The 72089-nt window shown below is 43.4% G+C and overlaps 2 protein-coding genes and 1 long non-coding RNA gene across 3 annotated transcripts; 2 read left to right on the top strand and 1 right to left on the bottom strand.

Annotated features, from left to right (window-relative positions):
- Nucleotides 1–16319: 16319 nt before the first annotated feature.
- cryaa (crystallin, alpha A) lies at nt 16320–22118 on the top strand (the record flags this gene model as incomplete). The annotated part of the gene is made up of 3 exons (XM_083634114.1): nt 16320–16517; nt 18196–18318; nt 21909–22118. 3 exons carry the CDS (start codon nt 16320–16322, stop codon nt 22116–22118), a joined length of 531 nt encoding a protein of 176 aa, XP_083490240.1.
- A 5816-nt stretch (nt 22119–27934) lies between these two features.
- On the bottom strand, nt 27935–46545 carry hsf2bp (heat shock transcription factor 2 binding protein). The gene is made up of 9 exons (XM_083632708.1): nt 46439–46545; nt 45099–45234; nt 43412–43515; nt 40198–40347; nt 37072–37216; nt 32397–32514; nt 30914–31017; nt 28732–28961; nt 27935–28009 (listed from the first exon to the last, which is right to left on the bottom strand). The coding sequence occupies exons 1-9, from the start codon at nt 46487–46489 to the stop codon at nt 27980–27982; spliced, it is 1068 nt and encodes a 355-aa protein (XP_083488834.1). The 5' UTR covers nt 46490–46545; the 3' UTR covers nt 27935–27979.
- Nucleotides 46546–49702: 3157 nt separating this feature from the next.
- Nucleotides 49703–52567, top strand: LOC310773913. Its single transcript, XR_014552565.1, has 2 exons — nt 49703–50136; nt 51858–52567. It is a non-coding gene; the product is annotated as an uncharacterized lncRNA (long non-coding RNA).
- The last annotated feature ends 19522 nt before the right edge of the window (nt 52568–72089 follow it).

Raw genomic sequence — 72089 nt, 5'->3', positions numbered from 1 at the left:
AAGACAACTGTATCAAGTGCATAGAATCCTATAGACCAAATCACCGTGACGTCACCATGTAAACAAATTTACTTCCGGGTACCACTTGGGGAAGGCGGCAGGTTTAAATGTGCGTGTTGTCAAATAAATGCTGTCAAACCCTCTCGCTGTTTTCGGCCGACTACTTTCAATTTAAATGGTTAAACGGTTGGTAAACATGCTTGTCCGACGTATCTAGCCTTTCTTCTGTGTTTGTTTTATGTAGTGTTAGCTAGCTAATAACGTTTGGTTGTCTGTCAAACTCGCTGTTTTTTTGCAGACTCGTGAGAAGAGCCTGGTGACGCGAGGTTATTACAGACAGAGCTACTGACGCCAAGTTAATTTAATTTAGCTTCAAGTCTACTCTGGTCTGGTCCAACAGGTAAATTAGCTAGTCTGGTCTCCACTAACGTTAGTGAAAGTGTTGTTATGAATGATATTAAACAACAACACAACACGGACGAACCATTTTTGTCTTCTTTGTCTGTTTTTGTCTTCAACACGTCAGTTTGTGCCGTCCACCGCCATTATAATGTGTGGACCTCAGGGGTACCCGGAAGTAAATGTAAACATCCCGCTGATTTGGTCTATTAAACTGTTGACTTTTCTTTTCTCTCCTTTTTTCTTTCCAGTACTAACAGTAGCAAACTAGTGACCATGACCATGCAGGTAAGTACATAAATCACTCAGTAACCAATAACCATACATAGGTTGTAAACAGGTAGGTGAACAGGTAAGTGTTGTATTTCCATTTTTTTTCTTTTTACATATTTCTCTTTTTTTTCATTTCATTTTTTCTTTGTTGCAGTCTCTCTCTCTCTCTTTTTTCTTTTTTTTCCGTCGGGCAGCGTTCGGCGTACACCCTTATAAGTCAAGGACTTGCCTTGGCTTAATAGCACGACCATATCTTGTGCGGGGACAAGGCTCGGTGTGCTCTGGCTCGTACACTGGATCAGGGTGGGTTTGCTGTTTCCCTTTGTTCTCTCTGTCCGGTGGTCAGATTGTCCTCACTGATCTCAGGTTGCGGTGTTTTGGGTACGTGCGTGTCGTCTCGGGTGTTGAGAAGGTGTCGTCGGTTGCGCCTGAAGGTCCGTCCATCGCTGGTTTCGATGTGGTAGCTGCGTGGAGTCTCTGCAGGTTGGATGACTGTCGCTGGTTTCCACCTGCCATCTTCCTGCTGGAAGCGGATGGGTGCTCCGGCATGCAGTGTTGACAGAGGTCTAGCAGCCTTGTTGTAGTGCTGCTTCTGGCGCCGCTGGCACGTCTCTCTCCTTGCTCGCACTGTATGTTGAGGGGTTATCTGAGGTCGCAGCTGCAGTGTTGTTGTTGGTAGTATAGAGCGCAATCTGCGGCTCATCAGGATCTGTGCTGGCGATTTGAGACCATCGACCGGCGTGTTCCTGTACTCCAGCAGGCTGAGGTATGGGTCTTTCTTGTCCTCTTTGGCCTTTGTGAGGATTCGCTTTGCGGTCTGTACGGTCTTCTCGGCCAGACCGTTGCTCTGTGGATAATGCGGGCTTGAGGTAACATGCTGGAAACCCCATGACTCTGCAAACTGTTTAAATTCACCAGAGTTGTAGCATGGCCCGTTATCGCTGACTACTTTTCTTGGTATGCCGTGTCTTGCAAACACTGCTTTCATTTTGTGGATGACAGCAGCTGTGGTGATGTTGCGCAGGTGCTCGATCTCAAAGTACCTGCTGAGGTAGTCACATATGACGATGTAGTTCTCAAGAGTTCCAAGAGAACAGATCTGTTGCTACAGACTGCCATGGGCTTTCGGGAATCGCCTGTGAGAGCATGGGCTCCTTTGTGTTGGAGTGACGATGTGTTTGGCATATGTCACAGTTCATCACTATCTCCTCGATCTGCTGACACATGCCTGGCCAAAACATTATGTCCCTGGCCCTATGTTTGCTCTTCTCCACACCGAAATGACCCGTGTGTATGCACTGTAGCATGTGCGGTCTGAGCTTGTGTGGAATGATTATCTTCTCACCTTTTAGAAGGATTCCATCAGCCTCTGTGATTTCATCACGGTGGTTCCAGTATTCACTGATGAGTGGGTGACATTTCTTTCTCATCTCCGGCCAGCCTGACCGTATGACCTGCTTGAGTTTGGACAGCTGCTCGTCCTGTGCTGTAGCAGCCTTGATATCATCCAGCCTGTCTGCACTCACTGGAGCTGTACTGATGACAGTGTGTACCTGCGTCTCCATAGCCTCAGCCAGTGAGTTGTCCTCATCACTCATTGATTTTCTTGACAGCGTATCGGCCACCGGGATCTCTTTTCCCGGTTTGTGGATGAGCGTGATGCTGTATCTCTGTAGCGCGAGCAGCATGCGCTGTAGACGTGGTGGTGCGACGGCTAGTGGCTTGCGGAGTATTGACTCTAGTGGCTTGTGGTCTGATTCCACAGTTACGCATCGCCCATACAGGTATTCATGGAATCTCTTACATCCGTATAGGACTGCGTAAAGCTCCTTCTCAATTTGGGCATAATTCTGCTCCATGCTGTTGAGCAGTTTTGACGCGTATGCAACTGGTCTGCCTTCCTGCATGATCGTTGCGCCCAAGCCATTCTTTGAAGCATCCACCTGTAGTGTCACCTCTTTTTCTGGATCAAAATAGGCCAACACTGGACCTGATTCGGCTGTGATAGTCTCTTTCATCTGCTGAAATGCCATGTCGTGTGTGGCATCCCAGTTGAACTCTGTGTCTTGTCTTAGTAGATGTCTGAGTGGTGCGCTCACCTCAGCCAGGTTGGGAGCAAATCTGGCGAGGTAGTTCACCATACCAAGGATTGTCTCTAGCTCTGCCTCGTTTTCTGGCGGCTGCATGTCGTTGATGGCTTTCACCTTGAGGGGGTCTGGTTTCAGGCCATTGGCTGTGAGCCTGTGTCCAAAGTAGCTCACCTCAGAGAGACCGATGCGGCATTTCTCTGGGTTTAGTCTCACCCCTCTCTCTCTGGTTCGGCTGAGCATGGCTCTGAGGTTGCGGTCATGCTCCTCCTTTGTCTTGCCGAACACGACAATATCATCGACTATGCCAGTTACTCCCCTGAGGCCCTCGTATGTCTTGTCTACCCTCCTCTGGAATTCATCCTGGGCGGACACGATGCCGAAAGGGAGCCGGAGAAAACGGTATCTGCCAAATGTGGTGTTGAATGTAGTGAGTAGCGATGACTCCTCACTCAGCTTGATGGCCCAGTAGCCCGATCTTGCATCTAGGATGCTGAAGTATTTTGCCCCTGCTAGTTTGGATGTCACATGCTCGAGTGTAGGTAGGGGGTAGTAGGGCCTGAGTATCGCCTTGTGGGCCGTGGGTCCAGGCATACTCTGAGCTTGCCTGTTTTTGGTTTCTCACACACTACTAGGGCGTTTACCCACTGGGTAGGCTCAGTCACCTTAATTATTATGTTATCTCTTTCCATGTTATCTAACTCTATCTTTAAGCGGTCTCTCAGGGCAAATGGTACCCTGCGTGGTGGGCAAACCGCTGGTGGTATTTTAGGATCTATCCTGAAACTGCACTCGCCCTGGAATTCACCAATTCCTTTGAAAACATCTGAGTACTCACTCAGTATGTCAGCTGACTGGGTGCCACAATCTTCCTCGCTGACTGCGTATATCACCTTAATTAGCCCTAGGTTCTTACACCCTCTGTACCCTATGATGGGTGGGCCGTTGCAGTCTACAATATAGAACTTCTGGGTGGTTGACCTGTCTTTGTATCTGGCTACCAGGTTGCAGTAACCGATCACTTTCAATTGGTGCCCCCCATAGCCAAATAGCTTTCTCTTATCAGTCGTTAATGGTATACTGGGCACGAGCTCAGCAAAGTCTCTTGCCGGTATCACGCTTGTTTGTGCTCCAGTATCCAATTTAAATGTCAACTTTGTGTTTTGTGACCCCAGTACTATATCTGCATAAGCACTGTCTTCATCATCTTTCTCTGTTGTGACAATGTCCACAAACAGCTGTGAGCTTAAATCTCCCTCCTCTTCCTCAACAGTGTGTACCTCTCTGTACCCTGTTCTGTTTGGGGTATGGGATTTTGATTTACATGCTCTTGCAAAGTGATTGAATTTTCTGCATTTTAAGCACTGTTTCCCCTTTGCTGGGCATTCTGTTTGTCTGTTATGGTGTCCCCCACACGCACTGCAAACTTTGTTGTCATATGTCTTCTGGCTGTCATTTGGCCTGCTGCTAGCCTTCCTAGCCATGCTTGGTTTTCCGGACTTGCGATGTACGGCGTGCACTTCATGGCTGTCACTAGCCATAGCCTTTAGCTGCACTTGTGATAGCTCGTAGGAGCGGGCTATATCAATTGCCTTGTCTAGCGTTAGCCCCGGTCCCTGACTTAGCAACTTTTCCCTTACTCTAGGTGAGTTGGTTGCAAATACGATACGGTCTCTGACCATTTCCTCGCTATTTGCATAGTTACAGTCTTTAACGAGCAGTTTGAGCTCCGTCACAAAATGCTCAAATGACTCACCGCTCCCTGCGTCTTCTCATGGAACTTGTACCTAGCGAATATAGGATTGGCTTTTGGCGTGAGGTATGCTGAAAATCCGTCATAGTACGTTTTTAACAGCTTTGCATTGTCCGCAGTTAGTGTCCACGTGTTGCGTATATCTCTTCCTTTATCCCCGATCCATAGCAGGAGAAAACTACATTTTTCTTCCTCCGACTTTGCCTTGAGCGGGCCGGTAAACATGAGTCCGACATGTTGTTGGAATCGCCGCCACGCATCAGGTAGGTTGGACGACTCCCAGTCCATCCGCGGGGTAGGAACACCGAAAGCTTCCATTTTCCTCTTCTTTTTTTCCCCCCAATGTAACGTGAGTTCGTAGTCTAACTACTAGTCACTCTGACACCATGTTGTGACTATCTGTCTACTGTAATAATAAGTTAGGCACACGCAAGTTCAGGAGCTTCACATGTCTGGCTTTATTGTCATCACCGCCATCTTGTATACTGTCAGGTTAGCACACATATCTCGTGCCATATCCGGTTCCGGTTTTCAACATAAATGTTTGTGACCATGACATCAAACATTACAATAATAATGCTGTGTTTCCCCTATGCATTCAGCAGTGGACAACCATTTCACTTACAAGGCCAAGACCTTCATGGTCTCATACTTGTTTAGAGTATTTTAATGCAATGAATGTTTCCTAGTTCTTCTGGATTTTAAGGGTTTCATTGCTTTTTTAATATAATACTTTTGTAAGCATTTTGAACGGCATCTGTGAAGCCATTTACACCTGGCGCTAACATGCGTTTTCTGTGATCAGATTGCAATCAGATTGTGTTTTATCACTTGAAATGCCAGGTGTAAACACCCCCAAAACGCATTGAAGAAAGATTGCAATCTGATCGGCCAAACCACCTCCGGAGGTGGTCAGGAATGCATTGTGTACACATTGAACACAAGTGTAAATGCAATGTGTCCTCTCAATCTGGATACAGCAACTTTATGCGGATTGAGAGGACAACCATTTCTGCAATCAGATTGCAGAAAACGCATGTTAATGCCAGGTGTAAATATGTTAATGCCAGGTGTAAATGGAATCAGGCTGAAGTGATACAATACAATCTGATTGCAGAAAACGCATGTTAACGCCAGGTATAAATGGCCTCTGTGTGCTACAGAGAAACACTAACCACCCAAACCGGTTTCAGCTGATGGAACACAAGTACTGGCACGCAAGTCGATGCCTGTACGCTAATGTGAAGCATTATTAGACCAAGGGGCACCCTGAAGTCCTGAGCTGCCTGCATCAAGTCAACAAACTAACTGTTTTTCTCTGTTATTAACTATTGAGGAGCCACGTGAGTGACATATTATTAACAGTATTAAAGGTGCTGTAAGTGATATTAACATTACAATTAAAAAATAAAGTGTTAAATAGCTGTACTTTCCAACAGCCATCACTGATATAGTGTGTTTGGTCAGATAGGCTATATATACTGTGTGTGTGTGTGTGTGTGTGTGTGTGTGACATTAATCTTAAAATGTTGACTTTAATCTGAGAATTCTGACTTTTATCTCAAAATTCTGACATTAAACTCAGAATTCCGACTGTTTTCAGAACTCTGACATTAAAATCAGAATCCTAACTTAAAACTCAGAACTCGAATAAATCTTTCACATGTGACCCGAATCCTCTTCGGTAGTTTTAAATGGTGTGTGGTGTGTAAAAAAAGACAACAAAAAACTGTATGTTGCACCTGGCCTAAAAATAGGTAGGATATGCACACAATTACTCCACTAAATAAGTGGTAACAGTCTCATAAAAGTTGTCAGTAAATTGAATTAATTAAATACCTTTTGCTGGAGGAAATAGTCTTCGGCACACGGAACAAGGAAATTATGAACCCAGAGGGTGGAGAGAGAGTGAGAGTGAGAGTGAGAGTGAGTGAGAGAGAGAGAGAGAGAGAGAGAGAGAGAGAGAGAGAGAGAGAGAGAGAGAGAGAGAGAGAGAGAGAGAGAGAGAGAGAGAGAGAGAGAGAGAGAGAGAGAGAGAGAGAGCGAGAGAGTAATCACAGTTCAGGTGTGTCCACTAGATGGAGACATTAACCATGTCATCTACAGTGAACTAAACAGCAGAGCAGCACAAAGATGTAATGCATGGAGTAATTTATATTTGACTAGCAAGATATGTTACTGTCCTGTGATTACATTGTTTTATTTTGCCATTTATTGTATTTGAACATATCGCTTCATGGTGTTGTTGGTAATAACCTCCTTGCTTCCTCAGGTTTCAGGTCTAAGCTGGTTGAAAACAGGAAGCCAGTGAAACCTAAGTATAATATATAAGTAGTATCATAGTTTCCACAATATTGTTGATGAACCATCTTTAATGTTGAACTTGTGTTTTTGCTCAGAAATAGAGAGCCAAAGTCCCTCCCACTTCCAGTCAGACCCTATGCCAGGGGTGTCCAAACCTTCTTGAATGGGGGCACCGGGCCAGATTAGATAATGTGAAAATACCGGGGGGCCGGCCAGCTGCTTCTCGCATCGTATGGGTTATATACAGGATAGGCATCTCGCGCGCTACGTGCTCGATACCTAGGCTCGGCCTAGGTATATATATCATGTGTATATATATATATATATATATATATATACAGTATATATACACATGCGTGCCAATAGGCCACGCAGCAGCCGAGCTGTGGGTGAGTGGCCATTCACACCATATGCCGAAGCAATGCCAAAGTCACGCCAAAGCCGCGCTGAAGCGATCGTTCAGGATTCAGTCCTATTTTCCAGGCGTGACACGTGAAGCGAAGCTGCCAGGCATCAATTCAATGGGAGTTGTGGGCGGGTTCAAGGCGCGCCGAGGAGGCGCTGAGAGGAAAAGAGAAGGCTTATTGTGTGAACGGTTAAGCGTCAGTTCAGCTTGAGCCTGCCTCAAGCTTCAGTTCTGTCTATTGTGTGAACGTGCACTGAGGCCGCGCAGCGGCGTTACACACGTTAGCCCTGACGAAACAGAGGATTTGCCATACAACTCTTCATTGCAAACATTTTTCAACATCCACCCTACACATCGAAAGCAACAATCTTTTAGGCTGGGATCACATGGGAGAGCGCTCAGACCGTCACAATATGAAATCAATGTCTTGTTTTTCTTTTATTAATTTTAGGGCATCCGGGTTGTGCTCATGTGCGAGCCCCCGTGTTACCTCGTCCATACAGGCACAATTGCCCTTGTCTGCAGGTGGGAAGCCAGATTAAGGGTATGCGTCCTGGTCGCTGCACTAGTGCCTCCTCTGGTCAGCCTGTTTTGGGGGAGAGGAACTGGGGGGGGGGGGATAGCGTGATCCTCCCACGCAATATGTCCTACTGGTGACATTCCTCGCTGTCAGGTGAAAAGAAGCTGCTGGTGACTGCACATTTATCGGAGGAAGGGGGGTCTAAAGAAACCTATAAGAGAATAAACCAAATTATAAATCAACACCTCTCGTTCCTTTAAACAGTGGTCACATTGTTTTATAAGCTACTGTATTTAAGTACAGTGTCAAGAAGACCTTATAAGAGTTGGACTAAATATTCCTAAAAAGTCTTAATTTCTGGCATCTGTTTTCAAAGACTGCATCCTCTCAAAGTCACCTTGCTTTCTCCTCCACTTTTGACCCCCCTCTTACACCGTCTTACCTTATAATAAAGAGGAAAAAGCATATGACCCCCCTCTTACACCTTCCCTCATAATAAAGAGGAAAAAGCATATGACCCCCCTCTTACACCTTCTTACCTCATAATAAAGAGGAAAAAGCATATGACCCCCCCCCCTTACCTCATAATAAAGAGGGAAAAGCATATGACCCCCCCCCTTACCTCATAATAAAGAGGAAAAAGCATATGACCCACCCCCTCTTACCTCATAATAAAGAGGAAAAAGCATATGACCCCCCCTTTTACCTCATAATAAAGAGGAAAAGGCATATGACCCCCCCCTTACCTCATAATAAAGAGGGAAAAGCATATGACCCCCCTCTTACCTCATAATAAAGAGGAAAAAGCATATGACCCCCCTCTTACCTCATAATAAAGAGGAAAAAGCATATGACCCCCCCCTCTTACCTCATAATAAAGAGGAAAAAGCATATGACCCCCCCCTCTTACCTCATAATAAAGAGGGAAAAGCATATGACACCCCCCCCTTACCTCATAATAAAGAGGAAAAAGCATATGACCCCCCCTCTTACCTCATAATAAAGAGGAAAAAGCATATGACCCCCCCCTCTGACCTCATAATAAAGAGAGAAAAGCATATGACCCCCCCCCCTTACCTCATAATAAAGAGGAAAAAGCATATGACCCCCCCCTCTTACACCTTCTTACCTCATAATAAAGAGGAAAAAGAATATGACCCCCCCTCTTACCTCATAATAGAGGAAAAAGCATATGACCCCCCCTTACATAATAAAGAGGGAAAATCATATGACCCCCCTCTTACCTCATAATAAAGAGGAAAAAGCATATGACCCCCCTCTTACCTCATAATAAAGAGGGAAAAGCATATGACCTCCCTCTTACCTCATAATAAAGAGGAAAAAGCATATGACCCCCCCTTTTACCTCATAATAAAGAGGAAAAAGCATATGACCCCCCTCTTACCTCATAATAAAGAGGAAAAAGCATATGACCCCCCTCTTACCTCATAATAAAGAGGAAAAAGCATATGACCCCCCCTCTTACCTCATAATAAAGAGGAAAAAGCATATGACCCCCCCCTCTTACTTCATAATAAAGAGGAAAAAGCATATGACCCCCCCTCTTACCTCATAATAAAGAGGGAAAAGCATATGACCCCCCTCTTACACCTTCCCTCATAATAAAGAGGAAAAAGCATATGACCCCCCTCTTACACCTTCCCTCATAATAAAGAGGAAAAAGCATATGACCCCCCTCTTACACCTTCCCTCATAATAAAGAGGAAAACGCATATGACCCCCCTCTTACACCTTCTTACCTCATAATAAAGAGGAAAAAGCATATGACCCCCCCCCTTACCTCATAATAAAGAGGAAAAAGCATATGACCCACCCCCTCTTACCTCATAATAAAGAGGAAAAAGCATATGACCCCCCCTTTTACCTCATAATAAAGAGGAAAAGGCATATGACCCCCCCCTTACCTCATAATAAAGAGGGAAAAGCATATGACCCCCCTCTTACCTCATAATAAAGAGGAAAAAGCATATGACCCCCCTCTTACCTCATAATAAAGAGGAAAAAGCATATGACCCCCCCCTCTTACCTCATAATAAAGAGGAAAAAGCATATGACCCCCCCCTCTTACCTCATAATAAAGAGGGAAAAGCATATGACACCCCCCCCTTACCTCATAATAAAGAGGAAAAAGCATATGACCCCCCCTCTTACCTCATAATAAAGAGGAAAAAGCATATGACCCCCCCCTCTGACCTCATAATAAAGAGAGAAAAGCATATGACCCCCCCCCCTTACTTCATAATAAAGAGGAAAAAGCATATGACCCCCCCCTCTTACACCTTCTTACCTCATAATAAAGAGGAAAAAGAATATGACCCCCCCTCTTACCTCATAATAGAGGAAAAAGCATATGACCCCCCCTTACATAATAAAGAGGGAAAATCATATGACCCCCCTCTTACCTCATAATAAAGAGGAAAAAGCATATGACCCCCCTCTTACCTCATAATAAAGAGGGAAAAGCATATGACCTCCCTCTTACCTCATAATAAAGAGGAAAAAGCATATGACCCCCCCTTTTACCTCATAATAAAGAGGAAAAAGCATATGACCCCCCTCTTACCTCATAATAAAGAGGAAAAAGCATATGACCCCCCTCTTACCTCATAATAAAGAGGAAAAAGCATATGACCCCCCCTCTTACCTCATAATAAAGAGGAAAAAGCATATGACCCCCCCCTCTTACTTCATAATAAAGAGGAAAAAGCATATGACCCCCCCTCTTACCTCATAATAAAGAGGGAAAAGCATATGACCCCCCCCTCTGACCTCATAATAAAGAGGGAAAAGCATATGACCCCCCCCTCTTACCTCATAATAAAGAGGGAAAAGCATATGACCCACCCCTCTGACCTCATAATAAAGAGGGAAAAGCATATGACCCCCCCCTCTGACCTCATAATAAAGAGGGAAAAGCATATGACCCCCCCCTCTTACCTCATAATAAAGAGGGAAAAGCATATGACCCCCCCCTCTTACCTCATAATAAAGAGGAAAAAGCATATGACCCCCCCCTCTGACCTCATAATAAAGAGGGAAAAGCATATGACCTCCCTCTTACCTCATAATAAAGAGGGAAAAGCATATGACCCCCCCTCTTACCTCATAATAAAGAGGAAAAAGCATATGACCCCCCTCTTACCTCATAATAAAGAGGGAAAAGCATATGACCCCCCCCCTCTGACCTCATAATAAAGAGGGAAAAGCATATGACCCCCCCTCTTACCTCATAATAAAGAGGAAAAAGCATATGACCCCCCCTTTTACCTCATAATAAAGAGGGAAAAGCATATGACCCCCCTCTTACCCCATAATAAAGAGGAAAAAGCATATGACCCCCCCTCTGACCTCATAATAAAGAGGGAAAAGCATATGACCCCCCCCCTTACCTCATAATAAAGAGGAAAAAGCATATGACCCCCCTCATTACCTCATAATAAAGAGGAAAAGCAAGGCATATTGTATAACTTCGTTGAATATGAACATATCCGACTCCACCCTTGCGAGGACCAAAGGCTGTCAGCCAAACTACTGTAGCCTTTCAACGAGCTGCGGAAACCCAGAGCGGACGCTCATTGTCTGACCCATTGATGAGAACCCAGAATGCTGACGCAGCTGAACCGCAGCCAGTCCAACTGCCGCTACGTCCGGTCTGCAGCAACGACCCCACCTCGAACCCCAACTAGCACCTTCAACACCCCTGGCCGATAACACGCCCGCTCCAGCTTCTACACCCCTGGCCCCAGCTGCCCCACACAGTTGGTCTTGGCTTGTGGTTCCGTGGAGCTGGTAAGCCTCTGTGCTGGCTGGCCAAAGCCCTGTGGGATTAGACTAATGCAGTGGGCGGGAAGCCATCGGTGATGGAACAACAGCCATGGGAACTGAAAGGGGTGGAGGGGGGGGGGGGGTCACAAACTAGCATTCTCTCGCTACCTCTCTCGTTCTGTCACACACACCTACTCTCTTGTATGCTTCTGTAATCCATAGATATGTAGAATATCACGTTTCTGAATCAAAAATATGTTGCATATCACATTTCTAGATATGTAAATGTTGTACATGTCATAGAGTCTGCTATTGAATCGGTGATGTTGAGGTCTTCTGCTAGGTCAAGTAGCTCTAATACAGCCTGCATTCACCAGCAGATCATTGGTAACCCTGAGGCAAGCAGCACTATAGGGTTCCTACACATAAAAAAAATCCATACTGTTTCCAGACCTTGATGTGTTTTGGAGATTTTGTCTGGTGTTCAATATGATTTAGGCAGATTATAGACATATTGCCTCAGCTAACTAGGTCATATCATTCTTTAGATGAAGACTGTTCTTCATAGCCACAAATATCAGAATATGTGTGATGGTTGGAGGGCTGTTACACGGTTTCCACTTTAAATTTCCAAATTGTTCCACCTACAGCATGTTCTTGACTGGATGTGATTTTGGTGCAGGGGATTTGATATAATACATGCCGACAGCAGCTGGGTAATAAGAGCATCCCTCTAACTGGACATTATTCTTCACATCAACAACAACTGTGGACTCAAAGTGGCTCCACAACATCAAAGCTAGAATTATGTGTGTCGGACCTGAACCACATTTCCCATACTTTTCTTCAAATTCCCAAACTATTCAAGACCTGGAAATGATCAAATTCATTTTTAATACTTTTCCAGACTTTCCAGGCCTGCATAATAGGAACCCTGGCACTATGTCTGATGTTTCCAGGAATCACCTATCCCAGAGCGTCTACGAAAACCGGACTAAATCTTTCCCTAAATGTCATTTGGAACATTGAAGGTAACTGAATTAAGAAATAATGATGAAACTAACCCTTTTGAAATACTGTAGAGGGGATTCACTCTGTCATATTTTTTTTCTTTCAAACAATCTATCTAGGGACGCACAATGATCAGAATCACTTTTATTTCCACAGCAGGTCATCCATGGCCAGATTAACATTGATTGAAGCTCCCAGGGCCCCCCTACACCCCCCCCCCCCCACACACACACACACACATCCCCCCGAGAACATTACACTCGGATACAAGGAGGGGGAAAACAAGATAAAAACAACAACAAAAATTGTCCAAGTAAAATGCTGATTCTAAATATAACTGAATTGCTTTGTTTGACCAAGCAAATCTATTTTTTTTATAAGCATTTTACAAAATGTCTATGGAAAAATGAATGTCTGACCAGTCACCACCAGGGACACTGGAACTGTTTTTAAGTAGGGGATGCTGCAAGGGCGCTGCCGGGGGAAAAATTGATGTTTTTTGGGACGTTTGGATGTTTTTTAGCCATGTTTAGAGGAATATCTCATTTTAAATTAACATTAGGTTCTGTTATCTGTTATGATGTCATTATTCAGTATTTTTTCCTTTTCTCACTCACTTTCATGTCACCACCTGCTCTCCCTTTAGGTCATTTTACACTACAACAGACAGCAACACAGGCAGAAACACTGGACTTATTTAGTATTATATTTTATTATCTTATTATCAACCAAACATCAAAAATAACATATCCACCCTCTTTGCTTTGCTCATAGTCTTCAACTAAACCCTAAATATCACAATATAAAACAGATTTTAATCATATATATATAATTGTTTTAATTGACATTACAATTCCAATACAAAACAGCAGAGGGTGCTGCAGCACCAGAAGCACCCCCACTTCCCGCGCCTCTGGTCACCACTTGCCTACAGGCAGGGGCGGACTGGGATTCTAATTCAGGCTGGGCATTAGATACTAAGCAGGCCAGGCTAAGGGCCGACGCGCGTGCCGGCGTCCGAAGGGCGGCGGTGAAAAATTTGGGCCGTTTGAAGCCCAATTTGGGCCGTTTGAAGCCAGATTTGGGCTGTTTGAAGCCCAATTTGGGCCGTTTGAAGCCAGATTTGGGCCGTTTGAAGCCAGATTTGGGCTGTTTGAAGCCTAATTTGGGCCGTTTGAAGCCAGATTTGGGCCGTTTGAAGCCAGATTTGGGCTGTTTGAAGCCCAATTTGGGCCGTTTGAAGCCAGATTTGGGCCGTTTGAAGCCAGATTTGGGCTGTTTGAAGCCCAATTTGGGCCGTTTGATATGTAAATTGACTGTTCGAATTTTTCTATTTTTATTTTTTATTTTATTTTTATTTATTTTTTATGAACCAAAATTAACCAACTGCTGCTTGCTGGTAATGTTAATCCCATGTCAGAAAAAGTCTCCAGATTTGTCGCGTTAGTCTCTTCTGAGAAAGATTGTCTCCAGGGTCTGAAAAATTGTCTCGAGTTGGATGCAGCCAAGTTTTTGAGGCAGTGTTGTGACTGTGAGCGTCCAAGCAAGTTTCTTGACCCATGTGGTAGGCTATAAACTTAGATTTGCAACTGTTCGTTTTTAGTCATTTCACCAAGTAAATGTGTTGTGTTGAGAGCATTATTGAGAGAGATTAAAAGCAGCACAGAGTAGGCTATCAGGGCTGAGAAGTAAAAACGGCTTTCAGTAAAAACAAGTTTGGTGAGTCCTTCATGTGCTGATGTGCGGTCGTTTGAGAGTGAAAGCGCACTCAGTACTGCACAGTGTTTCATTGCGACTTTTAGTATTGTACAATACATGCTGATCACTTTCTGAGTATAATGGCATCACCCCCAGCGCGAGGTCGGGGGGCCCCACCCCCACGGAGCTTTGCTCGAGTATAAGTGCACCTTTACACATCGGGCTGATGCCCGGTGGCCTGGACTGAAAAAATAAATAAATAAATAATTAATTAACCAAAAAACTTTGAATATATTCGAACGAATTTCGGGCAATTAAAGTTCGTTCGAACTTTATTTTGGGAAAAAGTGACAGCCCTAACGGACATACGTATGGACGGACGAACAACACGGATCCATAATGCCTCCGGCCTGGCTATCGCCGGCGGCGGAGGCATAAAAATCACCTGAGCCACTGCTGCCGCTCACCGCTCCCCCAGGGGATGGGTCAAATGCGGAGAACAAATTTCGCACACTCAGGTGTGTGACAATCAGTGGGACTTTACCTTTACCTTTACACACAAAAAATCGAAAGTGCCGTACAATATACAAACAAAATAGAAGGACCTGAGTGATCAATAGGAATTGACAGTCCAAAAGGTGCAGGTTAAAGAGAATAATATAAAGTAAATGAAGAGTAAATGTTCAGTAGAGTAAAATGAACAACATTTCTGCTGATATGACAGGCCAACAAAATGACGCTTTAATTACTGTATGCCCAAATGATCGATGCTTGACTGAATGAATGGATGAATGAATGAATGAATGCATGAATGCATCTTACAGTTTTGTTTGAAAGAAAATGTTACATAAATAAAAAAAACAAGGCATGTTTGACAACCTACAGTAAATTGAAGTAGTTTTCCTATTTGGCCCAGTAAATGTGTATGTGGGTGATCATCATCATAATAATAATAATACACTACACGAGAGAAAGTGGAAAAAATGTGTGTATATTTCAGCATCAGCCAAAGGAGTTGGAAAATATCGACATATCGGATATCGGCAAAAACAAATCCAATATTGTGCATCCCTAATTATCCTCTTTCTGTTAGGACTTGTTATTGCTCCACTGACCTCTGCTTTCCCTCGCATCCTCTGACCAGCATTGTCCCTAAATCTGCCTTCCGTTCAGACAGAGGGGCCCAACAATACAGCCGCATTATGTCACTGGCATGGCTGCATGGCTGTGTGTGTAAGTCGAGTGTGTGTATTTTTGTTTTAGGTATAGGTGACCCTGTGGCCGGCCGCATGGTGAGGCCCCCTCACAGAGTCAGGTAGAAAATAAAAAAAGATCTCTCTCCTTGGGTTTACTCTCACCAGGGGTGGGTAGTAACGAGTTAAAAGTTACGTGTAAAAAAATATATCGTTTTCTTTTTTTACACGTACTTACTCGAGTATATTTCTGAGCCACTCTGGGACAGATAGGGAGATGGAGAAAGAGAGTGAGGAAGAGAGGGTATAGAGAGGAAGAGATGGAGAGAGTTTTGTTTTTTACTTTTACTTGAGTAGTAGCTTTCTCAAATGGTAATTTTCACTTTTATGGGAGTAATTGTACTTTCACTTGAGTATACATTTTCAGTGCTCCACCCACCACTGACTCTCACCCCCTCTTCCTCAGACAGAGTTTGTTTTGGCAGGGCCCTCGGGTGTCTGGTGAGTGGGTGGCACCGGGGGTGGCACCGGGGTCTGGACCCGCCGCTGTAACGGGCGCCCCCTCCAACAACTCCCCCCCCCCCCCACCACCCCTCCGCTCCCCCCTGCCGGTTTTGCTGACGAGGCCCGGCCCGCCATGAGATAATGTCATTCCAGAGGGATCGTGGCTAAAGCCCCTCTTTTGGAGTTCTCAGGTATATAAAGCGGGGGCGGCCGCAGAGCAGGGGACACGCCACTGGAACCCCTAGTTCACTCTCCCTGACCTCCATCAGCCCTCCTCTGTTCTCTCCATCTTTGCCTCCTCCACCTCCCCCAGAGCCGAGCGGGTAGACCTGCCCACCTGAGCCCAGCCCAGCAAAGACCCAACCCAGCGCTGTTTCCAGACACTATGGATATTGCCATCCAGCACCCCTGGTTCAGACGGGCCCTGGGCTCTATGTACCCCGCCCGACTCTTCGACCAGTTTTTCGGGGAGGGCATGTTCGACTACGACCTCTTCCCCTACACAGCCTCCACCATCAGCCCCTATTACAGACAGTCCATGTTCCGCAACTTTCTGGACTCAACCAACTCTGGCATCTCTGAGGTAATGATGAGCAGTGGCGGGAGAAGTACTCAGATCTTTTACTTAAGTAAAAGTAGAAATAACACAGTATTCAAAAAAATGCTCTGTTATAAGTCAAAGTCCTGCATCGAAATGTTACTGAAGTCAAAAGTGTTAGCATCAAAATGTACTTGAAGCAACAAAAGTAAAAGTACTCATGCAGAAGGGTCAATTTCAGAATAATACAGTATTATATTGTTATTGAATTATATTTATTGATCCATGAATGTGTAATCATCACTTTCATGCTGGAAAAGGTGCATCAGGATGAATTCATCTACTTGATATACTGCTGGGTAGCTTACAGTACTGTAATCTAATATATCACAATTTATTAGTTGATTATATTTTGTATTAGTAATCTGAATCTGCAAAGTAACTAGTAACTTAAGTTATCAAATAAAGGTAGTGTAGTAAAAAGTATAATATTTCCCTCTGAAATGTAGTGGAGTAGAAGTATGGCGTTGCATAAAATGGTCATTCTCAAAGTACAAGTACCTAAAAGTTTTACTTAAGTACAGTATTCAAGTAAATGCACTTAGTTACTTTCTACTTCTGGTAACGAGACCAGATCGAGCCTGCTCCATGTCAGGAGGAACAACACTACTCAGCTTTTATTTTGAAAGGATTTAAACTCATATAGACTCAGACTAAGGTTGTCTTAGCCGTAGCTATGTTGACAGGAGAAAATATAGCGATACAGTCAGAAAAGGGTTTGCCTGAGTAGCCTACAATATATCACAAAAGAGTTGTTTGGTGATAATGCACAGATGATGACAAAAATTGCACTAAAAAGGGTAGAAAACTTGAAAGTATTATTAATTTAAGATGGTAGTACTGCTACAGTATGTGTATAGTCTTGTGTTTATGGCAAGATTGTTCTGTTCAATAGTTAGTTCATCGTTAGTTCAATGAACAGAATTTGCATTCAGGAGTATATTGCTTAATTAATTCAATATTTATTTTGGGGGGTGCGGGGACAAATAACTACTGTATGACAAAATTTTCTTTTTGTAGTTTCTAATATGAAGAAGGGAAAATTATGACTAACATAGAACTTAAAACTCTGCTGTACTTTATCCCATGAAATGTCCTGTTAGATTATACATTTATTTATATGTCTAACATTTTATATTCCTCTTTTGTTTGGTTTGTTCCAGTAAAGCCTGACTGTAGTTGTTCCACATCTAAACAACATTACATGCTCCAACTAACCAACTTGATACTATAGGCTGGGTATCGCCACTGATTTACCGATTCGATACGATTCCCATACGCAAGGTCCCGATTCGATATTTCAGTTACAATACCAATTTTGCTTGGATATAACAGAGATTCTCAAAGAATTGATGGTGTAAATTGTACAAGGAACCCTCTAACTTGCTGCAGTATTAACAATATTAATGTTTATGAGATCTTGTTGCGCTAAGAAGCAAACCACACACGAGTCTCACGCGGGTTAAAGCTTTAAGCATCCACGGGAAAAGGCATTATATTAAGATCAATATTGGGATTCATGAATTGAAATCAGTTCCTTCAAATGAATTTTATATCGTTTTTTTTAAAACCCAGCCCTATACTTTGTCAATGTTGCCCTTTCACATCCTCCATACCTCCCCCTTCTTATCTCTGTCTCTGTGTGTTTCTGTCTCTCTGCCAGGTGAGGTCAGACAGGGAGAAGTTCACGGTCTACCTGGACGTCAAGCATTTCTCTCCTGAAGAGATCAATGTCAAGGTCACCGACGACTATGTGGAGATCCAGGGCAAGCATGGAGAAAGACAGGTAGTGCTCACTGAGTGTGTGTGTGTGTATTTAATGGGGGATGAGGTTGTATTTTTCAGACAGTAGTATGATAATGTTTTGTTCACAGGCCTATGATGGGCCATGGAATCTAGACACAAATAAAACTGCTATGAAATTCTGCTCTTAGCTAGAACAGCTCAAATACAACTAGTGAAAACTAGCTTAGCGCTAGTTCCATGCTCGCCAGCTATGAGCAGTTTTGGGAGTAACTAGTTACTGTAACTAAACTACTTTTTGCAGTAACTAGTAATCTAACTAATTACTTTTACAAATTTAGTAACTCAGTTAGTTACTGGAATTTAAATGGGCTAGTTACTAGTTACTTTAGGACATGACAACAGCGCACAACTTCAGAGGATTATCGGTTTATGATCATCAGACCTAGTCCAGGGAGAGACGCTGCCTCCCTGCCTGGCAAAAACGCTCCACATACCGCAGCTGCAGCCAGAGCCCCAGAGAGTAATGACCTTGAGTATGCTATAAGCCCAAGAGGCTAATGACCTTGATTAGGCTATAAGCCTCAGAGGCTAATGACCTTGAGTAGGCTATAAGCCTCAGAGGCTAATGACCTTGAGTATGCTATAAGCCTCCCAAATAAGTAAATGTTCAATGTACCATGCAGGTACACTGGTAGATACAATATGACATAGTATGTCTTGTCCCACACTGTGGCACAGATAAAATAGTGTGTAACACGTTACTTTCCCTAGTAACTAATAACTAATTATTTTTATTATGCAGTAATTTGTAGTATTTCAATTACTTTTTGAGACAAGTAACTAGTAACTGTAACTAATTACTAGTTTTCAGTAACTTGCCCAACACTTAGATTGATAGGTTTTCTTTTATATCAGACACAGGTTTGTGTTCCTACCTGACATGTTTCGACGGTAATACTTCCGTCTTCTTCAGAGGTGTCACTAGATGGTGTGTGACGTGTCTTTAACAGCTGATGTTGTTTACAGAGGCGTGATCGTCCTGTCAGATTTGACAGGACGACCACGCCCCTCGCTGTCATCTCGCCGTTTGAGAACGCTGCTCCAGGTGGTGGAAAGCATGTAAGCCCCCTCGTCCCGGTTCATCGTGGTTTGCGCCCGCTTCCTGATCTCCACTGCCTCCATAATCCAGCGCTGGTGTTTGTTGTCCTGGGTGCGGATGACTTTGGCCTTATCCCAATCCATAATGTGGTTCTCCCTTTTGCAGTGATCTGTGATTGCTGATTTGAGATTTTCTTGTAGTGCCTGTTCCTTTATAGCCCGTGTCTGTCTTTTTGTTGTCTCCTTCTCACATTCCTTTTGGTGCTCTTTTTTGCGGGTGATGAATGACCGTCCTGTTTCTCCTATGTATGATTTATTGCATGATTGACATGGTATCTCATAGATTTTCTCAAACGGCGAGATGACAGCGAGGGGCGTGGTCGTCCTGTCAAATCTGACAGGACGATCACGCCTCTGTAAACAACATCAGCTGTTAAAGACACGTCACACACCATCTAGTGACACCTCTGAAGAAGACGGAAGTATTACCGTCGAAACATGTCAGGTAGGAACACAAACCTGTGTCTGATATAAAAGAAAACCTATCAATCTAAGTAAAGTATAGACACTATGAACCTTTTTGGATTGCCCAACACTTGCTAAGAGCGAGGAAATTAGCAAATAATTTCAATCGGCCAAACTGCATACTTGTTATTTATTTGCCTGAACAAGATAAAAAAAAAACGAATTGCATTCTGGCAACACAATAGTATCACATAGGCATATCTATCCACACACCAACTGCAGCCCGCTGTCCGTTTTTAAGTGGTCCGCAAAATTCATGGCGGGCCCACTTAAAAACGGGGGTACTAAAGTATAATCCGTTTTCCCATTTTAAACCAAAAAGGAACCGACGGGTCAAATTTTCTCGTTTTTCCGTTAACCAAAAAAACAACCACGACCAAAAAAGTGTGGTCCCCCCGGAGTCCTACAGGTAATGGAAATTGCATACTGTCTCTATAGTCTCACTAAACCCCAACCCTTCTGGCAAGCAGGGGGAAAATAACGACGTGACTTACTGAAACAACTTCCATGTGCACATTTCAGAGATGAGGAATCCACTGAGAGGAGCCAAAACAACCAAAGCTTCAGAGGAGGAAGAATGTGGAAGCTTAGTAGTGTTGAATTATGATTTGAATAAGAGTGGGCAGTCCTCTCATTTGCTATCTTATTCAGACAATCAATGGGAAAGTAGAGAGGGAGAAAGGGTCGTGAAAGCTGCGGTAGTCTTCCATGCTAGGGTAGGGCGTGATGGTATATGTGGTTGCAGAGGGCACCAACGTGACAAAGTTTGACTTGTAATAATTATACCATGCACTCATTATCACTCACACTCATTATCACTCATGATTACCTCTGCCCCGAGGCCCAAATATTTTGTTTTGAGGAACATGGTACAGGTTGGAGACCACATTGCATTCATATGTGGGAGGGGTATAGAACATCCAGCACCAAGTGAGGTCACAGGTGTTGAATGCCCATTTAGAATGCCACATTTTTCACCATATTTCTGTATTTCTGTAATTTTATTTGACTAATCATGAGCCCAAAATGCAAATGCATTAAAAGCATAGCATTCAGCCTGCACCTTTAAATAAGGCTACATCTATTCAAAATCCTGTAATGTTACCACTAAGCCTTAAAGGAAAAGTTTAGCTCAAAATGTAAACCCTGGTATTAGGTTGTCTATACTCACATGCAGTTAGTGGAAAGATCATGACCACCAAACATACATTGAGTTAGCTACTGCAGTTCCATCTTGGCCTTCTGAAAAACAATTAAAGTGAATGGAGTCTGGTTGTTTAGAGTTTAAATAATAATACATTATATAGTTCTGTTAGAAGGCTCCTCTATTGGGTGGTGAGTTGGTCATTTTCTTTCCTGTTTGGAACTGACATGGGCTGAATAGATACTAGATAGTGAGAAAATTGTCATTTTGGAGTGAGCTGCTCAGTAAATATAGCAAAAATCAATCTTATAACAGTTACATTGAAACGGTAAGTTATGTTTAATTAAATCTAAAGTTGTATTGCTACTTGTTTTCAAGTATTTTTGAAGCAATTTGTGAGTAAATGCAGTTGCAGACTGAGTAAAATTGACTGATGAATTTTTTTTAACATTTACTCATGAAAACAGAAATTTGCTAGGAAACCGTAAGTATTTCTTGGTTAAAAAACTAAATATTTATTGGTATGTAGATTTTTACTAAGAATATTCCCCGTTAAATTTACTAAGAATTTCTGCATGGAAATTGTTACCAAGTATATCTCACTCCACTTTATTTTTCAGTGTGGTAAGGAGAGCTGCCAACTCTGGTCTGCTACCACCTAGCGGGGCCTAACTGTGCCTAACGACACCGTGTGCCTGACGGCGCCTAAATTTAGGCATCTCTAGAGCCGTTAGGCGCCCAGTGTAAAACGTCCAAAATCCTCTATGGGGGATACTTTTTTCCCCAGTGGCTACCTACCTCCTGTCATGGTGGAGATCCCTGTGGGCCCCAGGTGTATTGCATTAACCCGTGCTGTTTTTCAGGACGACCACGGCTACATCTCCCGCGAGTTCCACCGCCGCTACCGCCTCCCCTCCAGCGTGGACCAATCGGCGATCACCTGCACCCTGTCCAATGACGGCCTCCTGACCCTGACCGGGCCCAAGGTGTCCGGCGGGAGCGAGTCTGGCCGGAGCGAACGCAACATCCCCGTCACCCGCGACGACAAGCCCAACGCCGCCGTCTCCTCCTAGACGGCCCTGGGCTGCGGGGGTCGACGGGGCCGTGGCCCCCGGGAGAGGACGGGGGGTCTACAGAGTCTCCCACTCCTCGCCTTCCTCTCCCTTTCCCTTTTAGAGGATGTCTGTGTTCTCCTCGCTTCAGAGTTTCTCCTTTTTAGATGATTCTTAGCACATCACGACAATATTATTAATATTCTTGTTATGATTATGACACAAAACTCCCCATGGGGATGGATAAGTTAGGGGTGGTTGGGGCTTTGGGAGAAATGTAATCTGTAAGGACGAGGCATTCACCATGAATTAATCCCTAGTTCTCCATCACTTTTGTTCATCTGTTTTACAACAAGCCCTCTTAAAGTAGAGATGGCCGGGGTTAAAGTCTGGAGGTACATGTCATAATTTGTGTCTCGTCCCAGGTTTTATTTCCGACTAGACCAATGAGCTTCTCCCAGCAACCTGACGGCGTCCATCCTTGTGATGACTCTTCTCTCTTGTCCTTGAATATCTCCTGTCCTGTAGCGTTAGCCTTGTTCAACTGACTCACTACTGAGAAGTCTTTACTAAAAGATATACACAATAAAGCTGTATAATTAACAAAAGGCAAATCTACCTGGTTGCATTTATTCTTTGCTCATCATATCACTTTTTCAGTTGAATCGATGTAGTACAGTATAAATGGCTAAATACTGTATGGCATTGTTACACTGACATTGTGTCTGTGTTAACTACATTACTAAAAGTGTAATCAATTACTTCACTGTAGACTGCATACCTTTCAGGTTGCGTTGAGTACCGTAATTCAATGTATTTCCTACTATCATTTGAGAAGCCATTATAAAGAAGGTTTTGATAGGCTAGTAGTCTATCATCTTGATATGGATTTTATTGTATTCAACGCACTATAACTCGGGGCTCGAACTCACAACCAGTGATAAGTCGTGTTCTAGTTGAGGTACTTGAGAAGTGAGAAAAGCTTCACACTATGACTTAGCCAACCACCATGGTGCAGCATGAGAGCTGTTCATGCATTTACAGGCAGGTTTCAAACTAGTGTCAAAGATTCACTATTCAAGACAAAATTCGGAGAATTTGCCTACTTCAAATAAGAGATGTCTGTCATTTGTTTTGATAAAGACTGATTGCTTCACACATGAAAAACGGATGTTTAAACATGCTCTTTTTCCATTGACTGCATTAGTATACATGAGGGCAGAATTCAAAATGCTGTTGAAAATTCAGTTTTTGAGACACTATTCTGAAAATGTAGATACTTCATCTGCCATGACAGCAAAATGATATATATTTTTTCTTCCATGAACATTGAAGACTTATTTAGTTTACAGTAAAACATTTTGCTGCATTGTGGGCAGAATTTTTGACAATTCAAAAATTTGGCTGGATGTGGAGGACAGTCTGAAGATGCTTTTAACATCTCCATGACTTCCCCACCCGATATGCATTCAAATGATCTGTATGTCCCTGCGCATTTGCCTAGCGATAAAACGGACACTGTCAGTGAAGGTAACTCTAACTTTACTACGGGTGGTCTGTTTAATTTACTCATAGTAGATCACATAAGATCCGTTTTTCCTCCTGTTTTACTGGTGTTAAAATCTTTTACCCTGCATGACTCTATGACTGTTGAAACATGTAAAGCTAAGGTTAAACGTCCAAAAAACGGTATTAAAAATGCCTTAACCCGATCAGCAATTCTATTACTCCTTTTAGTATCTGGTAACAGATAGCTGTTAGCTCAGAGCTCAGATGGAGAGCCCAACCCATCCCTCTCCCCAAATCCCCCCACCCCCAGCTGACAGTTTGTCCATGTCTTTGGACAGGCTGTGGTCGGCCCGGGGGTTGCATATTATACACCTGAATGTTAGGAGCCTTGTAAACAAAATTGATGAAATTAGGCTCCTCTTTGCGAGCAACAAGGCCCATATTATTTCGTTCTCTGAAACGTGGCTGGATAGCTCCATAAACGATTCAGAGATCGAAATTCAAAATTATACTATTATAAGGAAAGACAGAAACAGGAGAGGGGGGGGGGGGGGGGTGTGCGGGTACATTCGATCGGACATTTGCTTTAATGTGAGGTCTGATCTAGAATGTGCCCATTTAGAGGCGGTTTGGCTGGACATTTTAATGCCTAAAACCAAGCCCCTTCTAGTCGGGATTTTATACCGCCCACCTTCCCAGTCAGCCTTTTACGAGTATCTGGAGGAGTCATTTTCCAACGCTATTGACCACGGTAAACGCGAAACAATTCTGATTGGAGATTTGAACACAGATATGCTCAAACATGACTCCTCTAGCTTCAAAGCCCTTAAGGCGTTTTGTAAACTTTTTAGTCTACATCAATTCATTTCCCAGTTTACTACTAGAGTATCCCCCACGTCAAATACCATTATTGATCTTGTGCTTACTTCTGACAAGTCCAATATTTCCAACAGTGGTGTAATTGAATATGGCATAAGTGATCACTCATTTATTGTACACGCAAAACTCAGAGACCAGTAATAAACTGCCACCATACGGTCAAAATTAGATCCACGAGGAACTACAATAAGGAGTCCTTAGAACACGAGCTTGGAAAATCGGACTTGTCACAGGTGCTCAATATGTCAGCGGCAGAGGATGCATGGTGCCTGTTTAAGATTACATTTTTAGGGGTCATTAACCGGCTGGCCCCGGTCAAATCGGTCAGGTTTAAAACTAGAACTGAACCCTGGATAAATGCAGATATCATAGAAGCCATTAAGGTTAGAAATAACAGCCTGCAGAAATTTAAGATTACAAAAGATGAAGCCTCCTTCGGCCTATTTAAAAAACACCGAAATGAAGTAAATAGGCTAATCAAAAAGGCAAAATCAGAGTACCGGTACTATAATGAGGTAATTGCAGAGAATAAGGATGATCCCAAAAAGCTCTGGAAATCCTTAAATCAATTGGGCTATAATAATAAACTTAAAACTAGATCTCTTAACGTGAACTTAAACTCGGAAGGCACCTTAACATCTGATAAATCCCTTGTCGCTGGCATCTTCAATCGTTTCTTTACGACCATTGCGAGCACCTTGGTTAGTAAATTACCCTCCCACTCTGGACGTTATGGTAAAGACCACATTGACAGTTTTTACTCTAACTTAGGAGTTCGGCCGGGCGACTTCCAGTTTCAGGAGGTGTCAGAGGAGGTGGTGCTGTTGAAGCTCAGGGCCCTCAAGCCGTCTAAAGCTACAGGTATTGACAACATCCCGAGCAGGTTCATCCGAGATGCAGCTGATTTGATTTCACCATATATTACTCATATAATCAATCTGTCTATTAAAGAAGGTCATGTCCCCCATGATTTCAAACAAGCCAGGGTAATCCCCCTTCATAAAAAAGGAAGTAAACTGGAACCAGGAAACTATCGCCCAGTCTCAATCCTCTCCTCCATCTCCAAGCTAATGGAAAGAGTCATTTTTGAACAAATAGACAGTTATCTTGCATCTCGGGAGCTCCTGTTTAAATTTCAGTCAGGTTTTAGAAAATCTCATTCAACTGACACCTGTTTGCTATTTCTAACCGACCACATCAGAAAGGAAGTTGACGCTGGCAAATGCTGTGGTATGGTCATGCTGGACCTACAAAAGGCATTTGACACCGTTAACCATGATATTCTTCTGTGTAAGCTCGGGGCTCTGGGCTTCAGCAGCACTTCCCTCAACTGGGTTAGGTCCTACCTGGAGGGTAGGGAGCAGGTGGTGGACGTAAATGGAACGATGTCATGTCCCCTCCCCCTGACGTGTGGGGTCCCCCAAGGAAGTATTTTAGGGCCTTTATTCTTTTTAATTTATATTAACGATATGCAATCGGCCTGTGATTGCAACCTGTTCCTTTTCGCGGACGACTCCGCCCTCTTGTTCACAAGGACAAGGAGGAGATCGAAAGGAAATTGAGCAGTGAGCTTCACAGTGTTAGTGAGTGGCTCTCAGATAACAAATTATCACTTCATCTGGGGAAAACGGAGGCCATTTTATTTGGGTCAAATTTTAATTTAAAAAGGTCCCCCGAGTTTAAAATCATGGTTGGTGACGTAGTTGTTAACACCAAGGAGGAGATTACATACCTTGGCTGCATTTTAGATAACAAACTTTCAGGAGAAAGCATGGCCGCAAAAGTGATTTCCAAAGTTAGTCAAAGAACCAAATTCCTAGCCAGAATTTCTTCTTTCATTGACAAGAGCGCCCTTGAAACCTTGGCAAATGCTCTGATTCAATGTCACTTCGACTATGCTTGCTCCTCTTGGTTCACGGGAATCACCACCAAACTCAAAAACAGGCTTCAGACCTCCCAGAATAAATTAATTCGGGTTATTCTGAAGCTTCATCCCAGAGTCCATCTCCTCCCCTCCCACTTCCATAGCCTCAGGTGGCTCAGAGTGGAGGAGAGGGTTTCCCAAATTAAATTATGCATGGTTTTTAGGATTATTAAACGGGAGGCTCCTCGTTACCTCACTGACTACTTTTGTAAAGTCAGTGAGGTACATGGCTACTCCACAAGAGGAAGCACCTCCAACATTGTTCCCCCCAAATTTAAAACCCTAAAGGGTAAATGCACCTTCTCCTACTCAGCAGCTATTTTATGGAACAAACTCCCTGAGAGTATTAAGACACTTAACTCCAGGTTCTCTTTTAAGCTTGCCCTGAAAAAATGGCTGGTGGGCTCACAAATGTGGTCTTAAACCTTTTACTTTCCTTTTTATTTTTTTCCTTTCTTAAACCTTTTATTTTCCTTTTCTAATGTCACCTGAATAGGCGGGGTTTTTAAATCCCTAGGTAGGTTCCTCTTTTTAGTATATGAGCTGGTCTCTATCTTATTATTTATTGATTGACGCATTTTTACTAGGTATCTAATTAACTTAAAGTTTTAGAATTTTGATTTGAGTGGTAAATGATATCATCTGTTTGTATATGTTTTTGCCCTGCGCACACACGCGCTCATACCTGCATACAGATTCACTACTCTTGTCCCACACACAAGGACCACAATGGAAACAAGCCCTCGGGCTTTATTGTGTTTTATTCCTTTTGAGCAATATGTTACTGTTGAGTTTGTCCTGTACTTACCTGCTATTATTGTTTCAATAAAGTTATCAATCAATCAATCAAACAAAGGTTTGGTGTCAGTTGAGCAAAAACGGTGGGAGGTCGGTTTACTTAGTTTGACAGTTTGTGAGGAAAAACAGCATGACGAGGTTCATCATTCCTGTCATCTCAAGCAGCTGAACATTTGGGCCGACATTTTGGTGAAATTGCAAAGCCGTAGCACATACGACTGATTTGTTAAGAATTTTCCAATTTTAGCACTTTAGACAGTTGCGCCACCCAGGACTAATTGGCCCCCATGGGACTGGACCAATGTGCAAAGTTTGGTTTATTTTCATGCATGGGAAGTTAGGTTTCCTCTGAAGAAGAATTGTGGTGCTCTAAAAGGGTTCAAACATCACTTTTAATGTACGTTAAACATCATATTCACATACATGGATTTGTCTTGATTGTAAACAAATTTAGACAATTTTGTGAACAGAACAGATCAGAGCATAGGAATATGAAGGCTCCACAATGAGGTTTCCCCAATGCCTGTTAACCCTTACTATGCCAACATCTTTGTTCTAATGAAAAGTAACTCCAAGCATTTTAGACTCAAGGCCCACATCTCAAGTAAACAACAGGTTAGGAACACAGTGAACATGGAATAGTATTATGTCACATTATGTCACATTTGAAGGATAATACTGAATGGATTCTTAATGTTAGTCTTTAGGTATGGTCAAACATGAAGGTTGGGTAACACACTAGGATGACTGGTCCAAAGGTGCTATATCCAGATCAGAAGCTGGTTGGTTTACATCCTCGACCCTGGAAACGGACACCAGAGGGAACACTTCTAATTTCACTTTAAAGTGAGTTTCCACTCATCAGAATTGTGCAGGCCAAAAAGTAAATTATGGGCCAGTGTTTGTACCTAGTGGACGGACTAAATGAAACGGCAATGAAAAGCTGAAATTTTCATTTACTTTCTGTGGTTTGTTTTCATTCATGCACCTAAGCTGGCTTTACACAGTGAAAACTTTGGCGCAATAGTTGCAGGTTGCAAATGACATGAAACACAATTTCCATTTAACTTGACAGTTACACGAAGCAATTAAAAAATAATCAGGTCTCATGCAACACAGTAGTTTAAACTAGCTAGCTAGATTGGTAATTTTTCATCTGCTGTATTGCTTTCTCAGCAGATTAAGTGGGAAGTGTCATTTTAACTACATTTGCATCTTTGTATCTTATTTCATATCATTTTCTTGCTGGATAATATCAATTTGTATGTGTTGTATTTTCTACTGGCACTGGCTGGCTACATTGTTTCATAACAGCTGTCCTGGACAAATATGAAGAGAGCTATCAAGATAAGGAGAAAAGCTTAAATACTTAAGTGAACATTTTAAGCAGACCTTAAAAAGGAAAATACTTGAGGGTGTTTTGTGCAACCGATTTTATTTTAAGGAAACCTAAACTCGGACTTTAAGGAAAATCTTAACCTAAGGTGCTTTGTGCAACCGGCCCCTGATATGTTCCCTTGGTACCTGGTGGAGGAGGTGCAGGTCCTCGAGGGTCTGCTGGGCGGCTAGCCTCAGGCCGGGCTGCGGGCTGGAGGTCAGCTGGTCCACACGAGCCAATAGGACGGGGTCCAGCAGAGAGGAGCCCGGCTCCAGCCCCGCCTCCTCCTCCAGGAGGCCGCTTTCCATCCCCGCCTCCTCCAGCAACACTGACTGCAGGAGACGCAGTGAGTGGAGACACACCTCCCAGTCTCCATCTGACACACAGTGGATGACAGTGTTGGGCAAGTTAGGAAATGTAATTAGTTACTTGTTACTCATTACCTGGTATCAAAAGTAATCAGTTACATTACTTGTAACATTACTATTTTATTTTCACTACCCCCACTTCTGAAGAATTGAGGTACAACCTTTTAGAACTGAATCCACTTTATTGAAACAATTATAATAATGCAGTAACTTGAATATACTTGGATTAGCAATAATAATAATTACTTTTTGGAAATTGTAATCCCTTACATCACCAGCTACTGGGAAAGTAATACAATTACAGTAATGCTTTGCTTCACTTTACTGCCCCTCACTGACGGATGAACAGGGAGGAGAGGCAGAGGGAACAGAGGTATCCAATGTGGAAGCTGCCTTAGGCTGGATTCAGACATAGTATGAGGGGAGGCAGCGCCCGCTGGCAATGCGGCTGTAGTACGGCGATGTGGGAGTGTCTCACTACCAGTGGCGCCTGGTGACTTAAAAAAAAGAGAAAAAAAAAGACAAAACCTAGTAGCCTATATCAACCGTGTGCCATGTGTTTATACTTTTTTCCAATATCTTATTTTTCGATTTTTCAGAACATGAAAAACAAAAACAAGCTCAGACACAGGGGGAAAAAAGGAAAGAAAAAGCATACGTATGTTGTCAACATTCAAACACCACAACGTGGTGCTACCAGCCGCGTAAGGTGCTCATGTGCTTATAAGAGGTGTTGTGCATGGAATCCCACGCGAGGGGTCCATGAGAAGACAGCTGTGCGAGTCACTGGAGGCAGACTTCCATTCCTTCAGAATGAGTCTCTTGCCGAGGAGCAGATATTCCATGTAGCTGAAGATGGCGAATTCCGCCTCTGGCTGAAGGCATGTGTTTCTACTTCTCCATAAATGGTCTGCAATACAACAGGGCGGTGTGGCACGGTCTGAGGAGACTCTGAATTCATGCGAGTACACAAGTATCTTTCATAACACCTCTTCACAACATCTTTCATTCTCAGCTAGGGATGCAGGATATTGGATTCCTTTTTGTCGATATCCGATATTTTCCAACTATTTTTTGCCAACTAATTTCAGAGAATATCATATCTCTCCTGTAGTGGAATTAAGACATTATAATGCCTAATCTTATAGTGATGCCCCCACTGGCACATGCAGACATAAATACAATGCTTTTCAAAATGTACGCATTCACTGGGCAAAATAAGAAAACTAATTCAACTTAGGTTATGTAAAACATGAAACATTTTTATTTGGGTAACATTTTCTTGAAAGAAAAAAAGTCAGATTCATCCTAATTAGATAGTTAAGCATTGAGAAATTTGGCACAATTAAAGCGTCATTTTATGGCATATCGGCAGAAATGTTCGTTTCGGGCCAATGCCGATATTTTATTTTAAAGCCTTTATCGGTCGATAACAATGACCGTGCCGATGATATCATCATACGTCCCTATTCTCAACCTATTTAAAGATTGCACCGATTGCACGCATGTGCAAATGTGTCTGCAACAGCAATTTATAAATGCTCAACTCCAACTAAGAAGTTTGAATGAGAAGCTATGGAGGAGGGTGTGTCTTCTAGAGCTCGATTAGTTGTCAACCGTTAAATTAATGGCAAACAATTTTGATAATGGATTATTATTATTTATTTATTTTAATTCAGAAGAAAAAAAAGTCAAAATTCTCTGATTCCAGCTTCTTAAATGTGAATATGTTCTGGTTTCTTCACTGCTCTATGACAGTAAACTGAATGGGTTGTGGACACAACTTTTCGAGGATGTCATATTGGGCTTTGGGAAACACTGATCCACATCTTTCACCATTTTCTGACATTTTAATAGACCAAACAACTAAACAATTAATTGAGAAAATAATCGTCAGATCAATCGACGATAAACAAAATGTTGCAGCCCTAATGGCTTCTAATCTAGATGCTCTCCTCACCATTCAGGAGTGTCCAGATGAGCGGCAGGAGGCCTGGGTTCTCACTGATGTACTTCAGTCCTTTAACACTGATGCTGACGTTATACAGAGCCATCAGCATCAACCTGCCAAACAACACCAGCAAAGGCATCTTTAGACACACACTGACACCTACTGTCCGTCTACACACACTACAACACATTCATTAATTGGAGTTTTTGTATAAGCAGTAAGCGCTGGAAGTCTGGTCAAATCTATTTGTAACTAGTTGTTCAACCATAATTACTGTAGTGTAATTACTGTAGTATAGTTACAGTATCATTGTAGTATCATTACTGTAGTATCATTTAGACATGTTTCTGCCTAGCTACAGCACATGCATCAACCATGTATCTTTTCAGTACCTTTAGCTTGATGACATCACTCAATGGGGTTTTACTTGAGAGGTCAACCCATAGAGCAGTGGTACCAAAACTGGACGGGGGGGGGGGGGGAGGCATTCCTAATTTTAACACTTTCATCCCGCAGTGCTTCCGATTGATAATTTATCCCATTAATGGCAGTAGCAGGCTGAGTTTTAAAGCTAGAGTTTCTGATATCATATGAAACTAGATGACCTAAGGCATCCAAGATACCGACCATGTCAGCTAGCTAGCTTGTCAGGAAAGGGGTTAAATAACGCTACAAAGCGTAAATTTTGCACAGGAAAAACAATTTTAGGGGCCCCTTGACTTCTCACAAGATATCTGAAATGAAAATGGGTTCTATAGACCCTTCTCACGGGGGGCATTTTGTGTCGAAAAGGCAGGGTCAACACAGGTGCAAGCAAAACACTAATGAGGGTTTCCAACTTCCATGATTGGAATTTGGAAACCCTCATTAGTGTTTTGCTTGCACCTGTGTTTATTCTGCCTTTTCGACACAAAATGGCCCCCGTGAAAGGGGGCTATTCATAGTATTCCCATGATGTCACAAGCATTTCCCTACCAATATGGCGCTATAATACACACAGCTCATTGGCTGTTTGTGTCACTTGATGGTAATCACCTGTTAATTGATTACAATCACCTGTTATTTTCCTAACAAGATGGCCGTGTGGTGATGTAACAGAATACTATGGATTGGTACCCACAGGTCTCTCTCCCCCCCCCCTCTCTCTCTGTATCTGTCTCCCTCTCTGCTGCTGTTAAAACTGGGGAAATCTAAATTGCTGCACTGTTCAATGTAGACATTTGAAGTTAATTTTACTCTAAATGTGAAAATATTTTCAAGAATGTTTACAAGAAATATGTCAGAATGCAATCTACTGTAGCCTATCAAATCTTTTTTGAAGTTGATTTTATTTGATTACTTTCATTAAAACAAACTGAACAACTGAGCACAAAGACAGTAGGCGACGGCACATTTGGGTTGTGTGTGTGTGTGTGTGTGTGTGTGTGTGTATGTATGTATGTGTGTGTGTGTGTGTGTGTGTGTGTGTGTGTGTGTGTGTGTGTCTTCATACACTTTTAGTTTAGGGAAGACACCGGGCTTCATCAGTTCCAGTAGCTTCATTAGCGTGTCCAGCAGGACGTGAGCCGAGCTAGACAGGAAATCCCGCCCACACGTCACAGCTGCAATGTCTGATTGGATGGGAAGTAAAGAAGACACAGGTGCTTTGCTCATAGGATCCAATGCTGTCAGCCACATTTTTTATCCAATTGCATGTTGAGCAAGGCATTGCCGGTGTGGCTGTAAGATCGGCTCGTGCACACATCGTGATTGGCTGTACGTCGGGCTCGTGGGGATTAACGTGGGCAAAATGGCCGACAGCTTTAGATTAGCTAACAAGCTAAGCTACTGATGTTATCAGACATGACAGACATTAAAAATATGAATCATACAAACATTCAATGATCATGATTCAAGTGTTACAGGAGCATTTCTCATAAACATGAGCCTTACTTTTTGGAAATAAATGTTGTGAGAGTTTAACCTCATCTGTACTGGTGGACCCCGAGCCGAGCAGATCTGCTAGGGCGAGCAGATCCGGTACTCTCACACTGGCATTGAAACTTCTTTGAAGCTGTCAAAATGCTAGGCTTTGGTTGCTCCTGGTTAGCTTTTTCACACTTGACACAGACGGCAGAGTTTCCCAAAAAAGGCTTCGCCTGGGTGGCCTGCCCAGAAAGGTTTGTTACTGGAAAATATATTTTTGAAAGTCAATTATCAATGCGTAGGATTGCACCTATTCTAAACTTGCATGTGTTTGTACTTTGTAATGGTGTTTGTATGCAGTAACTTAAAGTGATGATACGGAAGATTTTCATCTAAATAAATGTCTGTTAAGTCACTATCTATCTGATAGTGACTTAACACAAATGGCGATTGAGCCTATGGCCCATTGATGGAAGCCTTTGCATTTTCAGTATTGCAGCATTTATGAACATGGTGTCTGTGGTGACTCATAGAGTGGGCGGAGCTAACACAATAGACTCACTCTGTAGGTTACTGTAGGTTCCTGACAACTCTTGCGTGAAGTAGGATAACAAGCTACCGTAAATTCCGGACTATAAGCCGCGGCTTTTTCCCCGTTTTTTGGCCCCTGCGGCTTATATAACGGTGCGTCTTATCTATGGATTTTTTCAGAAAAAAAAAAAAAAAAAAAAAAAAAACTCTCTTTTTTAGCACTCTTTCTAACTATAAATCCACTTCTGTTTTAATTTCCTCTCTTGCCCTCTTTTCACCACACCGCGGACACTGTGTGCACTGTAAAAATAAACAACGGTGGTGTTGTGTTATGTTGTTTTGTTGAAATGTTACGGTAATACGGTAAATGGGAGCTTCCTCAAACAGCCATCTCTTTCCCGACAATCCCCTCTGTGCGTGACCACTTACATATGGTAATTACGGTAAGCAAACGGCCACAAGCCCATCAACTCCCTCCCCCGACTACCAGGAGAAAATCACAAACTTCGGCGAATTCACACAAAGGAAGATCAAGGAATATTCCATCGAACCGGAGCAGATCATAAATATGGATGAAGTGCCTTTGACGTTCGACCTGCCACTCACTCGGACTGTTAACAAGAAGCGCCCTGGAGGATTCTTTCACCAAAAAAAAGCTTTGCTCGTTCTCGACAGCATGAGAACGAGCAGTAGATGATCATGAGGTGGTTTTTCAGACGTGTCGATATAGCAGTTTATCGCAAAAGTGTAATGGAAACACATTTTTCGCATTTGCACGTCATGTGACCCATATTATCCCTTGGAAAAGGAGCGGAAAATAAGTTTGGTAAGTAAGGTTCGATAGCCGTGTCAAAACCTCCGCAGCAAGTGGAAAACTTTGAAGCAACGCTACCTAGCAGAAAGACGAGTGTTGTGCAAAAGCGTAGCCGGGCAAATTAGATAATGTTTAATGGCAGAAATCGGTCCATGGTGACAGCAGGCTGCCTGTGTGCGCGCATTTGGCACAGAGGCGAGATGAGAGGATGAAAAGCACACACTGGTGCGGTGGTGCTGTCTGAAGTGAATACAGTGACTGTGAGTAGGCTAATACATTGCACACGTTTCAGGTGCAATTATAGAACCAAATCAGCCTTTTCCCCCCTCCATCTCTAAATCGGACCAGTTGTAGGCTATTAGGCTACCTTTTTTCCTCTGCCTGTCGCGCTGACTGCATTCACGCAGCCAGCAACATTTTGCGACTCATTTTCTTTTGAATTGATAATCAGGCTCGTTTATATGCATTGTAACTTCATGTTGGGATTTCCATTGACCATTGGTTGGATTTGAGCATGCAGGGGACGGGATATGGGGCAGATCCCCGTGCGTAATCACTGTGGCAGCTGCTGCAACGGGGAATCACTCAAACGCAACTTCAATGGAAACGCCTACAAGTCGCAATTGTACATTGTCGAAGTTGTAGAAATATCGCAATTCTTTTGCGAAAAACTGTAATGGAAACACAGCTATAGATGAAGAGGAGTTCGTTGGTTTTGAGTGACAATGAAGGAGAGAGGAGAGTGGTTGACGAAGCCACCCTGAACCTGTTCGTTTCCGACACTGAAGATGAGGACTTTGGTGGTTTCAGTACGCAGGAAGAAGAGGAAGACGAGCATTAGTGACTTGACTTCTCTGGTTACAGGTTTGCTGCACATATAGCCTATTGTTGTGTGATTTTGTCTGGGGATTAGTGACCTGACTTTTGTTTTGTTTTGTTGAAATGTTAATAAATGGGAGCTTCCCCAAACAGCCATCGCTTTCCCGACATTCCTCTCTGTGCACGAACCCTTTCATATGGTAATTAAACATCAAAACACCCGCGGCTTATAGACCGGTGCGGCTTATAGAAGAAAAAAATAGTCAATTTTGGTCCCGCGGCTTATACACCGGTGCGTCTTATAGTCCGGAATTTACGGTACTTTTTTCCGGTCTCTGCTAGCATAGCATACTTTGTTCGGCCATAGTGGTTACTATGGCCGAACAAAGTCATGTCACATAACAGTTTGGATCTCACCTGCAATTCCCACTTATCGCCAATAGGTGTCACCCAAGAGAACAAAACTGAAATCTTCTGTATTATCACTTTAACACTTTTTTAAATCTGAGATGTGTGTAACTGCTCAACAGTCAGATAGAACCAGTTACCATGAGTGCAGTGCAAAGAGATGCATTTTCCCTCGACTGGTCACTGCTCACCGTAGGGGACTTTCTAGTAGGAACCGTCTGAAAGCTAAGTGAACGGTATTTTCTCGTAGTACGGTGCGAAAGTTGAGCTGAACGATTTTTATTCAATAGCTGAACATTCTGTTGCACACATTCACACCCTTTCAAGTTTCACGTTTCATTTATTCAAGTTTGACTGGACAGGATACAAGAGAGTTAAAACAGAGTTTTTAAACAGTGAATCCAGAAATGCATCAAACATTAGAGCAGCAGCATCATAAGCAGAAGCTATATATATATAAACCCTAAAATAAATACGTAATTTAAATAAGCTAAATATGCCATTAATTAATTTATAAAACAGTTTAAGAGCGCAAGGAAGAAGAGAGAGTTCATGTCTTTTGGTTCTGCTTGTGGGCAGGATGTATTCCCTACGCTGAGAGTAAGATGTTGAGGCTGGATGCAGGAAACCATGCAGGGGGGAGGAGCTATCCTTGAGTATGTTGGTGAGGGTACGTAGGGGGGAGGAGCTATCCTTGAGTATGTTGGTGAGGGTACGTAGGGGGGAGGAGCTAGCCTTGAGTATGTTGGTGAGGGTACGTATGGGGGAGGAGCTATCCTTGAGTATGTTGGTGAGGGTACGTAGGGGGGAGGAGCTATCCTTGAGTATGTTGGTGAGGGTACATAGGGGGGAGGAACTATTCTTGAGTATGTTGGTGAGGGTACGTATGGGGGAGGAGCTATCCTTGAGTATGTTGGTGAGGGTACGTAGGGGGGAGGAGCTATTCTTGAGTATGTTGGTGAGGGTACGTAGGGGGGAGGAGCTATTCTTGAGTATGTTGGTGAGGGGACGTAGGGGGGAGGAGCTATTCTTGAGTATGTTGGTGAGGGGACGTAGGGGGGAGGAGCTATTCTTGAGTATGTTGGTGAGGGTACGTAGGGGGGAGGAGCTATCCTTCAGTATGTTGGTGAGGGTACTTAGGGGGAGGAGCTATCCTTGAGTATGTTGGTGAGGGTACGCATTGCACGCCTTTCACTCAAAGACCATTACACTTTTTGTTGGTTTACTGCTGGTTTGTTGCATTTGATTTTGGTTTGTGAATACAATACGATTTTGTCTGGTGTTCAATATGATTTAGGCAGATAGACATCTTGGCCCTGCTAACTAGGTCATATCACTGTATATGAAGCTTGTTCTTCACAGCCACAAATATCAGAATATGTGAGGTGATTGGAGGGGTCATTTTAAAATGCCATCTCTTTCCAGACAGAACCTATGTTCTTGACTGGATGTGATTTTGGTGGGTATTTGATATAATGCATGCTGTGGGCTTAAAGTGGCTCTACAACAACATGAAAGCTATAGTTACGTGTGTATCTGACCTGAGCCACAACATTATCCATACTTTTCCAGACATTTCTTCAAATTCTTCAAACTATTCAGATTCATTTTGAATAGTTTTACAGACTTTTCCAGACCTGCGTAGGAACCCTGTGTTCTTCTGTTGTGTGGCCAGAATCGGTGCACTCACTGGTAATGATGCCAGCCAGGGCCAGGACAAACTGGTGCTCATGGGAGTTGTGATCCTCGGGTTCAGTCTTCACCTCTTCCTCCAGAGACTTGACAAAGCTCTCCAGAGTCTGGCCAGCAACAACCAGGAAGGACTGCAGCTTCCCCTACAGGCAGCATCAACACACAACAACACCCTCTGGCTGGAGTCTGGACACTATCTAAGGACATCACTGTTTACAACAAACACCCCCTACAGGCAGCATCAACACACAACAACACAGTCTGTCTGGACACTATCTAACGACATCGCCGTTTACATCAAACACCCCCTGCAAAGTTAGTTTTTCGCCTCGCCCCTCCTCCACTACGGGGGCTCAAAAGTCGCTCATCCCGTTCGCGACTCTTCTCGTCCCTGGCACCTCAATGGTGGAACGAGCTTCCACCTTCGGTCAGGACGGCCGAATCACTGCCGATCTTTCGGAAAAGACTAAAGACACACCTTTTCAGGCTCCATCTGGGCCCTTCTTGAACTAACTTCTTTCTCTCTTAAAATAAAAAATAAAATAAATAACCTGAACTAAACTTGTACCACTGTTCCTTCAGAAGTTGGAGTTGTCATAGACTGTGTTGCATAGTTGATTGCTCTATTGCTGCCAAAAATGTGTTATTGTAAGTCGCTTTGGATAAAAGCGTCTGCCAAATGACGTAATGTAATCAGTGTTGGGCAAGTTACTTTCAAAATGTAATATACTACATATTACTAGTTACTTTCATTTGAAAGTAATAAGTTACTTTACAATATTACTGTCTGTATAGAGTAACTCGTTGCTTATTACACTACTTTTGCATTACTTTCACCAAAACAACAGCAGCAGCAGAATGACATCGCTGCCCCGGAACATCCCGAAAAATAATTTCAACCGCCTTGAAGTCAGTGTAAACAATCCAAAATTCTAAATGTTATCCTTTTCCTTTGTTATTGTCATCTATAGTGGTTATTTGCATAAAAACACACAGTTTGAAATAGGAAATGATTGTATCTTTTTTAAATATGTGCTTTGATTAAAAAAAAAAAGTAACTCAATTTGTAACTTGAGTTACTAGACAAAGTAACTGGTATAATATTACTGAAATCCTACAAGTAATAAGTTATATTACTGAGTTACTGCTAAAAGTAATATATTACATGTAATATATTACTTTTGTAATGAGTTACCCCCAACACTGAATGTAATGTCATGTTTTCCATAAGGGATCAAATGTACAGCGAGCTGCTACAGTATATTATCAAAATCAGATAAATATCCAGCCACCAGACACTGTTTACATGGACGGCTTGATCGACTGAGCTCGCAACTCCTGGCACTGACCTCCGGGGACTCAGAGCTCAGACTCAGTTGAGAGCTCAGAGCAGTCGATCAAGCCGTCCATGGTAAACACAGTAACACTGTCTGGTGGCTGGATATTGACCAGATTTTGATAATATAGACAACGCATTTGAGTTCGATGGGCGCCCGTCTTTATTTGAGCTGGTCCGGATTTAGGATTCCAAACTGAGGAGTGGGGGGGAACGGAAGCTGCTATCTCTACCAACGTGAAGGACAGCAAGCCAGGCTGAACACGCTGCACCAAGCAGGTGAATACATCGTTCATTTTTTCATTGTCTCTATCATATGATAAGGATATGAGCCGCTGTGTGTCAGAAAATAAGCTATTTACACAATGTAATAAATACATGCATTACACATGCCCCGTATTCCTTGTTTCCAGGCCGCTGCTTGGCGCATATTAACGTTTTGGTGCATCAATATAAATAAATAAAAAATCAGGGTGAGATTAAAAAAAAACATAATTAAAGCTGGAAATAGGGTTGTAAAAAAAAAAAAAATTATCCTTGAACCCTGGTGAACGATCCAGGAAGTTTAGACAACAGTGTTATAGTCAAGCCCCCAGGTGTGTATCCGTTTGGCAATCCAGTTTCAGATGAAACCACGCCCGAACTCATTTGATTGGTCACCTCCCTCATAATAAGTCACAGTGTGACATTATTCAATTTAATCTAATTATTAATCTAATAATTTGGCATAAGATAATAACTATATTAATACTGTGACATTATTAAATTGAATCTACTAATTAATCTAATAATTTGGCATAAGATAATGATAGCTATATTAATACTGTGACATTATTCAATTTAATCTAATAATTAATAAAAGTGAAAAAAGGAGCTTACTGGTTACTTATTTACGGCTATGGCCTGATGAAGACCCAGTGAGGTTGAAACGCGTTGCGTTTTCCTGCCCGTGTTCTCCTATTTTGTATGAAGTTGTACATTGTATGTAAACCTGAGGTTACCCTTGTACTAACACTTCTGGATTAAATTTCTCGTAAATAAGTAACCAGTAAGCTCCTTTTTTCACTTTTGTATTCTACTTGACTTTGAGCTTGCTTGCTGCCACTTTCTCTACTCCTGCATCTAACAATTAATGTAATAATTTGTCATAAGATAATGATAGCTATAGGATGAATCAGCGTGACGTCACTTGCCACCCAGAAATGCAGAACCCTGTGGCAGTTAATAGTATGAGTTGTGCCAAACAAACGTTAATATCTCAAAAACTATACATCACATCGCTTATATTTTGACATTCTGAGTGAGAGAGGAAGTAGCTCAAGAGTTTGATGTATAATATATGCATGTCGTGTTAAAGTTGTGTGAATTGTCGCAGTTTTTTAATTGTAAACAGAGTTAGCCGGCTAGAGTCAGACACTCAAGCCTCGCGCCACTTGGGCTCCACAGGAATCCATTGCCGTTGCCACGCAGTGACGCGGTTTGTTTACCAAAATGCTGCTCGGCTGATCCCTCGTATATTAATACCGTGACATTATTCAATTTAATCTAATAATTAATTAAATAATTTGGCATAAGATATTGATAGCTATATTCATACTGTGACATTCAATTTCGTGCAAGGGCAGGCACGTGTGTTCCACCTAACATGTGGATTCACGCTCATGTCCAGAAACTCAGACATGGACCTAGGTAAGTGGGGACTTGGACTCGAACACTGGGGACTTGAGACTAGAGCTAAAGTGACTTGACTACAACATATTTGTATCCGGTGTAACTGTGGTTCCTCACATCAGCCAGCCAGTGCGTGACGGCCTCCTCCCCGGCAGAGCAGCTCCACAGCAGACCGCAGGCTGAGGCTCCAAGCCCCGAGCAGAACTCTGCCTGCTGCTGCAGCTCCGCCCCGCTCTGCCACAGCTGCTCACGCAACAACAGCTTCTCCTACACACACACGCACGCACGCACGCATGCACACACGCATTCATACACACACGTATGCACACACACACATGCACGTGCACACACGTCACGCACACACACAGAGCAATATCAATGAAGCCATTGGAAACAGCACTGGATCTGATGTCTCCAAACTGGTTCGTTGTCATAGAGAGCCGCAGTAACGAGTCCGGAAATCATCGATGCTAACAGCCCTGGTTCTTCACAGTTTTCGCCTATGGGAGTTTTGAATGGGTTTTTGGCGCGATGCTTCTAATAATCTCTCTGGGCAACGCTGGCTTAATCAAACGCGAACCAGTGTTTAGTAACATCATCTTCACACATGAAGACCACTTTTATGAGTTTTGAAGCTTTTATGTGCCGTTAAAAGGGTGGCTAGCTAGCAAACGGCTAAATGAGACTACAATGTCGACGCGGATATTATACGTCATCACGAGTGAACGCGGAAATTCTTTCTCTCGCAATCAATGCGTGGACGCCTATGCGACACTGTGTGTAGTTCTGGATTAGCTTAGCACGAGCTTTTTACCTCTAGGGCTCGCAGTTACGCTTCAAAACTCATGAAAGTGGTCCTCATGTGTGAAGATTATCCCGCTGAACCTTGGTTCGCGTTTGATTAAACTTGCGTTGCCCACAGACCTTATTTGAAGCACCGCGCCAAAAACCCATTCAAAAATCCCATAGACAGAAACAGTGAAGAACCAGGAAGTTCGGGACTTCCGCATTCAGCCTACAAAAATACGTCATCCCTGCGGCTCTCTATTGTGGTTACTGTGATTTTTTTCTGCCAAGAAACCGCTGGTGCATACTCTTGTTGTTGTTTAATTGTTGTTATTGAGTCTATTTCTGCAATAACTGCACTTATGGCGGTTTACTCTACTAACGTTAACGTTACCGTTAACGCTCATTGTTTCGGCAGCCGCCATTACTGTTATGCCAGCTCTGATTGGCCGGTTACATAATTTTAGGAAATGGCTGGAGATGACTGGAAGTCCAGACTGATAGGTAGAGCAAAACTGAGAGGTCATGTTGTTATCAGGAGACCTGTGCAGTGGGAAAATAAATGGTGTTTCTCTTATTTTGTCCACAAACCATATATATATATATATATATATATATGTATATTATACTAACCTTAACCCTTGACATTAGAGATGCACCGATCAACCGGCAGGTGACCGGAAATGGCCGATTTTCAGCTGATCGGCCATTGACCGGCGACCGGCCGGTCAGTCTCATATATCCGATTGTGTGCCGGTCAAATTAACATGCATATGCTGCACAATGGTTCAGTATAGTAAGTATAATAATCTAAAAGCATAATAGTATAAATACACCATCCAAACTTCAGGAAATAATTCAATTATTGATGTTGCATTACATACAGTACTGTTCTGTAACCGTTATGGAGTGCTGCTTGTATTTTGGAAGTCTGGAAAAGGAAGTGGACTCTTGTTCGTTCTGTCTGTCTCTCTCTGGCCTGACACAGTAAAGGCAGCACGTTACAACTTGAAGCAGTCTCATTGTCTTTACTTCACCATTAATTATCTCCATCAAAACTAGAAATGATTGCCTGCGCTCAAATGACACCCTCCTATTGTCAGTCGCCAAGGTTCGCACTGAACTTGGCAAGCAGGCCTTTATGTTCTCTGCCCCTGCAGCCTGGAACCAAGCAGGCCTTTATGTTCTCTGCCCCTGCAGCCTGGAACCACTTGCAGACAGACTTGCAGCGAGCTGAGCTGATCCCCATTAGTACATTTAAAAATATAATGAAGGGCTTGGAGGCAGAGTCAATTGGAGGTTGTGAGTGCTTCCGTAGCTAGGCCCGTTTTCCTCCTGTCTCTCTTTTAGTCATAGTCATGTCTTTGTTTTATATGTGCTCTTAATGTTTGCTTTCATACATGTTGTAAACATGTTTTGCTTTTGTGTTTTAATGTTTCCTTATGTGCTGCTTTGCGTTTCTGTCTGTCTATTTGTCTTTTGATTCTGTGATCTCTTTGTAACTGTATGCTTTGACATATCATATGTGCTTTTAATATTTGATTGTGTGTCTGGTTGAAACTGTACTGCTGCTATCTTGGCCAGGGCTCCCTCGAAAAAGAGATCTTGTCATCTCAATGGGACTCAACTGGTTAAATAAAGGTTTAATAAAAAAAAAATATATATATATATATATATATACGGTATATATAAAATATAACGAACCTCAGATGCTCGTTCTTTATTATTGTTGAATTTAATATTGTGAAGTAATATGAACCAACTATGAGACTTTTGATTACTAAATACTAATTGATGTCTCTTAGTAGGAGCCAGCTTAGAAAGAAAATCGGAAGCGGCCAAAATCAGAATCGGCAGGTCACACTATTAAAAAAATCAGAAATCGGAATCAGCCAAGAAAATTGCAAACGGTGCATCTTCTCGACTTGACATGAATAAAGTTAGGAAGTTATGTTAAACATGAAGTGCCTGAAGAGTACATTACCCATTTCAGCTAAAGTGACACAGGCGAGTATGGAAGTGGCACGCAGTTACTGACAGACTTGAAGGGTCTTATCTCAAGGCCAAGGACAAGGCGTAATCTTTGCTAGTTTCTAGCACTAAAATCTCCCTTTTTTCGTGCGGTCGGGCTGAAACTTTCAGGAAGTGTGTAAACAGCACCCGTGCGGGTGACGTGACGGCGCCGGATTTTTTAATTAGGTAATTCATTGCCCTAATTACCTAATGATGTGATGTCATCAGTGATGATGTCATCAGTGATGGCATCCTTCCTGGCTGAGGCTATAAGTTCAGTGATGATGTCATCATGTGATGCGCAGTGGGCGAGCTGCAGGGCGGCGGGCGAGGCTGCAAACCCACGCAGTTTTAAAAGTGAAAGAAAAAAGGGAGAGTTTGAGTGCTAGAAACGAGCAATGATAACGCTTGCCCTATTGGTGTAACATACTGTAGTGCCCATGGTCTCTCGCCCTCCCTCTCTCACCTCTCGTTCTTTCTGACACTCGCTCTGCACTGTAGTGCCCATGGTCTCTCGCCCTCCCTCTCTCACCTCTCGTTCTTTCTGACACTCGCTCTGCACTGCGTCCAGCCGAGCCTGGAGGTGCACACACTCCTGTCGCAGCTGCTCCTGGTCCTGAGCACCACGCTCCCTCACTGCATGCATGCACACACACACACACACACACACACACACACACACACACACACACACACACACACACACACACACACACACACACACACACACACACACACAGGGTTGGGAGGGTTATTTTAAAAATGTAATTCAATACAATTATGGTTACCTGTTTTCCAAGTATCACAATATTAAAGTAATGTAATTGATTACATACTTTTGGATCACTTTTAGACTACTGGAGTCTGGCAGCATGCTCCTCATGAGGATTTTTTTTTAACTGCTCATACAGCAGGCTTTCAGCTGATATATCTAGCATGTTTCTCATAAACAATAAGTCAATACCAATAATAATATTCCCATCTGCGGATTACAGACAGTGCACTGATATTATCTGGTTTCTAAATCAGTCATTTTTTGGGATGCACTGGTCCTTGTAAAGCCCATGGCACAGTCACACCAATCAAACTTTCTACAACAAACAGACAAACAGATGTATGTTTGGTGTGCCATGGCTGTCTGTCCTTGTTTTGAAGATGTTTTGGTCAGATTCCACATGTTCAATCTTTGTTTGTCTGTGTTTAGCGCAGGACACACCAATCAAACATTATCCAGCAACTGTTGCAACTGTTTGATTGGTGTGCCCTGGGCTCTAAGCCCTGCAACAGCACTGACTGGCTTTAGGATAATGAGCCATGGAAAGAAACGTTTCAGAAAAGAAGCGAAACATCTAATATGGTGACGAATTAAGTTGAGCTGCAAAACAATATAGGGCGTACAAAATCAGCACAGACAAAAACCATAATCCTGTCCTAATATCAGACAGATGAGCCTATGAGGCCCACCTTTCACTCATCTGCTGAACATCCTTCTTCACAATCTTTCTTATCTCTCTAGCGCCACCTGCAGTAGCCTTGTGTTGATTGGACATAATGTTGCTTCATTAGGCTTGACACTTTAATGGCCCTGTGCTCGCTGACTGCGCTGCTCTATCAAATTGTAATCGCGCTAGTAATCCCAATTTGTAACTAAATGTAACTGTAATCTTCCCTGCCTCGTGATCCCCCCCCCACCCCGATTTTTTATCCCCTGTTAGTGCTAATTTTAATTTATTTATCCTGGTTGCTGCTCCACCCTCTGCCAATCTGGGGAGAGCCGGAACTGGCTCCATGCTTCCTCCGAGACATGGGCAGTTAGCCAGCCGCTTCTTTTCACCTGACAGGGGAAGCTTCACCGGCAGGACATAGCACGTGGGAGGATCACGCTATTCCAACGAGTTCCCCTCCCTCCGAACAGGCCCCCTTAACGACCAGAGGAGGCACCACATCAGCGACCAGGATATGGCATGTTTTGGTGAAGGGGTTCCTATATGAAGGAAACCCCCAGGGGGCACGGGGAGAACATGCAAACTCCACACAGAAATGTGGCCCTTTTGACGACCCCACCTGGGCGGCGGGCACTCATTCCTTCAGCGCTCACGGCGTCCCAGGTGGGAATCGAACCCAGGACCTTCTAGCTGTGAGGCGACAGCGCTTACCACTGCACCACCATGCCCCCCTTCCCTGCCTCGTGTTGATGTTGACAGAAACGTGGTACTTACGTGTCTCTGCAGCTCGAGCTTTGTGCAGCGTCTCGATGAGGTCCCCGTTCAGAACTTTAGGCAGGAACTCGCGGAGCTGCATGACCTCTGTGCTTAACTTCTCCAAGTCCCTTTTCCTCACTTTGACACAGCCGTCCTGAAAGACAACACGCCAGAGGTGACGATCGCAGTCACGTGACTTGACAGATCAGGCAGTGACGCGTTATGAAGGATCCCACTCGTTTTCCATACAAGACCCGCCCTACTCTGCCTCTGACTGGGTTGGGTTTAGGCATGAGGAGTGACGATTGGTTGGGGTCAGAGCAAACTAGTAAGAGAGTGGCGCCAGCGGAGGTCCAAAATGCGTGACGTGTAGCCAATAAATAGCCAGGAAGGGGGCTCACGCTATGTTTATGTGCAATGTTAGATTTTAAATCAAATGTGCTTGTTATCCTTTTAGATAGCAGAAAAGTGCACCATAGATAGCAGAAAAGTGCACCATAGATAGCAGAAATGTGCAAAAAATTCCACTGGCAGACACTAATCGATAATATTGAATTATTGCCCTACCAGTGATACTCAAACCGAGGCTCTAGGGGACTCTTAAGAGCTGGGACTCTTAAGTCCTAGCATACTTTAAATAAATAAATAAATGAATGAATAGATAAATAAATAAATAAATAAATAAATAAATAAATAAATAAATAAATAAATAAAGGGAGCAAAGGGGCTTTTTTGTATTGTGACACTTGCAAATATATATTTTTTCCCGTCAATGTGGGGTGATCAACTGGCCCAAGTCACTGTTATACTGGCCCGTTATGCTAATCATATTGGATGCTGGTGGGCAGATAAAATCTGTGCTTTTGTGGTTATTGTGTTACTTTAGTTTTTACAGAACATCAAATAGCCTACTTGCCATGCTGCTACTTGAAAATAACATCTGAATAATGCAAGTGTGTGTTTTTGGTTTCGGCTATAAATGGCTTTTTGGATTCAACTACTGAAGATGAAGCTTAACCTTGGCGACCATATGAGGCCAGGGTGTGAGAGCCATATAGAGACAATACTGTTTTAGATTAAAGTATTTTCAACACAATCTAATTACTTTACTAGCTCGGTGGGTTTAACATGTAGTGGGCTTAATTAACGTCAGAACAAAATAAGGCATGTTTCTTTACTCTAAGCAGAATGATCATTTCATCTACCCCCTAACATTATAAATGAAAGCTGTGTATGTGCATTTGGGCGTCGTTAGCCTTCCGTTGACTTATTTTAGCCACAACTAACCTTATAGATTAGTTAGCTAACTAACTAAACTGGTTTAGTGAGAGTTGGCGAACTAAACAAGTATTGTTTACCTTTGATCCGTGCGTCAGAGACAGCGGGTCCCAGCCTGCTGACGCTGCCATCTCTCTACTCTGCTTGAATGGCCACTTCTTCACCTTCACGTGTAGGTAGGATCTGAGAGCTGTCTCATCACCAATGGAGAAGGAGACAGCTGCGTCAAGCCAGTGAAGCACATCGGAAGTTCGTGTTGTCTTCCTGTTCGATTAGTCTTCCTTCCATAATAAAATCATCACGTTTGTTTTTGCGGTGTCTACAGAGACAAAATAGGCTATCTTCCAAAAGAACATTTAAAGGGGAAACAGCTATTTTCATTTACGAAAAATGATTGCCAAATAAATAGGTTTATTTTCATATATGTGTTTTCTATGTCTATAGCCTACTTTTTTTGTAAATATCATATTATTGTAGCCTATTTCCAGACAGTTTGGGGATATATATAGTTTGGGGATACATATTTTAAACTTTCCTCAGAGTCTCTGGCAAGCGAGAGTGAGACTAATGTTTCCTCTCCCAAAATGTGTCACTACTGAAACACAACAATAGGCCTATAATAAAATAAGAAGGGTTGTATTGACGTATTAAGATTTTGTTAAATCTGACTGTAAATATATTAATTTGAAATTGTATTACAAAGTTTTCCCAGGTAAATCAATAACACTTATTATACACTTATAATTTTAACAAAAAATTAAAGTGTGATTTATGAGATTCATTGTATTTGCAGCCGACCAATCTTTCTTTGTGAAGCACATAAAGTTGATCATTTTGATTTTAAATTTCAGGATTCATCTTGTACTATAATAGGAGAGCTATCTGTCTGTCCAGAGTTGCAAGGCGTAGCTACCATTGCTCTGATCACCTCAAACATTTTTCAAACAAACTGGCATAAGCCAGCAGCGAGCACACTCACCGGTGTTTTCAAAGTTTCGGTGCACGGCACAGGAGATACTTGGTAGGAGAGAGAGAGCCAGCACACAAAAATGTCCTTTCGATTGGTTTATTCCAGCTTAGCACCAGGTACAGCACACACACGGACGTTTCAGCCCAACGGCCTTCCTACACGCTGAGGAAGGCCGTTGGGCTGAAACGTCCGTGTGTGTGCTGTACCTGGTGCTAAGCTGGAATAAACCAATCGAAAGGACATTTTTGTGTGCTGGCTCTCTCTCTCCTACCACCTCAAACATTTGCCAAAACACTTTTCATCGGTCTGGAATGAATCTGATGGGGGTAAAATCCACCCACGGGGGGCACTGCAGCGTTATTTTATGTTTTTAGGCCTTCACAATTATGACATCATCAGCATTCCTTCCCTGCTTCCCACTGATGATTGATGACATCACAATTGCTTGAGTGACATCACTGATGACATCATGACTGATGACATCATTCACTGATAGGGTGACCAGATCCCAGCAAATCAAATGTGGGACCATGTGGGTGGGACACGTTGCCAATGCTGAGTAGGACTGCAAAACGATTATTTTCATTATCGATTAATCTGTAGATTATTTTAGACTAATCAATTAATCATTTGGTCTATAAAATGCCACCAAATGGTGAAAATGGTAATGATTTTTTACCCAAAGCCCAAGAAGACATCCTCAAATGTCTTATTTCCGTCCTCCTGACCAACAGTCTGCACATTCAAAGATAATCTGTCATAGAAGACTAAAGACATCGGAAAGCCAGAAGAAAAAAAAACTTTTTTCTTAAAAGATTATCTCTCTCTCTCTCTCTCTCTCTCTCTCTCTCTCTCTCTCTCTCTCTCTCTTCATGGCTTGGCTTTTGAGCCAATCAAAATGTGGGACATCATCTAAATATGTGTGACATATGGGAAAAGTGGAACATCTGGTCACCCTGCTCACTGATGACATCGAGTGACATCACCCTATCAGCATATCTTTCTTATTTCTTGAATAACATTATTGTCCTTCCTTCGCTGGCCAGGCCAGGCCAGGAGCAGTGGGCAGCTTTTTTGTGTACAGTGCCGTACAACATTGTTGTCACTGGTCAGATGACAATCCTCTGCATGTTTTTAGTGGGGGTCCATACCGATGTATGGAGGAACCAGGAGAGCACAGGGAGAACATGCAAACTCCACACAGAAAGGCCCTTTTGATAAGAGAGCCCACCTGGGCAGTATAGGCACTGAACTAGTGTAGGAATTTAGCCAGGGGGAAGTGCAAATTATGCCCCAAGAAATCTCAGAATGTCCATAAAAACTGTGATCGAAGGACAAAAATTGCCCAGAATATTTCAATAATTTTATTTTCATTCAATTAATTTAATTTAATTTAATCCAATTGTCATCTCTAACACACACACTCGGCACCTGCAAGCTGTTGCCAGAAGAAGATGAAGAAGAACACACTCACACAAAAAGTACTGTTGTTCACACTATAGCAACTTTATGCACTAATTAAAAAAATGTAAGTGCCCCCAAAATTTTGTAAATGCTCCCATTCTTTAGACAGTAGGGGCAAAAGTTGACCTGAAAATATATTTTCTTTTAATTTCCTACAATGCACTGAAGACGGGGACACACCCTCAGCGCCTACAGCGTCCCAGGCGGGAATCAAACCAAGACCTTCTAGCTGTGAGGCGACAGCGCTACCACTGTGCCATGTATATATATATATATATATATATATATATATATATATATATATATATATATATATATATATATATATATATATATATACACTATAGCAAACTTGTTTAGGGCAAACCCAGCTTGTTCACCAACTTTCAGGGTGATTTTCTCTGAATGTTGCTTTTAGGAGTAGCAACATTCAAATAAGAATATCTTCTCCAAATATCTTCAGATTTCAATGTGTGACACATCATTTGAAACCTTACAATCTGCACTTTCATAATCATTTACTAATGATCATCATTTGTTCATGATTAACAAATGTGTATAGAGACAGGTTGGAATATAACAACTTTGAATGACTTACAACTTAATGATCTACAAATGTATATTAATGTTTTGTAAATGATTGGTTCATCATCAGTTCATCATTAACTAATAGCTTATAAATGACTTACTACTGAACATTATTATAAAGTGTTACCAAAAAAAAAATCACCTTGGCCTACTTGTTACCCAACACACAGGTCCCTGTCACATATTTAATTGGTTGGGACGGTAGTGGGTCAGCCCAGGTAGGAATGGGGCGGGACAAAGAGGGGGAGGTGACAGAAGAGTGTGTTCCACCTGCTATCAAGCTGCATTCCTCCTGACATGCATAGTCAGTGGGACTGGATGGCCTTTTTGTTGTCTTCTGGCAGCACCTCCAACTCTGAATAGATTGTTTGCTGGGGCAGAGAACAGGCTACATCTGGGCTTGCTTGAACTTGCAAAAAGGACTTAGACTACAGGCTCTCCTTCTTCTGACTATTAGCCACGCTGCAGTGTTACATTATGTTACGCATCGTTTTTCTGCTACTGTTTCCTCTGCTCTCCAAAGGAGAAGTGAGCTCATTTGAAAAGTGTAAAGAGTTCTTTATGAATAAAGGGCCACCAACAATCCAGCCCCTAAACCAGACGCGCTACCAGCAGGTATGTCAGTGCCACCAGAACAACAACCAGTTCTACTACGCTACACTGTACGACACAGAGTACAGGATCCCACTGTACTCTGCCTATGTGTTTCAGAAGGGACAAGTGGACAGAAAAGATACATGGATGATCGAGCCAGAGGTATTGTTGCTTTACATTTTATTATTTTCAGTTATGTTAAACTCTCTCTGTCTATGTTCTGTATATTGAATCCAAATGTTTTGCAGAGACCTGCAAATATGATTAAACTTTATTAAAAGCAGGTCAGCTGTTTCAGCTCACTCAGCTGGGAATATCTACAAATGAATAGTAAATAGTGCATGTCTTTCTTTTGAGTCTTAAAATTATTTCTTTGGTTGGAAAATCTGGTAGTTAATGCAAAGATGAAAGTAGTCAAGCTGTGTCTGTTTCCTTACTATGACAAACTGTCAATGTGCTCTTGGGCAAGGCACTGAAAACCACATTTTTCCAAATAGAGCGGTGCAGGGAGCTTGGTGAGAGGCAGCTCTGCCCTCTGTGTGTGTGTGTGTGTGTGTGTGTGTGTGTGTGTGTGTGTGTGTGTGTGTGTGTGTGTGTGTGTGTGTGTGCGCGTGTGCGTGCGTGTGTGTGTGTGTGTGTGTGTTTGGGAGCTTCATGTTGTTGGATGGTGTAGGTGCAGTAACAGCTGAAGTCACTGGGTGGCGCTTCTTGTTTGTACTGAGACCCAGCAACATGTTGAGTCAGTGTCACTCCCAGTCGAATCTCCAGACAAGTAGCTTGTCTGTTCAGTAACGACTTGGCACCTGTCAAACCATATATGTTGAGAGATTATAGTGCGGTAGAGACCAGGCACTGTATGGTTGACAGGTATAGGTGAAGAAAGTGTGTGAAATCCCATACTGACGTCGTCTGGCTGTGTATGCTATGCTATCAGGAACAACCTATTTCAAACTCTAGGAGTGCGCTGCTGGGAACCCGATGGCGTGCAGTACTGAATTCCGTGCAATTCGGTCATGCACACAGCCAGGGGCGGACTGGGATCATAATTCAGGCCGGGCATTAGATAACAAGCAGGCCAGGCCGATACGGGCTGACGTGTGAAAAATTTGGGCCGTTTGAAGCTCAATTTGGGCCGTTTGAAGCCCAATTTGGGCCGTTTGAAGCCAGATTTGGGCCGTTTGAAGCCCAAATTGGGTCATTTAAAGCCCGATTTGGGCCGTTTGAAGCCCGATTTGGGCCGTTTGAAGCCCAAATCGGGCCAAGTCCAATTTTACAATGAGATGCACCCACTTTAACCCTGAATAAAGTAATAAAACCACTAGTAAACCAGTAGGTGGCGCCTGGCCTGCTGTTCAGTGAGTGGCCTGGCCTGGCCTGCAAAAAAAAAAAAAAAAAAAAAAAAGGCCAGGCCAGGCCAGGCCACCGGGCATTTGCCCGACGTGCCCGATTATGTAGTCCGCCACTGCACACAGCACGACCAATCGTAGCACGACCTACTGGCAACACAAAAAGCAGTTTATCTTGAGAACCATTTTTCAGATCGACTTCAAACTCGAGGAGTGCACTGCTGGCAAGTGTCGAATGTTGTGCAATTCGACCAATTGGGGCGAGCGGTGCAAGCAGGGGGAGGATGGAGGGTGAGGAGTGGGAGAGCATGATGTGTGAATAGGGGGAAGGGGAGAGAGGGGAACGGGCACTGCACTAGTAAGAGTAGAAGGCAGAAAAAAACAAGAACGATCGTAAACTATCTCTGTTTTTTTATGGGTACAGTATCATGAGCACGACTTTAACCACTCAGATTGGTTCGTTGAAATTACTCCATTCTATAATAAGGGTAAAAAAAACGCACTAAATACTGTCATTGTTTGTTATAATGTTCACAGCTGGATCGTGTTCACATCCCATGCATGTGTTTAAAGAGCACCCTCGACAAAAAGGACCAAGATCAGCTCGGTCCGCACCAGGCTCTGAACCGTGACTACGAAGGCTCCGGCTATTACAAGGGCCTCCTCTACCCAGTGTCCCATACCGCCACTCAAGACGCCATGGAGGCCACCTTCACCCTGACCAATGCTGCCCCTCAGGATGGAAAAATCAACAGTGGCGCATGGAGGGCACACGAGAACGACCTGATTAACATCTTGCAGGGTTGCAGACAGGCCTATGTAGTTACTGGTGTGATTCCTGGAGATGTTGACATGAATGAACGTGTTAGGGTGGCTAAGTTTTTTTGGAATGCTTACTATTGCGTTATGTCTGGAGGTAAGAGCCACTCTAAAGGTTACATTGGGCCTGATGATAATGGAGAAGTGAAGGATCTGTATGTCAAAGATCTAGAGGCTGAACTGCAGGCTCACTATGAAGTTACAACATTCCGTGTGTTCTCCATTGATAGAGAACCTTCTCTCATGGCTGATTTCAATCCTCTTACTATTATTAGTCCTATTTTTATTATTACTGTAGTTGTTATTCTTGTTACTGTTGTTATTATATATACAAATAAATAATATATAAATAAATAAATAAATAAATAAATAAAGGCAAAATGCCCCCCCCCCCCCACCCCCCAAAAAAATAAATAAAAATAAATAAATCAGCAATAGACAATGTCATCTTTGAGGAAAAACCACTTGAGATCAAAATAATAACTCGAGCCAGGAGTCCCAAAGTCGTCTTAAATCAATGTATTCAGCCTAGACATCTCTTTGTATTCAGCCTAGACATATCTTTGTATTCAGCCTAGACATATCTTTGTATTCAGCCTAGACATGTCTTTGTATTCAGCCTAGACATGTCTTTGTATTCAGCCTAGACATATCTTTGTATTCAGCCTAGACATATCTTTGTATTCAGCCTAGACATATCTTTGTATTCAGCCTAGACATATCTTTGTATTCAGCCTAGACATATCTTTGTATTCAGCCTAGACATATCTTTGTATTCAGCCTAGACATATCTTTGTATTCAGCCTAGACATCTCTTTGTATTCAGCCTAGACATATCTTTGTATTCAGCCTAGACATATCTTTGTATTCAGCCGAGACATATCTTTTATATTCAGCCTAGACCTATCTTTGTATTCAGCCTAGACATATCTTTGTATTCAGCCTAGACATATCTTTGGAAGGAGATTTCATTGGGACCCCAATTTCCCCTCGAGGATCAATAAAATTGTTCTTATTCTGATCTTATCAATTCAAATCTGGATTCTTGTAATTCTTTATTTACCTGCATTTGATATGAGCAACTGATAGTCAGTGTAAGTTAGCTAAAATAGGGGTAATGTGTGATGTGTGTCCCTTTTATCCTCGTTAACAGTCTAGTGGCAGAATTTTGTCTCACTTGGGGCCAGGCTATAGCCTGACAGCTTAAGCAGAATTCCTGTTTTTCCCCCAGTATCTAAAACGATAAAATTGATATAAGTTTGAGGTTTACTCAGAATCAAAACCAAGCAAGGTGAAGCAGCTTCTATTTTCTGTATAAGCTTCCGGACTACCTGAAATCTGCTAAAACTGTCAGCTCTTTTAAATCAGGGCTCAAAACAGTATTGTTTACTGCAGCTTTCTAATGAATCAACCTTTTTCTTTTTAACTATGTTTGGCTGGTTTGGTGTTTTATCGTCTTTTAAATGCGATTTTTAATGTATTCTGTTTCTAAATGCAATCTTATTGTCATTCAAATTGCCTTGCCTTGTCTTGACAAGTGGGATGCTAGAGAAGGCCACATGATTTTGAAGGCATCACACCTTGTCTAACACAAGGAAACAAGTGCAGAATGATCCAGCTGCAGTGGAGAGAACAATAGACCTTTATTAAACATGACATTCTAGTTGAGAGAATGTGAAATATGATGTTATACTTCCTGGTTAGGGCACAACACAATGTTATGAAGGAAGCTGTACAGGTTTTAAGCCGTCTAATAATAAGAAAGAAAAAAAAACATTGCATGGATGCATAACTGGGACGTATCAGTGATGTACCCTGGGGTCATAGGATGTTTCGGGTCTCGCAACATCATACACCCTCGCCCAGGTGACCCAGCCGGGGCTGGGCAAGCCCCAACTTACGTCCCAGTAGCTACCCACGGTCAGCCCTATAGGGAGGGTCGAAGGTGGTCATGCGGTCAGGGCCACTCAATCCGCTGCTCCGGAACTACTCCGGGGGAGGGAGAGGGCTCTGGTACGTAGAGGGACCGGGCTCTGTGGGTTGCCACCCGGCCGGGTTCCTCCCTCGTCTCACCAGGTCTACGACCTGTGCGCTGCACCAGACTCCCCCGCTCCAAACATCTCATTCCGAGGTGATGGTATCTTAGTGGACACCATGCAGTACCAGTACTTGGTGGCACTGCAGTCTCCACTTGCGGCTTGAATGGCCCTCCTAAAAGGCCTCTCGTGGGTTTTTGGGCTTCTTCCTCACGGAAGACGCAGGCTGGGGAGCTAACCCATACTGCTACCCGGGTGCCGTCCCTGTTCAACCGGTGTAGCTGTTAGGTCGTAAAGTTACAACCAACTTAGCTTAAGACCAGTGTAAGACCAGTTGGTGCAACTGGCGGAGTAGAAGCAGGTCGTAGCACCAAGGAAAGCAGAGAGGCCAGCCAGCCAAAGAGGCAGAAGATTAGTGGTCAGATTGTTTGTTAGCTTGTTTTTAATTGGGCTTCTAAATGTGTTTTACCTCAATGTGATGTGTCCTTGGTTCTTTTTTGTATCTTCTTTTTACCTTTGATTGCTTTGCAAAGCATACTCTGAACCGCTTGCGGACGACACCACTGTCATTGGGCGGATTCTTAACAACGATGAATCCGCCTATATAAAGACCTGGTAGATTGGTGCAGTGACAACAATCTCGATTTAAGTGTCACCAAAACCAAAGAAATCATCGTTGATTTTAGGACAAATGCCTGTTTGCACACTCCCATTAGCATAAATGATGCAAATGTGGAGATTGTGGATTGTTTTAAGTTTTTAGGGATGCAGATCTCCAAAGACCTTAAGTGGTCACTTAATTGTTCTTTTAATGTCAGGAAGGCACAACAACGTCTCTACTTCCTGAAATGCCTGAAAAAGGCTGGTGTCTCCACCAAAACTTTAATTAACTTCTATAGATCCACGGTCGAGAGTCTCCTCACAGGCTGCATTACTGTCTGGTACAGTAGCTGCTCTGCTGAGGACCGCTGTCACATCGACAGAGTCGTGAGAACAGCCCAAAAGAGCATATGCGCAGACCTGCCTTCTGTGAGAGACATCTATGTTAAAAGGTGCCGCAAAAGAGCCCAGAAAATAATCGCTGACCCCAGTCACCCAGGAAATGGTCTGATCACCCGGCTTCGTTCGGGCAGACGCTTCCGATGGGAGCGCTCCCCAGACAGCAAGGTGAAGCACAGGGTTCATACAAGCAGACTGGTGAACAGTTTCTTCCCAGAGGCAGTCAGGTTCTTAAATGAATGCATAGCACAACTGCACCTTTTTGTTTTAATCTGCTGCTTTATTTTATCTTTAGATCTGCTGCTATTACTGTACTATTTTATTATTTTATCCTTTTATTTTTTCTTAATTTTGCACTGTGCAAGCGTGTCATTCTGGCATAACAGCACTTTATTAGGTTGCCTTCTTAAAATCATATTTTATACTTTTGACCATGCACTGTGCCGACATGCTGAATGTATCCATGTCTACCATGTTTTAGTGTTTGTCATGTGCTCTCTGTATTTGTGTTTCTCTTTTTTATACCATGTTGGAGGTGTGGCTTGTGAACAAGAATTCCAATGCATTTTAATGTAAATTTGTATGCAAATGGGAAATAAACTTGAACTTGAATACACTTGAACTTGAACTTGAACCTTGGATTTTGGCCAGTGTAGTCTAGTTTATTGTAGTGGGTGTAGTGTGGGAGGGGGGGGGGGGGGGGGGTTACAAGAAGTGACTGTCGCTCTGCAATTCAGTACAGAATCCTGGGTCACCTAGTGGCCAGGTTAGTCTATCTAGCCTACATCAATTGGACATGTAGCTTCATAGGTTTCTTCTTTAACAAGCTGATGGCGAGAAGCACTCGTCCAGCGGCTGTCTACCTCTGTGAGATCTCTAATAACACAGTATCACACAGTATCTCCCTAAACATAAACAGTCAATACAATAAGTAAAATGCAGTAAAATGCAATAGAGTAAACTAAAATAAAGTAGAGTGAGTAGAGTAAAGTAGAATAAAGTAGAATGTACAGTACGTGTCAAATTGCAGTTATTGAACACTGGAATTAGATTAAGTCAGCTTGCCCATTACATGTGGCTCAGCTAAGGCACAGTTAACCTATCGGCTGACTCAGTCTCAGGGGGACTGAGTGTCTCTGACTTGTCTTATCACTATACTGCCTTATTGCTTGTTGTGTCTCTTGTTGTTTTTGCACTCATATGCCCTGTTACATTTGTACTATGTTGTAAACGGAGTCCACAGCACAAGAATTTCACACGTGATACTTGTACCACGGAGTGACAATAAAAATCTTGAATCCTGAATCTTGAATCTTGAGTGTCTCCGAGGTGCCTCTAAGTGAGGCGTTAAAATCATTCTGGGTGATTTCTTCAGCTGAATCAGCATCTGGGCACGCTTCCTGTTTTTACCAACTTTTGCTGAGGCTATTGTCTTCAGTTCTCCCATGTGGTTGCTATAGGGGAATTCTCACTTTTTAAATTATAGTCGAAAGTCGTAAAGAATGTCAGACCAGACCCCTGCCCGAGACAGCCTCGACCTCCTCAAGTGAGCGACCAGGTGGTGTGTAGGCTATACCCTTTTTTTTTTAATATATATATATTTTTTTCATTATTTTTTTATCCCATTTTTATCCCCCATTAGTGCTAATTTTAATGTATTTATCCTGGTTGCTGCTCCACCCTCTGCCGATCTGGGGAGAGCCGAAACTGGCTCCATGCTTCCTCCGAGACATGGGCAGTTAGCCAGCCGCTTCTTTTCACCTGACAAGGGAAGTTTCACCGGTAGGACATAGCACGTGGGAGGATCACGCTATTCCAACGAGTTCCCCTCCCTCCGAACAGCTGACGCTGTTCATGTTCTATGGTGCTGAGATGAGTGTGTGGTTTACAGTGAACTGAAGTGGTGTGTGAAGTGTGTGTGTGTGTGTGTGTGTAGGTCGCTGTTAAATCTCCTATGGTGCGTTTGCGTCACTACAGCTTTATCACTTTATCGGGGGATGGGTTGGGCGACGGGCATGCGCAAGCATGGGCACCCACTGGCACAGACATAAATCGGCGCCCCTGATTCCATTAAAGTTTTAAGACAATGTGCAAGTGACAACTTCACGCAGCATGCTCGCAAAAGGCCGCGCCACGCAGCGCACTTTGCGCGTGCATGCACTTTGCGCGTGCATGCACTTTCACCTTGCACGTGCACGTGCAAAGTGCGCGGCGCAAGTCCAGGTATATGCGTCAGCCCCCTTGTGGGAGATAGCTTCCCGCGCGCCTGTGGTCACTCATGACTCAGTAGGTCACTGGTTGGCTTGGTTCCAGCTAGGCTTGGGCAGTATTAAGGTATACCGGGGTATTTAGAAATCCTGACGGTATGATTTTCAATACCGTCGGTTCAATACCGTCAAAAATACAGATGCTCCTCTTTCTATTAAATTGAAATATGGAGAATGAGTTGCTGCATTGAGGTGATGTTGTAGTGCACAGCACATGTCAGTAGTAGTAGGCTACTTTTTCAACCTTATTAATAGGCGTGTTTCAAGCAACACTAATTGTTTAAGACCACTTTACATAGGCTACAGGCCTGCTCATAACTTTGAATTCACATTCTCATAATTTGAGGACATTTGTGAAGTCAGCCTAGGTAGGAATGGGGTGGGACAAAGAGAGGGAGTGACAGAAGAGTGTGTTCCACCTGCTATAAAGCTGCTTTCCTCCTGACATGCATAGTCAGTGGGACTGGATGGCCTTTTTGTTGTCTTCTGGCAGCACCTCCAACTCTGAATAGATTGTTTGCTGGGGCAGAGAACAGGCTACATCTGGGCTTGCTTGAACTTTCAAAAAGGACTTAGGCTACAGGCTCTCCTTCTTCTGACTATTAGCCACGCTGCAGTGTTACATTATGTTCTGCATCGTTTTTCTGCTACTGTTTCCTCTGCTCTCCAAAGGAGAAGTGAGCTCGACATTTGACAAATGCAAGAATTCCTCTATCTTTATGGATGGAACGCCACCAGAAATCGGGCCCCCCCTAAATCACACCCGCTACCGGCACATATGTCAGTGCCACGAGGACAAAAACGAGTTCTACTACGCTACACTGTACGACACAGAGTACAGGATCCCACTGTACTCTGCCTATCGGTTTAAGGGGGGAAAAGTGGAGAGAAAGACAAATTGGAAGATCGAGCCAGAGGTATTGTTGCTTTATATTTGATTATTTTCAGTTATGTTAAACTCTCTGTATATGTTCTGTATATTGAGTCCAAATGTTTTGCTCCAGAGACCTGCCTGGGTCAGTATCATTAAACTTTATTAAAAGCAGGTCACTGTTTCAGCCCACTCAGCTGGGAATATCTACAAGTGAATAGTAAATAGTGTATTTCTTTCTTTTGGCTCTTAAAATGATTTCTTTGGTTGGAAAATCTGGTAGTTAACTCATTGAGTGCCAGCCACTTTTGGAAAACCGATGCTCCCAGTGCCAGCCCTTTCAGAGCGTTTTCAGTGATTTCTCGAGGTAAACACCGAACACGTCCAAAGAACGATGAGACTCTCTTCTATCATCAGCAAAAAAAAGTTTATTGATATCATTTTCCGTTCTTTAGTTATCAGCCGGAGAAGATAGGTTGATTTCAGCAAATACAGACGTTTCAAATTAGAAGCTGAGATAATGAGCCTTTTGTGAAATGAAGCATTTCAAGCACATCACTGACTCTGAAGCTAATATTTTCTGATGTAATGACACCTCAAAAATAATTTCCTTCAATAAAACAGTGAAAACAAAGGAATTTTGTTTGGCAAAATAATATTTTTTAGCTGCAACCAGCAGCGCTGGCCCCTGCGTGCGCAGACCCTACACCTTCTTGCTGGTCTTGATTTACTGCTGGTGGGCATCAGATATTCTAGCTTGTTTGCCTGTCTCTGTCCATCGAGCCTGCTGTCTGGGTCTGTGTTGTATGCTGCCCTGCGTGCCCCACCCCCCTCCTCCTCCGTGGGAGTGTCTCTGGTGGCTCTCTGCTGCGTTTGCTCTGCACTGAAAAGTGCGCTGCACCCAGCTTTTTCACAGCGTGTCCGCCGTTTTTGTCGCCGGCTCCCAGCTGAGAATAATGTAACTGTTCAGAAAGACGCTGGTGTCGGCAACTAAATCATGTGGAGGGGCTATCGCAGCGGAGACGGAGGGGCTCAATTGTGGCAGCAGATTGGCTGCTGTTCACAGGCACAGCTAACATTATGCTTCATGCATATCGATGCATGCCGTTTCCGTTTCCCCATGACTTCTTCTCTGTTTTTTCCTCACCTTTCTCTAATCTGGAGAGCACTGTCGCCACCTGGGTCTGTAAAATAGCTTCTACACATTCGACATCCCCCATATTTATACAGGAGATGCATCAGGCTTTGATCCACGTCCCACCGTCAAAAAACGCAATTGACGACAATCGTCGTCATTGGCACTCTACGTTACTATTTGAATTGACGACGATTGTCGTCATTGGCACTCAATGAGTTAATGCAAAGATGAAAATAGTCAAACTGTGTCTGTTTCCTTGACTTAATTTGACAGAAAATAGAGTGGTGCAGGGAGCTTGGTGAGAGGCAGCTCTTCCCTGTGTGTGTGTGTGTGTGTGTGTGTGTGTGTGTGTGTGTGTGTGTGTGTGTGTGTGTGTGTGTGTGTGTGTGTGTGTGTGTGTGTGTGTGTGTGTGTCTGTGTGTGTGTGTGTGTGTCTGTGTCTGTGTGTGTGTGTGTGTGAGAGAGATGTTGTTGGATGGTGTGTAGGTTAGGCTTGTCAAAAATATTGATACTTCGGTACTTACTCGATACTAAACATTTCAAACTGATACGATACTCATTTTCTACAGTATCGAGTTTATCGATACCAACAGGCAGCCTCCTCCTCCACACAACCTTCTCTCTGCTGCGGTGAAGCACAGCCCCCGCCCCTCCCCCCTGCTCTGTCTGTCCTCACTCACAAACAACCATGCTCACAACATGGCCGGTGTCATGCCGAGTTTTGCACCCCCGCTGAGAATTGCATCCCCACCTTCGGGGACCATATTGTAATGATTTATACGGAAACTTAACTGTTTAAAAATGATATAATTGTCTGGGTAGACGTGATCTCCAAGCCAGGGGGTCTGTCCTGACTCATGGAGACCGACTTTGATGCATTAGATCCGCGTGGAGGTGACTTCCATGCTTGGGGCTCTCTTCTGGCTCATGGAAGCCGACTTTGGTGCTTAAAATCCGGGTACAGAGGACCTCGAGACCTGGGGATCTCTCCTGGCTTTATGGAGGGGGGTGCAAATCTCGGCAGTTTGTACCTGCCGAGATTTGCGTCCCTGTTTTTAAGTTAAAACAGTCCCAAAATATGGTGGGGGTGCAATTCTCGGCGGGGGTGCAAAACTCGGCATGACACCGGCTTGTTAACATTACGCTGCTACTGCTACTAGCTACAAGAAGGAGAAAGAGCCTTGTGTCAGGATGGCGACTGTCGCAGCAGAGCCTCCGCGACCGGTTTTGGTCGACAGGGCAAAGAGCAGAAGTGCTGTTTGGAAGTATTTTGCCTACGAAGCAGATGAACAAGGAAAGGCAAAGGATATCGATAAGCCGATATGTAAACACTGCTACAAAGTTGTGGGGACCAAGCACAGTAGCACATCAAACTTGGCGAAACACCTTAAAGACCGACACCCCAATCTCTATAAGGAATTTCGAGAGGTAAGCTCCCGTTTGAACGTCATTGAACCATTTTAATTACATCACCAACATTAACGTAACATTACTCCGGCATTAACGTTAGCCGTTAGCCACATTAGCCGCTAAGCTAGTCCAAAACATAACGTTACGTTACATGGGCCTATCTGCGAACGTTAGCATGCATGCCGGAGTAATCGACTTTAACAAGACAGATAAGATAATTTAACAAGATATTAAATTATTTGCGTCTGATAAGTGTGATGTTTCTCTTACAGTTCCAGACTGAAGCAGAGGACAGTCGACAGGCTGCAAGTGCTGCTGCACCAGGAGGAGTACCCAGACACACTCAGCCTACCATAACAGCAGTGTTTGAACAACAAAGACAATATGATCCAAAATCGCGAGAAGCAAAGACATTAAACAGAGCTGTAGCGGAGTATTTGTGCATGGATCAGGTCCCCATTTACACAGTGGAGAAACCTGGGTTCAAACAACTTCTTAAACAGCTGAATCCCAGGTTTGGCCTTCCTTCACGGAATTATTTCATGGATAGTAAAATCCCTGCACTATACGATACAATAAAACAAACGATCATGGATCAGCTGTCAGGGAAACCTTACTTTTGTTTTTGTTTTTTTGCACTACCTCAAAGAACCAAAAAATATTGTCATTGATGGTATGGTACAGTAAGAAGTTTTTTTTTTGCACTACCTCAGAGAAGTTAAAAATATTGTCATGGATGGTACAGTAAGGGGGTTGTTTTTTTTCTTTGTTTTTTGCACTACCTCAGACAACTTAAAACATTTAAAAGTTTGTCCCCCCACTACATAAAAAAATAATTGTTTACAGTTAAAATACTGTTGTCATGTTCAATAAAAAAAAAAAAAGACTTAATGTCATTTTCCCCCCGTGGTATCGAAAATGGTATCGAGTATCGATATTTTCCTGGGTATCGATATCGAAGTTGAAATTCTAGTATCGTGACAAGCCTAGTGTAGGTGCACAATGTGGCTCTGTCCCACAGTGTGTTTTGTCTCTGCTGGCTGCTACTCTTCAGTAACGACTTGGCACCTGTCAAACTCTATGTTGAGAGATGATAGTGTGGTAGAGACCAGGCACTGTGGTTGACAGGTATAGGTGAAGAAAGTGTGTGAAATCCCATACTGATGTCGTCTGGCTCTGTATGCTATGCTATCAGGAACAATCTACTTCCCCAAAGCAAAACCTGTTACACCACTGGCGTTGTTTTACTTTGGTAAAATTATATTTTGTACTTTATGCATTTTGTCACTTTTATCTCTTCTTTTGTCGGAATGTGTGCATCGTATGGGAGGGGAATTGTCTTCATGTTTTGTTGTGTTCTGTGATTGAGCTCACTAAACCAAATTCCTATCAACGATGTTGAATGGCAATAAAGTATTGAAACTTGAAACTTCCCCAGATCGACTTCAAACTCTAGGAGTGCGCTGCTGGGAACCCGATGGCGTGCAGTACTGAATTCCGTGCAATTTGGTCATGCACACAGCACGACCAGTCGTAGCACGACCTACTGGCAACACAAAAAGCAGTTTATCTTGAGAACCATTTTTCAAATCGACTTCAAACTCGAGGAGTGCGCTGCTGGGAACCCAAAAAAGGGCAGTGTCGAATGTTGTGCAATTCGACCAATTGAGGCGAGCGGTGCAAGCAGGGGGAGGATGGAGGGTGAGGAGTGGGAGAGCATGATGTGGGAATAGGGGGAAGGGGAGAGAGGGGAACGGGCACTTAAGGGTAGAAGGCAGAAAAACAAGAACGATCATAAACTATCTGTTTTTTATGGATACAGTACAATGAGCACGCCTTTAACCCTAGAACACTAACGTCGGGTGATTTTCACCCGGACAATTGAATTCACGTGATTTTCATTGTCTTGCTGCTGTCTGAGGTGGGCGGGTCCTTATGTACCTTCAGGATGCTCACTGACGTCATTGAATGTAGGTTTGTTTCCCTGCTCCCATTCATGGTTTTTTCTACCGGCTACGTGTTCGGGTGATTTTCACCCGACGTTAGTGATAGAGGGTAAAATATCTTCAGGTTAGTTACAATGGTATTGTGGTGACTTTTTCTTTTTTTTCACCACACAAGTCCCATGAATGGGTGGACCGAAGGAGAAGTTGGGAGCTCCTGTTTTTTTGGGTTTATTTTTATTTTTATAACGATTACCGGTACCTCATTTTTCCCGAATTTGACATATTTTTTATAGTGTCCCCCATAATAAACTTTTTTGTGTTTTTTGTGATATTTCACATTTAAAAACAAAAGAAGAGTACCTCAATTTGCCATGTATTGTTGTACTTTAAGATATTTTGATGAGAAGTATGTTTTATGGGGTATATTGCATCGGGTGAAATACACCCGACGTTAGTGATGGTGTGACTTTAAATCACGTTAGTGTTCTAGGGTTAACCACTCAGATTGGTTCACTGAAACTCCTGCATTGTATAAGAAGGGATAAAGACGCACTAACTACTGTCATTGTTTGTTATAATGTTCACAGCTGGATGGTGTTCACATCCAATGCATGAGTTTAAAGGGCAACCTCAGCAAAAAGGACCAAGATCAGCTCGGTCCGCACCAGGCTCTGAACCGTGACTACGAAGGCTCCGGCTATGACAGGGGCCTCCTCTACCCAGTGTCCCATACTGCCTCTCAAGACACCATGAAGGCCACCTTCACGCTGACCAACGCTGCCCCCCAGAATTCATCATTCAACAGGGAAGCATGGAAGAATCACGAGATGGCCCTGATTAACATCTTGCAGGGTTGCAGACAGGCCTATGTAGTTACTGGTGTGATTCCTGGAGATGTTGACATAAATAACCGTGTTAGGGTGGCTGAGTATTATTGGAATGCTTACTATTGTGTTCTGCCTGGAGGTAACAGCCACTCTAGAGGTTTCATTGGGCGTGTTGATGAAGGAAAAGTGACGCCGGCGGATCTAGATGTCGAGGAACTTGAGAAACAACTGCAGGCTCACTATAACGTTACATTATTCCGTGTGTTCTCCATTTATATAGAACCTTCTCTCAATCCTCCTCTTACTATTATTATTAGTCCTATCTTAACTATTACTGTAGTTATTCTTGTTACTGTTGTTATTGTGCGTTGTTATTATTACTAGTCACATTTGTGTTATTTCATTCCTCTGTAGCTGTGCCACAATGAGTGTTTTCAGGTGGGGGGGGGGGGGGGGGGCTTTGGATAGATGGATATATATATATATATATATATATATATATATATATATATATATATATATATATATATATATATATATATACATATATATATATATAAATATATAAATAACCCCACTTAATCAGCACCTCTCTATTGAGCCAAAATAGACGGTGACATCTTTGAGGAAACCCCACTTGAGATCAAAATAATAACTGAGGAGTCAGGAAGTCATCTTCAATCAATGTATTGAGCCTATAGACATATCTTTGCAAGGAGATTTCATTGCAGAGAGACTGCCTCATGACAATTTTAGAGGAATACAGAAATATAGGAATACATACTGTAGATGCAGGGATCATCAGTACAGGAGTGCAGTGAGGATTTGTAGACAGACACTATCCTTTATAACTCTGACATGGTACAATCTGCATGTTTTGACTACCTAGCAGATAAAACAAGAGTGCACCTGTGTGACCCTGTAGAGCAGAGTGGGGGTGAGGGAAAGGATCTGCAAATGTAGACTACTGAATGTGTGCCTGGGTAATTATGCATTAACAACCAATAACTATGTGTAACTGCTTTATAGCTATTGATTATGTAAATAAAGCGAATGTAACTAAATGTTTATACGTCAGGGACTATAATCATCACACATGAATACAGTTCGGCTCATTGAATCCACAAGAGTCATCTTTCCAGTCATACCCAATTTTTAGACTTTTTAGGGACCCCAGTATGCAGAAATATTCAAATAGAAGGCAAAAATAACAAATGTATAGGCTACTGCATGCACACACAAAAATGCATGTTTCTGCCAAAATGGGATTAACATAATGTCGGCATGTCTGTAAAGAGGAGACTCATGTTTATCTATAGAACCCATTCTCATTCAGATATCTTGAGCTAAGAGATCAAGGGCCCCCTTTAAAAATGGCTATGCAAGTTTTTCCCTCACCAAAATGTTGCCTAAATTTAGAGCGTTATTTACCCCCCTTCCCGACATGCTAGCATGACATGGTTAATGTCAATGGATGCATTAGTCCTTCTAGTTTCGGAGAACATCAGGATCTTAACTCTAGCTTTAAAAATGGGTCCTAATAAGATAAGCTCTTACCTCACCTCGGACAGGGTTTTGTTTGTTTTCCCTCTTTTTTCCCCTTTTTTTTTGGTTCTCTTATTTTCTTCATTTTCTCTTTCGTTGTATAAGATGTGCATTATTGATTAATCCATGTATGTACTATGAATAGGAATGGGTGATTGTGTGTGTGTGTGTGTGTGTGTGTGTGTGTGTGTGTGTGTGTGTGTGTGTGTGTGTGTGTGTGTGTGTGTGTGTGTGTACTATGAACGGGAATGTGTGTGTGTGAGTGTGCAAGTATGAATGTTTGGATATAGAACAACGTAGATTGTCATCCAGGCATGTTTGAATATCTGAGCGCTTGCGTGTGCATAGGTGAGAGTATGGATGTAATAGCCTATATCGTCCATAAATGCTATGAAGCTAAATTGGACCATCATTGTTCTCATTACAGTTTAATTTGTTTATTGTCCATGTTACTGTGTTTGAATTGCTGTAATAAAAAACAAGTTAAAAAAGGGGTCCTGTAAAGTCTCTGAAACACGGTAATGTTCGGTTGTAATGCAGCGGACCTGTCTTGCAAAAAGGGTACTTCTCATTCAGAGGGCAAAAGGGCAGGTGCGTGGGCACCGCCTGGCGTCTATCTGTGCACGTCCTTGTTTCTCTGTCTTGTCTTTGCCTTTGTTACATAATACTTTTAATTTGAGTTTGTGTACGTTTTGTCTTGTCCCATGTTGTTTAAAAAAGAATAAACATTCTGTTAAAAAAGTCAAGACTTTCAGACATTTTTGCATAAAACCATGATTTATATTATGTTATGCATGCATCCTGGACTTAAGGCTTCAAATTTTTAGTTTTTACCATTTTCCATAAGTTCCTCATATTTGGCATATCAAAATTGACATTGATCCATACAACACATATATTGGTGGTAAATTGTAAAACAGTAAAAACTACAAATTTGAAGCCTTAACACGAGGATGAATGTCTAACTTAACGGGATTGGATGAGATTTATAATGAGACACTGCACAAAAAATAAAAATAGGCCAAAATCAATGTTTTGTTAATCAATGACATATCCCAGACAGTGATATTAATCGTAATAAAAAAATATCCACTTCGTATTCAGTACATTTAAAATATTTCAATTTGTGTGTGTGTGTGTGTGTGTGTGTGTGTGTGTGTGTGTGTGTGTGTGTGTGTGTGTGTGTGTGTGTGTGTGTGTGTGTGTGTGTGACAGCTTGTGCAGATGTCTCAATCTCTCCCCATACGTCGTTTGACCCCCAGTCTCGTCGTAACCTCAGTATCTGAACCAGCTATTTTGGACAAATACAATGAATTACTCAGATATTCAAACACAATATGTAATTATTGTTAATAGTTGTATGAAATGCATTCTGTAGCACTTATTAAGTATAGGCTACACTTTTCTCTTCTACATTTCTACTTCTTTCTGTACTTTGTCATTTTGTGGTGTTTTCATGTGCCAACATGCAATTTATCATTCTCTCATCATCAAATACAGTATGTTGACCAAATGTAGTTCTAATGGAGGTTCAAACAGGAAGACTATAATCTGCACTTTTCACCTCAGTTCACTTCTTATTTCTCCACCCCTTCAAATCTGCTCACACGCTCAAAATTAGCTGTCAGCTTCTGGGCTTCAATTGAATAATCAGCTATTTCCCTCCTGGTCTCATTTAACCAATAGCATGGTGTCACATCACCTCTCACCCCACACACGACCTCCATTGTAAGCCTATCACATTACTTTTCACCCATCATTGTAAGCCAATCACATGGCTGCTGTCCTCTTAAATATGCCTCTTTTTACCCCATTCAGCCTGCTCAACCCCTGCGCTGTCAGTCTCGCACTGGCTGCTGCTGCTCATGGCATGGCTGTATCTCAATATCTCCAAATATCGCCAAAGACTATTAACAATACCTAATTCTCATCTAATTTTCTGTAATGCATCATTCATTTGCTATTGTGATACATATTATTTTATTCATTCACTGGTCTCTAGTCTCTCCTGATTGAATTATTGTTAACTGATTGATTGATTGATTGATTGATTGATTGATTGATTGATTGATTGATTGATTGATTGATTGATTGAACACAAAGCCCTAGAGCTTGTTTCCATTGTGGTCCTTTGTATAAGACAAGTGGAGTGAATGTATGTGTGCAAATGTGAGCATGTGTGTGCGTGGGGAACATAAAACAAAATACACTATGAAAGACTTCATACAAAAAAAACAACAACACTGCCCACATCGATCACCCACTGATGACTGAATGATTGTGGAGTCATTGATACAATGACAATCAGTCATTATATTGTAACGGGTTGGGTTTGTGTGCTACTGTGGTGTGTTGTACTGTTCTGTGCATGGGGGTTAACTGTGGGTTTGACGTGTCTGTGGGGATTTGCGGGGAGTCTGTGAAGGCGACATGTGGCCAGTGGGTGGGGTGAGAGGGGGGTTCACCTGTGATTGGCTGGGGGGAGGAGAGCTGTGAGAGCGGGGGACAGCTCGGGGAGTTGGTGTGTGGAACCTGAGAGGGAAGGTTGTGTGTGTGAAGAGCGGAGAAGCTAGGAGGAAGCTAGCGGGGTTTTGGTGTGTGTTGTGGGGTTGTTTTGGCGTGGGCTACGGCTGACAGTGGCCCTCGGACCGTGTGTGATAAAGAATAAAGTGCGGTGACTAGATCCTGACTCTCGCCTCGTTCCTGACATGCTACACTGGCGTCAGAAGAAAAACTAACGACTGGAAGACTCGAGCGCGACCTGGCGTTAGCTGTTAGCTGTTTGTGTGCTAGCTGCTACAAGGACCACGTGGAATGGTGCGCAATGAAGAACGCCTGTCGGTGGACGGGGGGGAAAAGGAGCTACCGACCCCGGAGTTTGGCTCGGTGCTTGCTGGCATGGAGGGCCGCCTGAAGCAGGAGCTCAGCGCGGTACTTGCCGGCGTGGAGGCCCGCTTGATGCAGGAGATCAGACGGCTGTTGGAGGCGACGCCTGCCTGGGCAGAGGGGCTTATGGAGCTACTACGGGAAGTCGCGCAGCGCGGAGAGAAGCAAAGAGTGTGTTGGACCTGTGGAGAACCGGGCCACGTGGCGAGGTGGTGCCGCAGCGGTTCCGGGGGACAGACGGGGTACGCGGAGCAACGATACTGGGGACGGCCAGGTGTCTGCTGGTCGTGCGGAGCCTTCGGGCATCTCGCCAGGGGGTGTCCGGAGGCTGTCGGGGAGCAGAAGACGGCGGGAGAGGAGAGACGTGCAGGCGGCTGGCAGGTGAGACTCTGCTGGTCGTGTAAGAGGCCTGGACATTTGGCCAGAGACTGCACTGAGACAGTGGAGGTCAGGGAAGAGACACGGGTTGGGGAGAGTGTGGAAAGCCGGGGGGAAGAGAACGTTGTGAGGATCGGGAGAGCGAGGCTCATATTTCCAGTTGAGCAGGTGTCGCTACTAACGCCGGAGGGACCGGCACAGCCGAGCTGCGCTACGCCCCCCACGGTTGCTGTACGGGAAGCCGAGGTGGTGGTCGCGGCCGTTTGTGTTCTCCCTGCTGTCCTGGGCACGCCGCCCCCTGGGGGAGGGGGACGGGAGGACGGGCGAGTGCGAGAGGCGGAGGAAGAGGAGTACTGTTCAGATGAAGAGGAGTTCTGTTCAGATGTGGACCTGGAGGACGACAACATGACCATCATGGATGTCGACGCGGATGAGTGGCAATACAGGCAGGCGGAGGACGCGGATATCGGTCCCGCGTATACGTGGGTGGTGGCCGGACACCGGCCCCCTGTGGAGGAGATTCACAGGTGTTCCGGTGTCACAAAGGAACTGTGGGAGATGTTTACCGACCTGCATCTGGATGAAGACGGAGTGTTGGGGAGGGGGGAACAGGGGAAGAGAGGGTTCCGGGCGGTGGTACCCAGCTACCTGCAGGAGTTGGTATTACAGTGGGCACACAGGGGCCCGGGACCCGGTCATCAGGGGACTGAGGAGGCGGTCCGCGGTGTTCGAGCACGGTTCTATTGGAACCAGTACGAGGGGGACGTGCGGAACTACTGCAGTGCGTGTGATGACTGTGGGACACAGGGGGGGGCTGAGGAGAGTCACCCGGCGGAGGAGTGACCCCACTGGGGGGGGGGGGGGGAGGGACTAGTGTGCTTCTGGTGGGCCAGAAGCTTTGAGGTGAGGGGGAAGTGTAACGGGTTGGGTTTGTGTGCTACTGTGGTGTGTTGTACTGTTCTGTACATGGGGGTTAACTGTGGGTTTGACGTGTCTGTGGGGATTTGCGGGGAGTCTGTGAAGGCGACATGTGGCCAGTGGGTGGGGTGAGAGGGGGGTTCACCTGTGATTGGCTGGGGGGAGGGGAGCTGTGAGAGCGGGGGACAGCTCGGGGAGTTGGTGTGTGGAACCTGAGAGGGAAGGTTGTGTGTGTGAAGAGCGGAGAAGCTAGGAGGAAGCTAGCGGGGTTTTGGTGTGTGTTGTGGGGTTGTTTTGGCGTGGGCTACGGCTGACAGTGGCCCTCGGACCGTGTGTGATAAAGAATAAAGTGCGGTGACTAGATCTTGACTCTCGCCTCGTTCCTGACATGCTACAATATGAATGACTTCATATAAGAAGTATCATGCTTCGCGATCTCCCCAATATGTGTCAAGCATCATCAGATTCTCTTGATAGCACAAAAAACTGTATTTCAATCATGAGAGACCAGTGGGTAGAATTTAACGAGCGAGCTCTATTCACAAATGGCATGGCAACCAATTCTATGGCATGGCAGCATGGCAGCTGATTCTTTGGCGTAATGACTCTGTGGTAAGATGCCTCTCTTCTTGTGGTGAGAGAGGAGGGCATCTGCTCAGACTAGGATAGAGAACCCCCCCCCCCCCCCCCCCGTAGGTAATTCTTCAGGAGTCAAGACGTTGGTGGTGGACTGGGGAGGTGGGTGGGGTGAAACACAGCTTCAGAGGATGGGATACGATCAGCCCAGGTACAGCGACCATGAGGTGAAGGATCAGGGAAAGAGGATGATGACACGCTGACCAGTGACGGCGATAAACCGGGGCAAGGGGGGTCTAAAGCCCCCTCGCAAATTGCTGTAGCCCCAGTTAAGCCCCCTCAGGTGTCATTTGAATAACCTGGAAAATGATTCAGACTGTAAAGCATTATTTTGGAAATAGCTATGAACTTGCTAATCCTCTACATAATAAAATTAAATATAACAATTGTTCTTTGTAGTGTCTGTTTCACATTACAATTTAAAAGCTCATGAACACACCAAACAACATGAACAAGTTTAGAATCTGAAAGGGTAAAATCCGAGGAGCACTTGAAGTTTCTACCTGAAAGCTGAAAATCCGAGGAGCACTTGAAGGCAACATTAGTCTGCCTGTCAGCTGTCACCGGCAGACAGTGAAACTGAAAGATGCTACCATGCTACGTTTTCCGAAAAGAGTTGAGAAACAAAAAGTAAATCCAGATCCTGTCGCCGTCGAGGACAAGGAGGACAAAGAAAAAGATGGAGATAATGATGATGATTTGGCTTTTATTGAGGAAAAAACGAGAACCTATTGTATAGCCTATCAATGCAACTTCCAGTAGGGACCCGTTCTCAATGTTAAGTACCTCTATATATGACCAAATCCGTAGTATTTGTAACTAATTCCGTGGCCTAATGGATAAGATACAGGACTGCGAAGCAGGATCAAATCCCCCATGAGGTGCTTTCTTTTTTCTTTCGATGTAGCAAAAATCGTTGAATCTGGACACATTGTGGGGAAGTAGAGGAATTACGTCGCTATATATACCATTTCGGTATATATAATTAGACCCTGACTAGATGTAGTGGTTTGACGTGCAGGAGACGACCGTTATACGTGAAAATGTTTGCTGGGAAGTCTGTCGAAGTCATGAAACTTGATTATTTTCTTAGCACCCTCACAGATTGGTTTAGCCCCGCTTTAGCACCGGTAGAGAACTCATCCTGGCGCCGTGCCTGACGCTGACCACGGCTATATGTACTGCCACATCATAGCCTCGGCAGTGACGTCATTACCAACCTCATACTGACATATTGACAGGGGCTGATTGGCTATTGAGGATGGGGTGATGAGTCAGGAGACACACGTCATAACAGACGTCACACTTGGATTACACTTGAATTATGCTGAGCGCTGATGCCTATTGTGATATGAGGTAACATGACTGGTTCTCATCTTGAAACTAGGTCGAGATCAACATTAGTGTTAAGATTACTACAAAGGCTGTGAAGGGCACAATCCTGGCGGCTGGCCTGGCCTCACTGCCGCCCTTCGCGCGCTCTGAAACTCCCGGGCTGAATTTCAGTCCCAGTAGGCCCCTGGGGGGACCAGAAAATATGCTGCTGTGCTGAAACAGAAAGGACTCCTCCCTGGAAAGCCAGCCAGAGTACATCGATGGACAATTGAAACACAACAAAGGAAAGTAAACTGTCTGCTGTGCTTGTGACCTCTCCCTCTCCCTCATCACCTACTGCCTCCACAGTGCACTGTGAGTGACCCATAGAGAATGAAATAGGCCACGCCCATCATGGGGGAAAGCTCCCCATTCACCTCCATACACCAGCGTCATTTTCCTTGAATTAAACATAGCTAAAAGCTGTTGTGTGGTGGGCTGTGCAGACAACAAATGTAAAAAAAATCGCCAATTAAAGTTTTTTTGTACTCCCGAGCAAAAAAAGGAAGCCATTGAGAATTGGCGAGAAGAAAAATGTGGACCTAGCTTTCAAGGAAGTAAGTTGGAGTCCGTATATATGATCTTTGTGTGCAGCACGTGACATAGGACCAGGATTGGGGGGGAGTTTTTGTTTTCCCCTGTTTTGGGCGTGGTTTCTGAATGATAACGCGCTCCACAGTCTCTCTATGGACTAGTAGAGGCCGGATCTGCCTGCCACA

Source organism: Poromitra crassiceps, assembly GCF_964638095.1.
Source record: "Poromitra crassiceps genome assembly, chromosome: 3".
Taxonomy (NCBI): Eukaryota; Metazoa; Chordata; class Actinopteri; order Beryciformes; family Melamphaidae; genus Poromitra; species Poromitra crassiceps.
Note: the sequence above shows the minus strand (reverse complement) of the source record. Positions and strands in the feature narration are given on the sequence as shown.

Excerpts from the sequence above, each read along its gene's own strand:
- hsf2bp (XM_083632708.1), bottom strand. The coding sequence starts at position 46,489 with ATGGCAGCGTCAGCAGGCTGGGACCCGCTGTCTCTGACGCACGGATCA. Across the intron at positions 43,516-45,098 it reads AGCTCGAGCTGCAGAGACAC|TGAGGGAGCGTGGTGCTCAG; the intron begins GTAAGTACCACG and ends GCATGCATGCAG. Across the intron at positions 32,515-37,071 it reads CCTGGCTGGCATCATTACCA|ACATTGCAGCTGTGACGTGT; the intron begins GTGAGTGCACCG and ends CCATCCAATCAG.